General features: G+C 39.4%; 2 protein-coding genes across 2 annotated transcripts; one reads left to right on the plus strand and one right to left on the minus strand.

Moving 5' to 3' along the window:
- Positions 1 to 7,710: 7,710 nt before the first annotated feature.
- On the minus strand, positions 7,711 to 15,362 carry PCK1 (phosphoenolpyruvate carboxykinase 1). Its single transcript, XM_074843380.1, has 10 exons — positions 15,279 to 15,362; positions 14,810 to 15,084; positions 13,266 to 13,447; positions 12,452 to 12,655; positions 11,942 to 12,129; positions 10,822 to 10,984; positions 10,467 to 10,691; positions 10,248 to 10,379; positions 9,404 to 9,499; positions 7,711 to 8,802 (listed from the first exon to the last, which is right to left on the minus strand). Exons 2-10 carry the CDS (start codon positions 15,031 to 15,033, stop codon positions 8,348 to 8,350), a joined length of 1,869 nt encoding a protein of 622 aa, XP_074699481.1. The 5' UTR covers positions 15,034 to 15,084; positions 15,279 to 15,362; the 3' UTR covers positions 7,711 to 8,347.
- Positions 15,363 to 29,014: 13,652 nt separating this feature from the next.
- CTCFL (CCCTC-binding factor like) lies at positions 29,015 to 44,421 on the plus strand. Its single transcript, XM_074843570.1, is given in 13 exon segments — positions 29,015 to 29,371; positions 30,332 to 30,545; positions 32,222 to 32,392; positions 32,874 to 33,007; positions 34,956 to 35,100; positions 36,394 to 36,543; positions 38,332 to 38,492; positions 39,137 to 39,315; positions 40,104 to 40,228; positions 42,492 to 42,685; positions 42,878 to 42,924; positions 43,534 to 43,613; positions 44,399 to 44,421. Coding segments are annotated over 13 exon segments (1,980 nt in total).
- The last annotated feature ends 27,668 nt before the right edge of the window (positions 44,422 to 72,089 follow it).

Consider the following 72,089-nt stretch of genomic DNA (forward strand, 5'->3'; position numbering starts at 1 on the left):
CAAACCTTCTGATAACAACATAACCTCCAGCCACCAAAATAATTGACCTACTTTGTTCAGAGGGGTTGCACTCCGTCTCTTAGATGCTTTTGAGGTTTAGCAATAAGGGAGTACTTAGCACTCTAACCAGAAGTTTGGGGGAGGGAAACTGGCAGCTGTGGGAGCCTTGGGTGCCTGCAAAGAGTTAACTTGCACCACTGGTTGCATGACAGCCCCCAGCTGTCTGTGCCTTCCCCTCCAGCGTTTCTCTCCATTATTTCATCAAAGAAACAGGCATGGTTTTAATTTGCCATGACTTGCTTATGAAATATGATCCTTGCTATAATAAAGAAATGATTTGGTTTGTAATGGATACATAAGAAATCAATTTCCTATTTTTAAATTAGGTGGGATTAACAATGAAGCAAACAATAAGCAGAGTGACGGGGAGAGAAGACGGATGGGAGAAAGACCCTGCAGCCCCCAGACAGGGCTGACTGCACTTGGACGTGTTACATTGCATTTGTTAATGGCTTTACCAAGGCAGTCACAGCTGTAGTGTTTCTTCCAATGTATATTCATTTTCTGCTTGAAAATCATGATGTTGGGAAGATTGCTGAAGATTCATGACTTTCCTTCTGCCTAGCAGTGACATTTAAGGTGCAACATGGTTTCTGTTCAAATTCATGGTTCAAAAAAACTGGCACAAATCATAAATGTCTTGGGAACAGATGCCCTCCCTGGCCTTCACTCTGTGTCTGCTCAGGGACAGCATCCAGCAGACACATTCACCTGGACCAGGAGGTTGGGAGCTGCTCTCCAGCAACTGGAACAGAAGAAGCTTCCAGCTTCTACTTTCTAAGGGAATAACTATATGGGAGAGAGCTGGTTGTTTGGAGATACCACAGCAGTGTGACATAGCCTGTAGGGAGTTTTCTAGCTGTCATTGCTAGAAACCTCTGGTCCCCAAGTATCTAGTCCCGCTCCTTTACCTTCCTCCTACATCACTGTACAGTGCTGCTTGGGGACCCCAGGCCAGACAGTTGTCAGCAGTCCCACAGTCCTGCACAGGACTAATCAGTACAGTCACCTTCCTGGCAGCTCTATGTGCTGTATCCCAGGAAAAACAAAAAGGCATTTTCCAGTCCCTGCTGTAGTTAATATTCCCAGCACCTGGTAATCCTGTGTTGGCAGAGCAGTTGCTCTGGTGAGGTCTTTTGGAGAGGGCCAAGAGGTGCAGGGATTAGCCTTTAGCCTCTTGAGATGCTCTGTGTGCTTTTTTCCCCTCGCTCTCCTGGGAAATTCACCTCCTGTGTGGCATGAAGTGGGTACAGCGCTTGCTTGGCACGTGTTGGGGGCCTGGTGCAGGCTGTGCACTGCAGAGGCACAGGCTTCACTCTGGGACCCGGTTTCTTGAAGTTGCAGGCATCTCCGAAGGCAGATTGCCCTTTAGACCTTGGACTGCAGACAGTTGATATAGGTTCCCCTGCCAAGCCGCACCGAGCATTGCCAGCGTGTTTTTGTGTTGTTAACAGATGTGCTGTTACTCCGTTTTCCTATGCACGCACATGGCGCACACTCTGCTGAACAGGGATCTCAAGGATCACACTGTCCCTGGAGCTATCTGACTTGGAGGGTTTTGAAGGTGGGGAGGTGTGCATTTGTGGTACTGGGGGTATCAAGCCTGTCCGAGTCTGTCCCCCTCAGCAAATCACCAAATTGCAGTCTGGACTTGCTAGAGCTGCTCTTCTGGTGCCAGCATCTCCTCCTGGCCCAGCTCCACGCTTGTGCTAAGTGGCTTTGGAGCTGCCCCAGGGGTCTGTCACGGGTTGGAATTAAGAGTTGCATTTGGCTGGCTGGTCCGTCTTTCCTTCCTGGATGCTATTGCTTTTTTTAGCTTATCTCAGTTCTGCATGGGTTTGTGAGTTCCTGCTGAAGTCTCTAACAAGATTTGTATGGTGGCTTCTTTTTCCTCCAAGCAATCATAATTTGGCCAGAAATAAATGTCTGCAAAAATCTTTTTAAAGTCTCTCCTTCATGTAGGTTTCAGCAGCCTTCTTGAGAGACAAGCCATAAAAACTGATGGGACTTTTGGAAATGGTTGGTGGGACTTCTAGGACTGGGCAGAAGTCCAAACAATTTCTTGTAATCTTCTCCACATAGATCTGTTATTGCTGGGGCAGGTACCAGATGCATTATCACTACTAATCTCCTTCAAGGGTGGAGGGGTGCCTGAGTGTAGATAACTATGATGAAATAGAGCCAGATTTCTGTCTTTATAGAATAAAGAAAACTCCACGGAATCTGAGGCCTGCTTCTACTTACTAGTGTCAGAAGGATATTGTTTTATACTCTAAGACCACCAGTCAACGCACAGTTCTCAAACAGCCTCCCCCTCCCTTTCCCTACCGCTGTCCTAGTTAAATTTATAGCTTTTTTTTTTTTCTACTGGCTACCTCTGGAGCTTCAAGTAATTGTTGGTAGTATCCCAAACTGAAAGGCAAAACCAGACCAAATGTACAAAAACAAACCTCAGCAAAGAACCCACAGATTCTTCTTGTCACTGCCAAAGCCAGCAGGAGCTCTGCTGTCCAACTCCACTGTCACTGCCATGTGGCTCTTCATGAACTTACTATTCAACATTAAGGCAATCCAGTGACTGAGGTGGAACAAAAGTTCAGGCACACTTCCTTAGCCTGGTTATACTTGAACGAGCTATGGGAAAAGGAACATAGGAGTCAAATTGCTTGATGAGAGTCAGTGCAATGCACTGTCACTTCCAGAAGGTTCGCCTGGGTCTCACCACCCTTCTGGCTTCTACCAGCAGGAATAACTCCTGGGAGAGTTGTACTGCTCTAGGTTTAGTGGTGTGTAAGTCATGCAAAGTCATACCACTTTTGCAGCATTACTGGATACTGATGGTGATGATGTTCACCCTGTGGGCTGGAATTTATCTCCATGCCACTTGCAAGTAAGGCTTTATTGGTTTCTGAGCCAGCTGAACTGGTATCATCTTGTAGCATTTAGGTTTCACTCTTTCCAACCTTGGTTAAATTTAAAGCTGCTATTCATAGTTGCTCTCAGGATCTGGAGCTCCAGAACACCATGGGAAGTTTCTCATCTGTTCAGGAAGACACAGATAAATATAGTGATGGTTTCCGGTGGGTAAAACTAGGTTTTGTTGTGCTCTTCACATTCATAGCTGAGATGGCATTCGTATGCACATGCTGTTGCTGTGCCAGCCTCCACCATGGTGACAGGGCCTTCCTAGGATTTCACTGATAAGATGAGGAGGGGGAAGAGTTCAGACTATTAGTTTAGTTTAAAGCCCCACAAACTATACAAAGGAGGGGTAAGAGCTATTAATTGTGGGCCTAGAAGCTATTTTCCATGGAGGATGAGCTTAGTTTGTTCTGGAGAACAGCTGTTTATCACAGCAAATTTCTGGGAAGGACCATTCCTTGGCCATCTCAACCTGGGAAATGGTGGTGTAATGTTTTACAAGAAAAAGAACAAAAACTAGTAGCTTGGTTTAAAAACAACAACAAAAAAAAGGACAACAACAGCTAAAAACCCCTGCAGTTTTACAAAGGGGTGTTTGTTTTTTTTAGCTGACTAAAGGGCCTTGAGGCTGCATAAAAACAACACAAAAAACTTGATATGTTTCTTTGGGAGGATTAAAACAGATATTTTCTCTTTTCCAATAGCCAGGACCTGACATTTCTAAAGAAGACACAAAACATTTCTGGGCTGTGTGTTAGAAAAAGTTCTGCTAGCAGCTTATCCGCTTGAACAAAAACTGGAGTCAAATAATCTCAGAACCTACATCTGGTCACACTTACGCTGGAGAAAAGCCATGGCAAGTCTCATGGAGCCAGTGTAAGGAGGAGCAAGATGAATGCTGAGGTGACCAATGTCCCTGATGGTAATGAAGGCAGCATAGAGCCCCTCCTGCTGAGTAGGGACAGCTCAGAGGTCTTCTGCATGGCGTCTTACAACAAAGACACCACAACGATGTTTGTGTTTGCAAGGATCAGATACAGTCTGAATTTTGCATATTAATATATGTGGATTTCCACAATTTGCTCACAAAATCCTTCTCTGTTAAAGTTTTACAGCCAAAAGTTATATCCGTGATGGCTGTAGAATGCAGTAAAGGCATACAATAGCAATTCATTTTTTTCTTTCTTCTCCCTTTTTTCCACCTAGCTGTTTTGCATACAGATTCACAGATGTTGCAGGACGTGTTTTGGAGTCTCAGTGACTGGGGTTTGCCAGCACCCATTTGACAAATGTGCCCTTTTGTATCTCTGAGGTTAAACCACTGCCAGAAATGTCCTCTGTGATCGACAATAATGATTACTAATTTGGATTTTAGAGCACTCTGCTTTGCCATTCGTAAGCAGCATTTCAGTAGTCTTCCAGCCAGGTACATATCTAGTTACGATAATTGTCTTTCAGTTAGGGAGCTAATTGACTATACTGCAGCAAGTATGGAATAAATCACGTTACTATGGTAGCCAAGGTTTTTGGAAAACAGTATTTCCCAGAGCACAAATGCCATTTTTCTGAATTTTACTTCTTTCCCTGAAAATAGCACTATCATCATGGAATTGTGAGAGACTTGAAGTCAGGGTTCACTTTTTTACAGTAAGAGTTCTGCAGCAAGCTGGATGTTGCTTTTTAGTTTTATTTATTTGGTTTAACCTTCATCATGTTGACAGAATACAGGTGTGTGGATATCTTATATACTCAAGCTAATTACTTCTGAGACTGACACCTGAGAAAGGGATTTGAAGGAACAAGACAAAACACAGTCAAAATTTGACCTTGAAACATTAGAAATTAGTCCAAAGGATGGCATCAGGCTTGGAGACTTCTCAACCTGTGCAAATATTGCACCAAGGTTTGGGTCTGAGTTCTATGGATTTATCTGTTAATAGGAGTACTTGGCACTGAAGCCAGACTTTTTGCCCGAGTAGATGAAGGTGATTTAGAGGGACTGCACTAACTGTAGGGAGTCGAGCACAGCCTCCCCTGGATGTGGTGTATCCATTACTGTGTTGTCTTGTTCAGTGAATCATGGCATAAACAAGGTACCAGAGACCGTATCCTCGATAGCACTAATGTTTGAACTGTGATTTTTGACTTTGTCTCTCTTCTTTTCAGCCACTGGTACATCCACAAGTGTTTTAACAAAGTATTTTGTTTCTCGCTTCCCAGAATACCAAGTGCATTTCATAACACAGCTGTTGCAAATGTTATGGCTCTGTACACTTCATGTGTTAGTCTTTCCTGTGCTTCCCTTCTCTGAAGCACATTTAATAGGCCAAGTTTTATACTTCTCTACTAATTTGTTGAAATTTATTGCATTTGTTGCCTTCCCCTCTTTCTTTTGAAAATCAGGGGAACTTCCAAATTTCAATTTAAAAGCATTTTGTTCTAATTCATTTTGTTTTTATGGAGCATAGTATTTGTTGGAGGGAGAGAAGTTGAGATCATAATCTGGCACGGTTGACTAAGTTTCTAAATTTTAAACCGCCACGTTCTCTCTTTTTAAACATTTTCTCTGCCAATACTAAACATTTTGATCATTCAAAATGTAAATTGTACTCCCCATAGATGCTGATGGGTTGCGGACATATTTACATACAAAGGAGCTGTTGAATGACTCACGCAAAAAGTTATATTCTTGTTCTCAGCCTTAACAGTACAGCAGTTTTTTCCCCCATTTTCTGTAGTTTCCAGAATGATTTGCGTGCCCGTCATTCTCTGAGCAGTGTTTGAAAAGGTGCATGTGGTTAAAATGTGTGGAGTGGGAGAACTGCAAATGGTTTAAGTATTGCTGCCAGAAGTGCTCGTGATAACCACTTTCCATGAGTTGCGTTATGTTACGTGGAAAGAAATACCCAGAGGAGAACCCTGAGGGCAGCGGCGATCAAGGGAAGGAAAATTTGCCAACCTCGTGGGGTGAGGAAGAGAAAGCGAGGGTTTAGTCAGATCATGAAATCCAGTGTTTTGGGCTGGGGTATGATGTTCTCAAGGCAGTTAGCACCTTATAACACCAATCTTGTAGCTGGGTGTGTGCAGTAAGATCACAGTTATGTTGGCCCACAGTGACGGCACCTATCTCCTCACTGAGCAGCATTTTATAGGACAAGTGTCACTTCTCCCGTGTCCATATGCATGCTGGGCTTGGGCCTTTGGCACAGATTCCTCTGGCATGAAGTACGAGTCGTTTCTTTTGTAATACTCAGAATATTGAGCCTGGTTGTGTTTGAGAAGGCAGAACAGCATGCTGGAGCTGCTCAGAGAGCTCTGGAAAGCCCCGAGCTTCTGTACATCTTGTGGGCAGCATTTCAAAATGTGCTTGGAACATGTTTGCACTGCTCAGGACTGGGATCCTCTCATGAGGCCCGTAAGAAACTCTGAGACTGTAACTGGCCATAACTCTCTGATATTAGCATGACAGATTTTCTTAGATCTCCTCGTTCTTCCTTAGATTTATCCACATACCAGGTGCAATACTGTCATATCAGTTTGGGAATGGCCCAGGCCTTTCATCAACTATTTATAGAATTACTTTATAAGCAACTTTATTCACGTGATAGTAGTCCTTGAATCTGAGGAGTGCATATACTAGTCTGTCTTGGCTCACTTCCTCTGACTTATTTACTCTCTTCCACCTTGATTTTTCTTTTAATTTGGAGCCCACTTGAGAGTACACAGGCTAAAGATGACCCTATAGGAGATCTGCATCCATGCAGATGTGGGTTTTGACCAGCAAGCAGGTCAACTGATGATCATCTCTACAGAGGCTGCACTGCTCTCCTCTGCTTTTGTCACAGTGTTCTATTGTCTGTTTTTTGTGTGATCTATCTATTGACTTATGCTGTATTATTTGGTTCAGAATTGATAATGTTTGTGTTAAGTCCTCAACATGGAGTCAGGAGGTAGTTAGAGGCTTTTCAGACTATGTGACCTCTCCTAGCAAACTTTGAAGGGCATCTGTTGACCAGCTCTGGGACTGTTTGTTTTGCAAGGAAGCGGGGTCTATAAAAAGGCTTATTACACAATGTAAGTGATTTTCTTTTTGCTAAGCAAATATTTGCAATATATTTTGGGAGATCAAGCATTCAAAGTGAAAAAGCAGGATACCTGCCAGGGACGTGGGAAGCATGTAAAGGACAACTTTAATTGGAAGAACATGGGATGGTTTTAGTATCTTGGATCTACAAGGAAGCCAACACAGACTCCTGCCCTGATTTTCATTGAGCTGTCTAAGGCTTTAGGCATCTCAACAAACCTGCAAAACTCTTCCCAAACTGCCTTTACTTCAAGAGCTCCACTAGTTATTCTTGCAAAAGCTAAGGTACTGTGGAACAGAGACAAATCCTGTGACTTTATCAAATGAGCAAGGTCCTAATATGAGGCTTTCCTAGAGGGTAGTTTATTTTATAAATGCCTGAAGTAACTAACAATGCCCAGTTATGGAGAGCGTGTCCTGAGCTGGGTGACTGCTCGCAGCTGGTATCATAATTTCTGGATCATTATTTTGACTTGAATAGAAGTTGCAAAGACAGTATGTGGCTTAAACTAGTTGGCTTAGGGGTAGCAGATCAATGCTAGTCAACATCTAACTTCCACATGTGAATTTCTCTCTGTGCTGTGGTATTGACAGGAGGCCCAATTTATATGCATGTAGTTTATAAACAGTGAGAATACTGGAAATGAGGTCATATTTTGTATAAACGTTTATTTCAATAGTTTAAAGAACAAGTCATTCAAAACATCTGGAAATCACAGGAACATGAGTCATATATAATAGCAATATCTTAAATATGCATTAGTAATACAAAGTCATCTCTCACTCTGATAAAAGTTACCACTTCATTTTTCTAAAAAATATTTAAGCCATGAAATATGTTTAGATAATACATATATACAGCATCTAATTTTCTTTCTTCTGTCCTGTAGAGTCTGAGATTCTAGAGGTTTGTGTGATAGAAACAATGTGCTACACCTTGAAGGCTGGACTGATTTGGATTGTATATGCAGAACTAGGCAAATAATTTACACACATCATGGCTATATGTGCATGTAAGTGACAGATCTGGGTTTTGAAGACCATATGCACATACATTTCCACAGCTGCTCACCTTTTCACAACAACTGATGTAGTTATAAATCATTAGGTCTGGAGTTACTTTTAGAATGCCCCTATTTATATTCTAACTAAACTAAGACCTACTTTCATTATAACCCCCTGCCCATCGGTGTGCTGTTATGCTTCCAGTGGTGATTTGGTAAAATGTGTTTGTCCTGTCTTGGTATATGTGGATTGATAAATAATTGTGGGTTTGATCAGCTACAACTGTTTTATCCTCATCTCTAAGGCAAGTGTTTCCCTTTCTATTTCATAGGGAAGGTCAGCATTAACTTGCACTTCAAAGTATTGTTTGATTTCTTCTACCTCCTTTTCCCAGAACTCTTTGGAGATATCAAACAGTTCGGCCAAGTTGACATCTTCTAAACCCTTCAAGTTCAAAGCAGTGTCAGCAGGGATGTAACCTATGGCAGTTGGCTTGGCAGAGGCTTTCCCTTCAATTCTGTTGAACATCCACTCCAACACACGGGAATTCTCTCCGTAGCCAGGCCACAGGAATTTCCCTTGGCTGTCTTTCCGGAACCAGTTAACATGAAAGACCCTTGGTAGTTTTGCAGCTGGACGATGTGCCATGCTGAGCCAGTGGGCCAAGTATTTGCCAAAGTTGTAGCCAAAGAAAGGTCTCATGGCAAATGGATCATGCATAATGATTTTGCCTGTTCAAAACACAAATGGAGAATGTAAGATAATAAATAGCACATTTATTCTGAAGTACAAGATTCAGATACTCCCAGGATTTAGAACCCATGGTCCCCTAACCTCCCTTCTGTATATGAACCAAAGAGCTTTAAGAAACAATACAAGCATTATCCTTGATGTACAGAAAAAATACACATTAAATTAATTTTTGTAATCAGTGGAAATTAAATTTCTTAAATCTCAGGTCAAGCAGCTTAAATGAAGATCCTCAAGAGCTGGCTTTTATCATTCATGTATTTATGTTGAGCTCTAGCAGAATAGAAAATTTAAGTTTATTTATCCCAGACTGTAACAAGAACTCTGTATCAAGGCTTTTGGCAACCCCATGCATGCACCCTGTTCTGTATGCTTGCCACCTAGGGGATTATTTTGCTTAATTTGACTTTTACAGAGAATTTGACTTTTAATTCCAGTACAAATATTTTCTATTGTGAAAATGCACAGGTTGCAAAATTAGCTGCCAAGACTGAAATGTGAAAGAGCAGGGGAAGAGGACAGAGCAGACAGACCAGAGGGGATTGCTTTTAATACAGGTAGGCAGATTAAATTTTGATTTACCTTTGTGCTCAGCAGCTGCTGTTGCTTCAGATCTCATAGCTGCTCCTATAAATACTCCATGCTGCCAGTTAAAGGCCTCATATACGAGAGGCACACCTGTAAAGAACAAAATCACTTCAGTAATTAGAGGTCAAAAACCATTTTTATATCAGGTTTTGCTACCTGAGATGCTGCTGAATGCATGTTACTGTATAACATATTCTAATTTTTCCTGTTTTTTTTAATCAGTTCATTTCCTGCCCTCTTACAGCAAAGAAATTTATATGAATGTTTTCAAAACTGGCTACTGATTACTGAACACACCCATGTTTAGTTGCTCAGTAGGAGATATCTGGGACCTCAGAGTCCCCAGAAAATTTTACTGGAAATAGAATCTGGTCCTGTGGTCATATTAGACTCAGACCTAGCATCACTTCTATTTCCTTTCCAACTTTAGGTGACCTTTAACAGATCAATTTATTTTACTTCCTTTTCTGTAAACTGTCTACAACTGGTTCATTTCTCTAACCATTCCCTATCTGAACTAGTTAAACTGAAAGCAAATTGAGACAAGTATAGTAATTTGCTATGCATCTATGTATTACCCAGGTTAGTGGGTCCTGATGTCTCTCCAGTCCTAATTCATTATTATTACCTGTTTTGTGTTAACATCTAACAATTCAGACATTGAAATATCAGCGGCTGTAAGTGTGTGTGTCAAAGGCTAACATGCAGAAGTTTGACTAACATGGTTATTTGCTTGCTTTTGCAGCTGTGAAAGCAAAACCTGTGTCTGTGCCCAGTTGTGTTTCGACCCTCTGTGGTCAGCACTTCAGCCTTGATGCGTGGCTGCCGCACCTCTTACCTGCAGGTCTGCGGCCTCCAAATATTATCCCTTCAATGGGCACGCCTTCGGGTGATTCCCATGCAGGGTCGATGATGGGGCACTGGCTGGCTGGAGTGCAGAATCTTGAGTTGGGATGAGCACAAGGTTCCCCTGTACAGAACACAGTGAAAAGGTCGTGATGGCAGCATTAACCTGAATTCAGTAGAGAAAGCCAAGAGGTGGAGTGGGCCAGGTTACCATTATCTGGGGTCCAATCCTTGTTTTTCCACGAATTCAGTGTTACTCCTGGTGGTAATGGCTCATCAATGCCTTCCCAGTAGACACCTCCATCACTGGTTTCTGCTACATTGGTAAAGATGGTGTTCTTGAATATGGTTTTAATAGCATTGGGGTTTGTTTTGACTGAGGTTCCGGGGGCAACACCAAAAAAGCCATTTTCTGGATTAATTGCCCTTAAGTTGCCTGGAAGTTAAATAACAAAATATAAGTAAATCAAACTGGTTTAATTCTATCCAGAATTTTGTAGCATGTCTTGCTGCAACTAAAAGCAACCTATGCTGGATTGTAAAACAATCCCATTTCAATTCCATACCTTGTTCATCAAATTTCATCCAGGCAATATCATCACCCACACACTCAATTTTCCATCCTGGCAGGCTTGGGTTCATCATGGCCAAGTTAGTTTTTCCACATGCACTAGGGAATGCTGCAGCAAAATACTTCTTTTCACCTTCTGGATTCGTAATGCCCAGGATCTATTGAAAAATTAATGCAACAGTTAAACACAGTCTTTTTTCTTGCACTTTGCATTTTGAAGATTGTCTCCCAGCAAGTGGTAATGATAAAATATTTAATTATGCAAATTTCTTCCTACAGAAGAAGCACCACATAATATAGTTGACAAATAATTCAAACTGTACTTTATTAATCAAAAAGTCTACTCTTCTTGCCCTTAGAATATCAGTAAGGAGTTCTTATATTTTAAAAAAATGTCAGGTATGTATATAATTCATACATTTATCTTTATTTTTCTGATACACAGACTGTATACAGCTGTGTTTCTCAGCTGAGACAGAAGAAAACCAGGCAGTAGTCTTTTGGCTGCATGACTGGAGTGAAGTGAAAGCACTTCACATATAGATACTTACGTACTTCTTAGAGTCCGTAGATATTTTTTTCTGAGACTGTTTTCTAATGCACTTTAAAATTCTTTTTTTCAGTGGTATTTTATGGTAGTAGAATGTTTAAATGACATCAGAAAGTAAAGGCAGGAAGGGTACAAAGCAGAACTCATTTAGAAAATACAGTATTTGCAGATTTTTTTGAGTGCACAGACCTCTTTATAATATGAAAGACAATTTTCAAAACTTGCATTAATCTCTTGCTATTAGACTTGTAGGGACAATGTGGATGCCCAGTGATGACGTTTAGGGTCTGCTCAGGTACATGGGTCTGCCTACAAGTAGCCACTGTCAGAAGTTCCAAATTTTTCTTGGTTTATGATTTTACAAGTACTATTTTAAAACGTTTGGTACTTAACCTTGCAAGCAGTTTCCTATTTCTTATAGCCCGCCATGTGATAAACTCATATCTAATGTTACAGGACTATCCATATGAGACAAATTTCATTGATAGCGAGATGTGATGTATTTATGTTGAGCTAATTTAGGGTTTAATGGCTGTTCAAGCACACATGATTTAATAGCTCTTACCAGCATGTGCTCAGCTAGCCAGCCCTCCTCTTTGGCGATTCTGCTGGCAATTCTGAGAGCAAAGCATTTTTTCCCCAGTAAGGAGTTTCCTCCGTAACCGCTGCCAAATGAAATGATCTCTCTGCGATCCGGGAGATGGGCAATCAGCGTTAACTCCGGGTTGCACGGCCAGTTGTTGATTAATGGTTCTGCAGAACAGAATGTTGTACTCATGAATGCAGCAATTTCCATGCTGGATCACACTGTTGTTTCATCAGCATCGAGCCTCTGACAACAACGCGTACCAGATGCTTTAAAGGAAACCCCCTGGTAAGCACTAGGGATAATAATCTCCTTTCTGTGAAACTCTCATTGAGCTTTAATTCCTTTAATTGAGTTCTGAACCTAGTGCTGTGGCACAAACTATCCTGGTCTTCTATGGTGAGTGTCTTCGATGTGCTGAGAACACACAGTAGGCATTGAACACACCCCTGGGAATTTCCAGGAGTGACAGTTTTTAATGTCTCTTACCTTTTAGCGGTAGAGGACATCCAACCGAGTGAAGGCATTTTACAAACTCCCCGTTGCTCAGGGCTTTCAAAGCAGCTGTTCCCATCCGTGTCATGATCCTCATGCTGGCCACTACGTACGGTGAATCTGTCAGCTCAATCCCAATCTTGGATAAAGGAGACCCAATAGGCCCCATGCTGAAGGGGATGACATACATTGTACGTCCTAGAAAACAGGGAGTAGCAAGATGTGGCAATGAGCAAAACAAGGAACTTTTGAAACAATCTTTATTAGCATGGAGGTTGTTTCTCGCTCCTTTAAAAGCTGTTTGTCTTGTGGGTGTTTCTGATGATGTTTAAAGAGCTGTAGCTTTGTTTGTCTAATTGTGTAGCAAGAAGTTCTGTCTTAAATGCTGAAAGCAGCTGTTCAGACAAATTGTCTAGCCTGTAGTAAAGGTGGCTGGAGGCCAAGTTCTCTGTTGGTGTAAATTGCTGAACCTGAAATTATTGCTGGGGATGTGGGTCCTCCATTCTCATCTCACTTCCTATCTGCTGCTTAGCTGCTGTGTGACTTCCTGAAAAAAGTCACCCAAATTTTCCTACCTTACTTCACCCCTCTTTTCTATGAAGAGAAGAATGTTGGAAAGAGACTGAGAACTATCCTTCCACAGACATTTGGATCTATGGTAAAGATCCAGATGAAACCAACAAAGTGACTAATATCAGGAGTATAAACCTTAACCTTCAGGTAAAATCTTTCTTTAAAGATAACAGTAACTAGTAGTAGGTTTCTCTAATCCTAGAAGTTCAATGTCAGCTGTTCTTTTCTTGCCTACCTTGCATGCAGCCTGGGAACCTGGTATTGAAGGCTTTCTCAAAATCTTCTTCAGACATCCAGCGACCCAGCTGGCTAGTTCCAGTTTTAGGGATCGGAGTGGTATCTCTCTGTTCTTGAGTGATGATGACTGTTTTGCTCTCAATTCTTGCCACATCTCTTGGATCAGTGAGAGCCAACCAGCTGCATTTCACCAAAAATCAGGAAAGTAGACTTTATCAATATAGCACTTTTTACCCTTCTGTGGGACTGGTTTAGCACAAAAGGGTACAATGCTTTGTAAGGCCAAAACTACAGTGACAGAGCCAGTATAACAGACAATCTCAAAAATCAGTCAGATACATTCTCTCATACAAATTGTTTCAAGACTTTCCAGTGCAAATAACAAATTATATGGCCCAGGAAATTCTGGTTACATGTTAATACTCCTTTGCCTCTTATCTCAGTCTTATTCTCTGTTGCTAACTTCCAGGAAAAAGTTAATCTTGTTTAATTCTCATTCTCATCAGTGTGAAATTGTTTTGCATGGGGACAACAAAATGATGCCTTGAGCAAAGTGGATGCCAAACAAGTACTTAAGTGTTGGTATAAGTGCCTATGGGATCAGAATCCAGCTTAGTGGATTGGCATAGTCCTTTAAGTTAGAGGCATCCCAAAAGAAATACTGAGTATAAGCACAATCATAAAAAGTGAAGGAATTTATTAAAGGGGATTCTTTTTCCCCTGTAAAGAATTTTTGCCATCTATTTACAATAGAGAGGATTGTTTTACATTTTCACCTCTGTGCATAGAAATTTTCCACGAGTATAAAAATGTTCTAGTTGGGCTGTCATAACCATCATCACTACAGCTAAGCATATAATTAACAATGAATAATTTATCTGGTGAATCTTGCCCTTTTCTCTCCCAAATAGTCTGCAAACAGATTGCCAAATTCCTGCACTTAGTTATTCAAAAGTCTTTGCAGATTTCTTCCATGAAGATCTCTTGGTCGGCACGTAATTCTTGAGTATGTACTTGTTGTTAATATTCTCCTTTCATGTTGGGTTAGTTGGGAGAGATGATGAAATATTTGAAAAAAGCATTTGCTGAATACATTACAGTCAAAGCTCATCGGCATGATATGAATAATGCCTGTACTGAATAATATTTGAACACCCACAGAGCTATTTGAATGCCACAAGAAAGTATTTGATGAATAAACTAATTGACTAAAATAGTAGAATTCTTAAAAAGATGTATTTGCTAAATAATATTTAGCTATTGTTAATGATTAGTTACATAAGTCTCATGACATTATTTCAGTTCCCTGATGTAACTAATCAATAGAGACAATGTACAGTTGATAGTCCAATTGAATAATATGTGTCATGTTAAGTTTTAGAGGAAAAAGTTTGCTTTTCCTGAGTATTTCACCTATGTAAGCTACAGTGCCAAAATGTTCACGGAAAGCAAATACTGAAGGGTTATAAGCAGTTTTAAAAGTAAACAGGATAGAAAATGAATATTGTAATTCTGATACTTGACTTCCTTCAAGCTACTCACCAGTTCTCATACTTGCTCAGCTTCTTGATCATGCCTTGTTCTACCATGATGTCCAGAATTTTTTTGTTTTCTTCTTCCGAGCCATCGCAGATATGAATGCTCTCAGGCTGGCACAGCTTGGCATTACTTTCAATGAAATCCCTCGCTTCTGGAGGCAGGCTCTGCAAATCCCCCTGGACAACCTTGGGCATGACATTTACCTCAGCTTTCAACTGCGGGGGCATTATTGAACCTGTAGTGGATCTTGTTGATGGCTTTGAAATACTGATCACAATCTAAAATCAAATATATTGGGTGTGTTAGCATACTATGACATTCTAACCAGTGTCAATAAACCTTCCTGACAACGTATAATGCAAAGGTAGAATTTGTAATAGTCTTGATCATGTAGTTCTGCTTTAAAATCAATACAGAGAACTTGGATCACTGGTAATTTCAAGCTGGAAAAAATACAGGCCATTCTACTTACTGTCTTTAAAAGATTGAGTTGGATGTCAGAGAGGATTCTGCAGTCCCCTTCAGTTGATCCTGTTTGACTTGCTTTGTAGTACTCTTGCAATCACTGCTGTACAAGGAAGCATCCTCCCTCCTTAAATATTCTTCATGGTAGTGTCCATCCCACCAGGTGAGGTGAGGGAGGCTTGTCCTTTACGTCACCACTGGATGTGTCTTGGGACAGTGCCACTGACATTGTCATCATGCAGAGTTGTCAATAAAGCAGCCCTGACGAGGTAATCATTTAACAGGTTTGATTAATGAATGGTGAAAGCGGTGATTCTGTTTTGAAGCAGTTACAAAACTTAGCAGTTTAACCAAACTTTGATCCGATTTAGCTTTGAAACCAAAAGCGTTGTAACTTCTCGGTGTGTGGGAAAGGTTGAGTACAAAGAGTATCTGGAACAGGGAACACGGGGGTCGTCCAGGCAGAGCGCAGTTGGCACATTCGGTAGGCAGATGATCGCTAGTTGGCTGTGAAGTGGAGGCTCGTCCAAGGTGTGTTTACTCACCTTGGGAACATTGCCTGATCCGGGGATAAAGTTCAACAGTGAGCACTGACAGGCCTGAATAACCACTACATACACCTGCCTAGAGGCCTTATTTTTGTCCGTGCAATTCTGGGAAAAAAAAAAAAAGGCAATGTAAATCTAAATGTTGGGTTTCCTTCAGTGCAGGAGAGAAAGTTTTTGCTTGTGGCTTGCTTTAGGCAAACTGAACAATTATTCTCTATTGCTGCAAGCTCAGAAGAGGCAGATCAGCCACTGTCTCGGTGATTAACCCCCTCCTTCAAATGTTATGTTTTATTTTACTGGGAGCCCTATGTGGGTCATAAAATATTAACCCACCTTTAAATTAGTACTCAAAGGAAAGGCACAAAACTGCACAGGAACACGGCTGCACAGTGTTATATGTGTGAGGTGCACTGTATGCATATGTATACATACAGACAAGTGCACGTATCTGTATCTGTTGTGGCAGTATATGATACCAACAGCCACTACTACTCTTATAATTCTGATAGTGAGAGTGTGACCTCAGACATTTTGAGGTTCTGCCTCTAACACTGTTCCCGCCTGCCTGTCTGTCTTTCAGCTCTTTACCTTCCCCTACACCATTTTAGACCATCATGTCCATAAAGAAAGGCTGACCTCCACATCCATTTGTCCATGCAGTCTGGGTGTGTGAAGACTGAAGTATTTCAGGCAAATAAAACTGCAGAAATAACCCTGCTGCCATTTCATCTCACCCTGCTTACAACCAGTCCCAGCAAAGCATCTGGGGCCTGGATGGAGGCGATGCTTTCATGCCAACCTGTCACTTTTTATATTGAAGGGGTTTCTACCATGCATGTAAAATACTGTCAATGGTAGTTTGCAGGACAGGAAATCTGGGAATCCCTGCTAAGTTTCAGGGAGTTCTTTAAAGCAACAAAACTGATGTGAGTATCCTATATAAAGCATGTTCATAACCTGCCACCTGCTCAGGTTTCTGCAGTCAGCGAGATGTTTCCTGCAAGGCTTTCACTGAGGCATCCAGTGGTGACTTGCAATCCCTGAAAAGCCACATCTGGCAGAGCAGCATGGACCAGGATTGCAGCTCGTCTTCCTGCCCTGAGAGACTAAAATAACGCAGAGCTGAATCTCGTGCTGCAGGAACGCTTCCCCTGGGACTGTATCCTCTATCTCTCCTGCAAAGCTTTTTATTATGTTTTGTAAACGCAAAGGGAAGAAAATAGTGAAGTAAGAAGGGCTGTCCTTGATGCACTGCAAGGCCAAACATTCCTGAAAAGGAAAACAAAAATCTGGTAGGATAAGAGGTGCTAAAGACTGCTCCAGATGGGGCTCTGCCATTAGCAAAGGTAAAATCAAAGACAACTTAATAATGACAGCAGTGGTGTTTGTCTTTGGAGTCCACATATTGTTTCTGGTGGAGCTGATCAGAAATACTTTGGCCAACTGTTTTCCTTTTAAAACATACCATTAAGTACTTCATTAAAAATAAAATGGGGCATAATCTTCAGTAATACTAAGCAGATCCCTCTTTCAGTGAAGTACAAAAATATTGAGTCCTTCCTGCTGGCCAGATAAGTCATTATACATAGAAATAACAACTGAGAGTAAAACAGCAATGCTTCAGTTGTCAGAAAAAAAGAGAGTGGACCAGAAAACGATCATATTGCAGCACAAGTAAAGTCAGAATAAAAGCTTAAAACTGACAGTGTAAGGCAGCAGGATTAGTCCTAGTGTCTCTTCAGTTTTGAGCGGAGGAAAAAATCCCTAAACCCGGAGCATTAGTTTCTGCCAATTAAATTATAGTCAGGCAGGTGTTGTGCAAATTTTCTCACACTGCAATCCTAACCTCCCACAATCTTGCTATACAAACTGTGGGCTTCTCTTGAGAAGACACTAAATATGCCAAATTGGTGGCACTGTGTTATGAACATATGTCCATTAAAAATCACATTAAGGATTCCAAATGTTTTTCATTTGTGATGGCAGCAGGGCTCGAGTGCAGATGTCCACTGGGAATTCTAGACATTTAAGCATCAAATTACTTGTATTTAGGTAACACCTCCCATCAAAGGATCTCAAAGCTTATCACAAACACACAGTAAGCCTCAAGCCCCTATATAAAACATGCATAGTATTTGGTGCAATGAAATAACTGGAGCATATGCAAATCAGGGCCAAGATTTTTTTCAAGAATCTTCTCATTTAGAGATTCAGCTTTTTGATACCAACAGAAGGCATTAAAGGTTTAATCTGAAGATACTGAATTCTCATAACTCCCAGTGTCTCCCACAGAAAAAACCCCCAGAAGTAGCACCTCCAATGGCTCAGTTACAAGTGGTCTTGAGGTGTTCACCCAATACCAGTGTGTACTCCCGTTTGCCACGTATGTGTCTGCCTTCTGGATTCAGTTTGCTGGAAGATATCACTAGTGAGAAACATGAGAGGTGGTATGGTGGCAATGTAAGGTCTTTAAAAAGAAAATTAAATTGTCTTGAATGTAAATTTTATTTTCCATTTAAATGAGAAATCTTTTTTAGTAGTAACTGTATTGTAATACTCCTCTAATAGCTGATACAATTTCTTCGTATTGAACTTTTTTTGGCACTTTTTCTCTGTGCTTCTTGACACTTGAATGTGATGATCATCAGGTGTCTTTTTGGAAGCTGTCAAATTATTTAAATGAGTGTGAATCTGACATTTCGAGATGATAGTGTTCAACAAGTGCCTTGAAAGGAGTGTTTTCAGGATGTTTGCTTTGATGGACACTATTCAGGCTGTTCAAAATAGAGGTTCTGAGCACTTCAACTTTTACTGACTTACTGGAACTCAATGCAATAAATGTAAAGCTTCTTAGATGCTGAGAAGAAGTGTCATAAGAAAGCTTAACTCATCACTACAAACCGAGGTGCAACAAAGCCCTCTCAATGAGATCTGAAAGTTGTTAATAGCGTATAATAATACTGAGAAATTCTACTCCCCTCCCATTGCTAATTATCCTACATATTGTCACCTCCAAAGAGTTTGTCACTTGGGTTTTTTGTTATAAAATTGTAGCTTTTTTTAAGATTCTATGAGCTATCCTACTGAAGGAAGAACACTGTTTCATGATTGTTATTTTTGCTGTGAAGTTGTACTCAGCTCGTACTGAGCATACTGCAGTTGCTGCTGGACTGGATGCCCAATGAGCCCAGATCCAAGAGCAGCCCTTGCAAGCATACAACTCACAGAAACCAGGGCAGGGACTGCTCCCTCAATTTCCAGAAGAAAACGTGAACTATGCAAATTGCCTGCAGTTGCAGAAGGGTCTGACTGAGCCAAGTGACAGACCCTGCACAGCCCTGTGGGATATTTCCTGCCTTGCAGCCCCTTTTCTTATGGGCACTGACTGAGCTGCAGGAGGTCTGGGGGCTCTGGCCACACATGCTGTACACTCCTTTCCTTGGACGTTGTGTGAATTGTGAGACTGAGCCTCTCAGGCAGAACAGGTAGCAGCAAACTGGGAGCAGAGTGCTTCCCTTCTTACTTCCTTCTCTCCAACCCTAAAGGATACACTATTTGTCTTGGGCAGATTGTAAGAGATAACATTTGTGGATCACTAAGGCGATGTAACGTTCTTGCCTGTCTGCAAGTGGCTCACTTGATGGCAGAGGAAGAGAAAGGGGAAACAAATACCCAGATTTATTGTGATTAGATTCCAATTTCATTAGCCTGTCCAGCATTTTCATCTTGACAACAGACATGCTAAAACTCTAAACAAATGAAAATAAATCTCAGTGGAAAGGAACATGCATTAATGTGTGTTTATGCTCTCTGATGGAAGTCACCAACATTTGATGTTTAGTTTAGTATCAGCTTGAGTGATCAATCTTAGATTGTATTTTAGGGGAAGTCCTGTCTGTGTCACAGTCCGTGCCTAGGCTGACATTATATCACAACCAGACTGGTTTCTTGCTTGTTGTTACTCTACTTTGGTACAGAAACCATTTACTATTTTTGGTTCTCTTTTTCATTTTCTCTTGTAAACAATAGAAACTGGAGTCTTGGCTTGGGTGGTACTGTGGCACATCCACACATTGCCTATGAAGGATACTGAGGTTTAATTCCCTCCTGTCACACTAGTGACCCTTCTCAGCAACATAAGACACATTGTTTGGACTCTGATTTCGCAACTGAATCTCAGGTGGGAGACAGCACCCCACATGCAGAGCAGCAAGTGGCTCCCCATTAATGGCCTTTGCTTAGTTAGTGGCTCTGAACAATATGTTATTCACTGTTCCTCCTTCTCTCTCACCAGCTCGTTAGCTCTGGAGATGGGATTGATTCATGTAATCTTAACCCTGATAAGTAGTCGCGCTTTTAGAGCTATTTCTCGAGCTGTGACTCTAATTCGGGGACTCTTCCCCATAGGAACACTGTCCTCTCTTTCGTAAAACCCATATCAGGGATCAGTGTGAGTATGTGAGTAATGGGCCCTGTAGCCACTGGTATCTGACCAGTGGCCGAGTATGTGTAACCCTGTTAAGTGTGAGCTCGGGAGCTCTTCTCATCTACTGCAGAAGGTCTAATAGGCACCCGGAGAGTTTGGGCCCACCAAGACTTCAACTGACTTTACCTTAGCCAGCACAAGGTTGATAAGAACATGACAATAATTTTTGCATGGTTACTGCATTTTTTTGGCTGGATGCACAGCAGAACCACAGCCAGGAGAGATGGGGACAAACTGTACTAAACAGAGTGGAAAACAGTCAGCATAAGGTTGTGTGTTTCCCTTCACCTATGTAGCATCTGCTCTGCTCAGTCACACAAAGCCCAGATGGCACCGAGATTCAGCTTTGCAAATAAAAATGGTAACCCTTGCTGGAGCGAAATCTGTTTACCACAGAGCTGTGTGTTTGCAGCTGTCAAGGGCTCCCTGCTTCTTACCTGTGGAGGGGTAAATGATAAATCCCTGCACAGGTTCAAGCAGCAGGAGATGTTTCAACCTCTTGTTCAAGAGCAGTCTTCTGCCTTCCTGCTGATAACTAGGGTCCTGCTCAGGCCTTAGGAAATTACATGGCAGCACTTTTTAAAATTTAAACTGGCTTACTTTTTTCTAGGATGAGACAACCCTGTCTCTTCTTGCTCCTTCCTTTTGCATGCTGTTCATTATTTCTCTGCGATCCTTCACTTTTCTAGCAGCACTCTGTTGTCACTTGTCATGTCAGGGTTACACAGCTCTGTCTACCTGACTGGCAATGTGTTTCTTCTCATTTATTTAAATACTTCCAGTTACCTTTTGTCTCTCTTTTCACTTTTATCCCTTGCTACATGCAGTCTGACCCACTGGACACAGTTCTCTATATCCTTCCTGAGCCAATTTCTTTAAAGAAGGATGGCTCTAACCAGTAAGCGTGGGTGCAGATGCAGAAGGTTTAGGTTCTGTTTCTTCCTCTGCTCTGGATTTCCCATTTGACTTTGGACATGGAACTTTACATCCCCAAGCCTTTATCCTCTCCATGGGAAGGGGGTTGGGAGGTGATAATGCCAATTTCTCTCTGTTCTTGTGATTCTTCCCAGTTTGGGGGAGTTTAAAACCTAATTAGACAAGATCATTATCTCCTCTCATCTTTATATTTGTGCCACAGATAGTCCCTGATGGGTCCTCTCTAGATTATTGTAATGCAAATACTATGTTCTTATTTGAAATGAAAAACATGTACTATAACCTGTTTTCTACTTTGATAGCAACACAAAAGCACCAACTTGGGCTGAAACGTGTTGTCTGTTTCAAGCGAGGTTTGTACTATATTTTTCCCAGGAAAATAGCTTTGATGAATGTTTCAAGCATTTTGTAACACTGGAAGCAACAACAGGATAGAGAAGCTGATTGTGCAGAAATAAAAGCCAGGCTACATCTAAAGGTCAGAAGGCAAATGTGCCTATGTCAAGCACTACATATCTTTTGGTTCTTGAACCTGACTGCTGTAGGAAAATAACATTATGAAAAAACAGTTACCTCTGTAATATATCTTGTGTTTACTGGAAAACCCTGATGTAAGTGTTAACAGACCAGGTAAAATCCTACCTACTGTACGCTTATGCTTAGCATTTTTCTAATAGGAGGAAGGCAGCATGGGTGGACCACAATGGGATTTCTTCAATATAAAAGCATTTTTGTTTTGTTGATGTACATGGTTCCTACCAGACAAGTGCCACAAGTATGATTACTGCTACAAACAACACTCGGTAAAGATGTCAAGGGTTCAGCTGGACCCTGGAGATCATACTTTTTGTTTATGCTTTTACGAAGACAGAATTCTGACTCTGCAGTACATGCTTCTGTTGACTGTACCCGTCTCCAAATTTACTGATTCAGGATGATTCATATGCACGTGAATACTGTTTACTTAAAGAGAAACCTCTTACACATGAACTTAAACTAATACGTACAAATGAATAGCAACCAACTTGCATTCTCTAAATAAAGCAAGTAACACACTTGTTAACCTTGTATAGTTCGGGTATTTGTGTTGCAAGAGCACTAAGGCAGTACCTTGTTATTTTGGGTGAAAGCATAAATGCGTTCTGTCCAGGAGATCTTACTGTTAAGACAGAACAAAAGAAGGGTATGAATGACAGATCAAGAGACTAAGTTTGTAGAGGCAACTCTGAACAGAGTAATAACCATTATTCATAAAACACAAGTCAGCTATTCTCATTTGCTCTCTAGGCACTTCCTCATCTTGCTGTTCAAAAAGACTATGAAGAGGAAGACTAGAAGGCTGACTTTGTTTATTCTTATAGGAGCATACAAGATGTACAATTATGCCTGCTATACCATATTTCTGTTACCTGTTCCTGATGGAGAGGCATAGGGCTATCTCATTTTGGTCAAGGTGATGATTCATCACTGTAGCAGGGAGGAAGGCTCTAAGATTTAAGGTATCTCTGCTGACAAATCTCAAGGAGTAAATCACCCACTGTCAGTGAAGTCACACTAATATACGTGTTTTTAAATATGCCCTTAAATGTGGTAGCCCATTTTAGATTTATTTGGATTTTTGAATCGAGAAGCTTGATAGAGGCTCCTCAGAAGCTTTAGTGCCCATGCCGATTTGTGCTCTGAGCTAGAAGAAAATCACACGGGAAGCCACTGCTCTTCTGAACCCACCAACCAACTCTTTACTGCTGATTTTGCAAGGTTTAATGTGCACTTGCTGCATATCCACGTGGAAGCAGAATTTGAACTCCTTTGGGTTGTACATCTCACTCATTGATTTATTAGGACAATGATTTAATAGTCTCGTTCTCTGGTGATCCTATTAACTTCCAAGCAGTGGTGCCTGTTTAGTTGTGCACAAAGAGCTCTTCTCAGAACTGTTTTCCTGATTAAAGATTAACAATGTGATAAAAGCAAGGAAACATGGGCATCCTTGGAGTTTGTTTCTTACATCAGTTGGTTAAACCTTTACTATCTTTTCTCACTGTGTATCTTCACTTTGTGTTTGGCAATCAAATTCTGCACAGCTCTAGCATGTTTCCTCCAGTTTAGTCAAAACAAGAGGAAAACTTTCCGCCTTTTAACTCTTTGACCCTTGCACAAACAGCAGCAGAAACCTTTACTAACTAACTAAGGGGAGTTTTCTTTAAAACTTTCTTTGCTATCTCTTGGATTAAAGAGTATTCTGTAAAAACAGTGGAAGTCACTGATGTGTAGTTAACTGTATAACCACGCTAATGTCTTTTGAAATGGAAGAAGTAATATGCTTCTCAAGTAAACATCCTTCCAAACAGACCCAGGCACGCAGATCTGCTGTTTGCCACAAGCAGCAAACGGAGCATTACTGGACGGCAGAATTGTTTCTAAATATATCGTGATGTTAGATGAAACGGTTAATAGATAAATTGCAATTATGGTTAATATTTTTTAGACCACTTCCCTGACTTGCGTCTGAGCAATCAATCATCCCTGGTACTTTCAGCTCCAATAAGCTTATGTTAAATACTTCCCCTTTTATATATTCCACATCTGTACTCTATTATGCCCTGCTTTTTTGTCATGCTATATAATTATAATCATTAACAGTATGGAGCAGGATTTTAAAAGCATAGGCAATACTCAAAAGCATTAAGTCCTTTAACTTAATAGAAGTTGCTTTGGTTCTTCTACAAGAACCACTCATATTTAAAAGATTATTTGTCTTCTCAAAGTCAAGATTAGCACTGGAGAGAGAGCAAAGCAAGGCTTTCCCCATGCCTTAGGCACAGCCCACATCTAGCTGGCTGTGCATGAACGGCACAGTCCAAGCAAGCCTTGTGCCTCTGAGAGAGTTCTGCAGCTCTCCTCACCGTCCTCTCTGCACTGAGAAAGAGAAGTGGTAATTTATAGCCGGGCTAGACACTAGTCAATCAATACCCTTCAGGATGACTTCCATCTGTCTTTGCTTCACTATGCTCCCATCTTCCCTTTGCTTTGGAGAATAAGTAAGGTAATAAGTAGGACTGTATATTCTGAAGTTCCTGGGTCTGAGATCTGGCCAGCTTTTATATGACTGTAGGGATGGGGACCAGAGAATTGTGCTCTTTTAGGTAGACAAGAAATCTAAGTAAAATCTGAATCCTAAATGATGTCTGCTAGAATAAACTGCAGCTCTCATCTCAGAACCGGATGTCTGAGGGAAAAACAAAAAAAGAAAAAAAAAAAGCTAAAATATTTTAATAATACTCTTCTTTCCAAGTGATCAGTATCTTTTCTGAAATTCAGACTGTATAATTTCTCCTGAGAATCTTCCAGGCCAGCACTGAAGCTCTAAGTTAATTCTGAATCTGCAACCTTCGGTTGCTTAGAACAGCATCCAAAAGAATATAATCCTTTTTGGTTTTTTAATCTCACTCATTAGCTGACACGCTTTCTTTTTTTTTAATTAAGGTTTTAAGGTCTCTGAAGAAGTGCTTCATCTGTGTGAAAGTGGGACGCTAAAAGAACAAGTTGACAACAGCACCAGAAAGTACAGCGAAAAGATTTCAATCATTTAGTGACTACAGCTTCATAAACTGAACAATATTTAAAGGAGACACATGAATTAGAAGATTACAATAGTATACTCACTTTCTCTGAGGTAGGTGATGGTGTGAAGGAGGTTATCTACTGCTGTCATTATTAAGAGGGACAATATCTCACTACAAAACAGGTGATGAAGGCAGCAATTGTCCCTGGTGTAAGAGCAAAAGTAAAGGCGTATATGTTTTCAGACCGGTGTTAAGGCACATAGATACCACTATGACAGGTGCAGTGTGAATACGACATATACTTGGAAACAAAAGTGAGACATTGGAGGAAAGTGAAAATGGAAAACTTTCCAGATGCCAGGTGGAAAATGATATTAAAGCTGTCAAAATAAGTCACAACATAGACTGGGTTTTCTCATAGACTAACACAAGTCATGTTCTGGAGAAGAATGTAGTTTTCAACTACAAGACGGAATATCATAAATGAAACAATTGTGAGCATTGGAGGTTAAATTTGGGCTTATTTGTTTGGCTTTTTTGCTTTGGCTTTTTCCTTTTTTCTACACGCCCCCCCCCCCCCCGCCCTTTCAAGTGTGCTGCAACAGTCCTGCTTTACGTTGAGTTTTGTGGACAGGTCAAAAATGTGTAAATAAATCACACTGTTATTGCTTTACATAGTTATCTATTCTGGGCCTAATTCCAAACCCATTTAAATTGATGGCAATCCTTCTGTTGGCATCAGAGGATTGTAGTTTAGGACCTGTGATAGGAAGATGGAGGTGCAAAGCATACACAGTAAAGCCTGGTTCTACAACCTCTGCCATCATCCAAAGTGATTTTCTAAAACACAGGAAGGGAATGGAACTGAAGACTTTGAACTACCTTCAAGGTCAAATATGCTTTATGTTACACGATAATGGAGCTTTCAAAAAGTCAGCTCCTTCTAACAAGCATTAAGCATCTTAAATATTATAAAAGACATTAGTCAGATTTAAGACTGACAATCTGAACAGATAATCCAATATTTTACTCATCAAAAAAGTCAGCTGCGCTGTTTGTACTCAGAGGAAAATGCAGATCAGAACAAAGTTTGCTGTGCTTCCTTAGTGCAGTCAAGGGTAGAATTTACTCTGCTGATTTAGGATTTTAGTTGTCCATATATTCACCTTCACGCACTGGTAGGTTCTTATCAGCAATTTATCTGCAATTCTGTGGCTGAATTTTGTTTCTTTATGTAACATTACTTTAGCACAAAAGAATGTGCCTACATTAAATTCTTTATATTTCTTATAAAATACTCCTAACAAACATTATTCATACTGAGTATGTTTAACCCCCAAAATATAATTATGACTTAAAAAGTAAAAAAAGGTCCTTTATTCTTTTCATGATAGATTTTTCATGCAGACTGTTGATCTGATAGAAAGAAACAGACCTTTTAGAGGACTGGGTAGAAGCTTGACTGGAGTTAGAGATAGCCGATGCAGTAGGTAGTACTGGTAACTGGACACTGTATACACTATAGACTATAACAGCCATTATGGAGCTGTTAACCTCTATTGTGTCAAAAAGTAATTAGAATGTGGTTGAGTTTGTAGACTGCTCATCCAAGTGGTTCCTTTAAATTCAGCAAAAATGAACTGGAGGGCTATTCTGCATTTGAGTTATAAATCCTTGAAAATATCAGTTTATAATGGAAATAATGACAGACGTTTAACTGTAGCTGCATGGATGGTGCTGGTATTAATAATGCAGAAGTACGAGGCAGGACAGCTCTTGGATGCTGATGACTGTTCAAGTGCAGAAAAACTCATTAAAATGACCTAAAGGAGGATATATTATTATAACAACTTTTTTCCTCAGTGCCTTTCAACTATCATAATTGCATAGTATACATAGCAACTTGAAAAGATTCAGAAATATGTAAGAAGTATAATCTCTGGCTACAGTCACCAGCAGCATAATTATATGAATATATTGTGTATTCTGCATCCTGTTCTTTGGTTTCGAGAGCCCACAGATTCTGTAGGTGATGAATAATGCGGTATCTAACTAAAATATCAGCCCTAAATTGCTGGAATACATATTCAACCTTAAATAATTGCTTTGAATTTGTGTTGATTCCAAGTAACATAATAGCTATGACTAATTTGCAGTTATTGAACGTAAAAAATTTGTATTACTTTTGCATTTAGGATTCTGCAGATTTGTGGATAGCAGTAGTTGTTGTCAAGGGTATTTATGGGAGTTACAGGAACTTGCTGTCTCTAAGAATAAGGCCCAGTAAGGTCAATGACCTAAAAATCAGGCTTGTCATGAGATTTGTTTTTCAAGATGTAAAGGTTTTAATTTTTCATTCTTACAACTTGTTACAGTGGCCCTGCCAATGTACTTTTCATGGCTACATCCGTTGCAGTAATCAGAATCGCTGGCCTTTCCAATGGTGCCGTGTAGCACCTGCTATCTCAGACACCCAAAACACAGATATAGTAATAATGTCCCTGCCAAATTCAGTGGAAAAGGGGACACATGGTTCCTGGGTACCCAGCAGTGTTAACTGTGCTCAGAAACACACCATATAATATTGGCTTTGTGCAAAACACCAGCTTGTCTGATGGAATAATACAGCTAAACAGGCCAGTGGCATTTGCTGTTACTTTGTGCTAAGGATATTTCACAAATGCCAGTTTTAATGGGTGGGTTACACAACTGGTTAGGGGTTTTGTTTTGTTTAAAGTTCAGTACGTGGTTTAGCAGGATCTGGACCACGCTGGGCTATAGTCATTTTGCAATGTACTGTACTTTGCAACGCACTGAACTAATATTTAGAGATAAAGCTTCAAATCTGTCCTTTGCACTAGTGTACAATAGAGTATTAATAGTAAGTGGGCCTTATAAAATGTATGATGGCTGGAAATTGCTAGTCTAGAAGGGTACACAAGATTAAATGTTAAGTCTCTCAAATTGTACAAGTTACCTCAAAGCCATTTTTACAATGCCTATGGAGAACTCTTAAGTCTAAAACTTCTTGTTCTCATTGAATAACCAATCCTGGCCTAAAGTATAGTGTAATGATGCTTATATATGGCTCTACTGCTTCTGCAAACGTACTTCAGCCAATTTTGTAAAATACTTCAGCTCCCAGGGTAAGCGATGCTGCGGCACTAGCAGCCAGCCAGCTCTTCAGCAGCACTCCAGCGCCATGGCACCCAGGCTGAAGTGTTTCCGCGAGAGAAACATGGGAAGTACTTCAAATGTTTTGCAAGCGGGGAAACCAATTGAGCTCAGCCCGTGGTCTCCAGCCAAGTGGGAGCAGAAGGTTAAGGGCCTACAATTAAGACCGAGAGATCTTCATCTAGGACTCGAGCGTGACAAAATGGCAGCGGCTTTTACAGGAGGCCCTGCTGCCGGGCCGCACGGACTTGCCGTGCCCTCACTGTGGGAAGGGCTCTTTGCTAAGCGTCGGGCACGGGCAGGCCTTGGGAGGTTCGCCCGTGTCAGGCCCTTGCACCTCTCAGGGAATTACCAGGTGACAAGCCAGCTCTCCCCCACGGAAGACGCTGCTCACGAGTGGGTCTCCCGCCCCCGGCTGCGGCTGAGGGGGAGACTCCTCCCTGGGGGCGCGCCATCTTCCAACTCGCGGTGCACAAGAGGGACGGGGCCCCCCGACATAGAGCCCCTTCTCTGCCCGCCGTCCCCTGAGGGGAAGCCGCAGTGCACGGGCCACCATCGCTGCCCACCGGCTGCCGGGGCCGCCCGAACGCCCGCAACCGGAGGAGCGCAGCGGCGGGCGGCAGGTGGGAACCTTCCCGCTGCGGGGCCGTGAGGTGGATTGGGGTGGGGGGACCCCCTGGCCGAGGAGCAGGGGGAGGTTCGGGGGGTGAGGGCCGGCCGGGCGGCGCTGGGAGTGGGGCTGCGGGCAGCGGTGGGCAGTGAGGCGGCGGGGGCGGTGCGCGGGCGAGCAGGACAGCGAGGTGGGCCAGGGGCTGGAGTGCGAGGCAGGGCTTGAAAGCCTGGGACTTGGCCTTGTTTTAAACCTCGCCTTTTGAACAGGTTCACTCAGCAACGTACTTGGCCTTAGGGCGGCTGGAGCCTTTCATCTAAATCGTGGGCGCAGAAAAAAGCGGGGACAGAAGAGTGTGACGGGGACAGGGTAGCCCGAGTGAAGGAGAGGAGCAGTGCCAGTGACAGCAGTGCGGGACTCGACATGCGGACGGGGGCAAGTCTCCCCCCAGAGCGGTGCCTGTCTCCTGAAGAGAGTGAAAAACACTTGCTGGCACTACAGACAGTGTGTCTGACGGCAGGGGAAGAGGATTTGGAGGGGGTCTGGCAGATAACTGCCCTCCCGCAGAAGGGGGTGGCGGGGGCCGGGGCAGTTGTGCCGCGGCCGGTGGAGCAGCAGGGTCAGGGTGTGTCGGCAGGCACGGCTCGAAGTGTGCGGGAGGGTATCTGTGGTTTTTATGACTTAGGGCTGACGCAGATTAACGTTTTGCAAGAAAAAGGGCAAGCAGAGAGTTCAGAAAGCAAGCCAACAGAGAAACCACCAGACATGCTACTGATTGAGGTACAAGTTCTGGATGTGGAGAAGATGGTGATACGTTAGCTTGTACTACCACACTGATTTGGTTATGACTTTAATACTACTTTTTCTAGGCTTTCAGATTTGTTGGACTTAAGTATCTAATCCTTTGTACAGCTTTTTATAATGTCATCCCGTGTTTAAAAAGGCAAAAATTTAGCCTTTCTAGATGACCAACCTATTGAAATTCAGACAAGTTTTTAAATTCAGTTCTTCAGTTTGGTGCTGTTTGGTTTGACAGCCTAAATCTCTTAAGTAGCTTTAGACAATTTCCCTTCTCCTGAATTAGTACAGTACTGTAGTCCTTGTTGTTAAAGCTGGATGTGTAATATGGTCTCATTTGAAATGCATTTTATTAAAAGGACATGCAAACATTGGTATTTATCCTATTAGTTTTATAATAATTTCTTTTTCTTTTAAAACTCATGTGCCACCCTAGATAATTTCTGAGGTATGGTCATATTTATCTAATGCAAAAGGTATCACAGCCTTGTTAATTGCCACATGACAAAGAAAGCATTGCAATTAGGCTGCAGAAGTCCTATATTAGTTTAGTAAAACACTGAGAGCATACTGTCTCGTAATTTCTTTTAAAAGGTAAATGTACTGAAATTAAATTTTTAAAAAATGAGGATATAAGTTTCTGTGTTCTCAGTGCTGTAATCTTAAAATGATGCTCTAAAATTTTATATAAAATTTTGAAGAGTTAGGGCTCAGTTTTAGTAATTGTTCACTTCCCAGTTAGGATGCTGTATGTTAAATGCCAATTTTTTGTTGCCGTTTTGCCCATCACTTTTAAGGCTGAAAATCAAAATTAATTAGTAGCTTGTATTTTGTTGATAGCTCCGTTATTTTGCCACTAGCTACTACCTTTGATTAAGGAAGTTGTAAAGTGTTTTATTTTTAAAATAGATTTACAGAGATAATGATGTGTTTGAAAATCAGGTCCAGCAACTGACCCCATCTGAAGAGGAGGGAGGAAAGGAACTTCTTTTCACTCTTGGGGAAACAAAGAGCCAGAGCTGCAAAGCCAATGATGATTTGTCAGACTCATGCGGTGAAGGCAAAGAGCAGGAATATGCAAGCCCATCAGAACAAACAGTTGCAAGAAATCCCAAGAATCTAAAATTTCAGATTTGTGCTCCACGTCAGAAAAAAGGTAAAAAGTTAATAAACTGTAGTTCATTTTTAGATAACATATGTTAAGTTAGATTTTGAAGTGAGGTTGAAATTTTATATTAAATATTCACAGTGTTAATTAAGTTTAGATTAGGTTAAATCTAACATTCTGTGGAAATTTGGAAGAAGGAATAATATCCTTCAGCCATAAGTGATAAAAGATACTTGTTCTGGCTGATGTCATCTGTGGTGTGTTCAGGAGAGACATTTTGGATGGCATTTAGAAATTAATCGTATTTTGAACAGTATGTGGTATTTGAAACCTCCAGGGAGGTTTCAAAGTGAATACTGTATAAAATGCCTTTGAATAAACCTAGTAATTTACTTAGTCTTTTAGTTCCCTCATTCAGCTTCAAAACGTGCTTGTTCAGGGGTTTATGGATGAGTTTAAGAGGGTGGTACCAAGTTGCTGGCTGAAGGTAGTGGGCAAAAGTTATCTCCCAAAACCTAAGTTACAGAAAATGACTGATTTAAGATTTTAGAAACGTAAAAGTATGTTGCAGAAGTTAAGTATTGATTTAGAAAGGAATGTATAAGCAACTGTTTCCCTAGAAACTGTATGTGTATACTGTAAAAGTTGGATGACATCAGTAATGTTGAAGAGTCTGTAAATGTGTGTTTCATAGTATCTGGATATTAAGGTATCTTGCCTGAGGTTGTTTAAAGTACGGCTATTTTACAAATAGTTAATGTCCTTGTTTTAGTTACTGTGTTTATAGGAAGCATATTTGAGCAGCTTTAACAAATCTAACAATGTTCTTTTGTGTGGGCATGAATCCACAATGAATAAATAATAAAGTGTTTTTGTTTGCTGTTATTGAAGTGTTAGCTGCACATCTCTGTGTGGTATAAAGCATTGTATAAAATACATTTTGGTCTCAGCATGAAAATCATTACAGAGAGTGCACTTGGGAGCTGAGACAACTGTTCTGGAAAGGCTCTTCAAATATGACGTATTTGCCATTTCGCAGTTTCAAATCTTCTTCAAAACTGAAAGTGTTGCACATATACTCTTAACTTGTTAAGCTCAAAAGAAATTCATTACTGCTGTGCCATGAACTTGGAAATGTTATGTAATCCAAAAAGCATAATTTTATCCTGTGATTTCTTCAAGGAATTGATCTTTTTTTCCTCAAATTCAACTAATAATTTTAAAGAGGTTTTTACATCATGATGTTTTTTTACATACACTTTATGGATTCAGCACTACCAGAAAGCTGAGAATAGCTTAACCTGCCATGTTCAAATCTTTGAACAAGCTTACTTAGTACTAATTATACAGTTGTCATCAAGAAATGTGTTGCACAGGTTGTAAGTGCCTTGATAAACCATGTCTTAATGATGCTAGCAAGAGAGGAAGTTTCATCCTGTCTTGGAGGTGAGAGCTAGGCTAGGAGTGAGGTTTCCTGGGATTAGGTTCTAAACTGTATGACTAACACATGGCACTATTTTTTGGGCAAATCACTTAAGTCTTAAATAGATACAATAATTTCTGACAGCTTGGTTTTTTGTAATGTATTTTCAAGTTCTTTTACGTAGAAGTATGAAGTAGTTTTACCCAAGTTAGAGGAACTGTGTTGGAATTGGTACTATTTTTTGAAAAAGTAGTCATTATTTTGTGGCTTGCACGATCTAAATATGTCTTTGTTCCCACAGGAGAAAAAGCAGTTTTCAGCTGTGGTTTGTGCACGTTCACCACACTCAGCATATCAAGTCTTGAGCATCATCTGAAAACCCATTCTGATGAGAAACGTCATGTGTGTCACCTCTGCCTTAAGGCTTTTTGTACAGTTACTCTCCTGCATAACCATGTGAATGTACATACAGGTATCTAATGTGTGAAAATACTTCATTTCACATGTTGTCTGCAAAATTTAATTAACAGGCAAATTACTTTGTCTTAAAGCTGTATTCTGTGATCATTTTGTGCTCAGAAGTTTCTCTGATTTTGTTTGGTGTTCCACACTAAAAAGACATGGTCTGTAGTTAGTAACTCTCAGTGTATGTAGTCATTTTATTTTTTTAAATACCATTCTAAAAATTTTTGTCAACTGAATTTTGACTTCAGTTGTGTCTGATTCCTGCGTGCATAATAGAATTTTTTGTGATGTTTTCGTTTTGCTATATAACCATATGAAGCAAATTGATAAATCGTGTTTATAATAAACTTACAGTGTACCTTTATTGTATATAAAAATTCAGAATCTCGAAGAGGTTCTATTAAAAAATTGTGCATGTTGATTTAAGGCAGACAAATCATACTGCTGTGGTGTTAAATAAAATTCTAAGAAACGGTGTATTCTTACAGGGACCAGACCCTATAAACGCAGTGACTGTGATACGGCATTTGTGACCAGTGGTGAGCTTTCACGACATAGGCATTACAAGCATACTTTAGAAAAACGTTTCAAGTGTTCATTGTGTAAATATTCTTGTGTAGAAGTAAGCACAGCCTTAACTGAATCTTTTGGGAGGGTTTGTAAGCTTTCACATACTAAGGTTTTAGTTACAACATTTTTGCGCAGATTTTTAACCTCGAGAAGTTTCTACTAAATTGGGACCTTCCTGTGCATATATTGTACTGACTATATCATCCTTGATTATTGTCAGATTTCTATAGGAGGTCAACTTAATACATTATAGAGGTAGTTGCAGATGTCACACTACGGTATTAATACTTGGCTTGTGATGTGGGTGGATATATGCATTCTGAATTGGGAGGAACTGCCAAACGTGTGGTTGCTGTAATGCTTCGGTACTGTGAAAAAGGACTGTAGAGACCGTAAAGGTCAGGATATCTGCTGGATCCCAGGAACCAGTGGCCCTTGTATAATAACATCGAAGCAAAGACCTCCAGGCTCTGCTAATGGCCTTGGACCACTCTGATGGGTTGAACTGCTCCGCTGTGTGACTGCAGTACGACTGCAAGATAGCTGGTTACTAAAGCTTTGTAGTGACATGCATTTTGTTTGTATGCACATCTTTTCATCCCCATCACCCCTCAGAAAAAGAACAAGTAATCTGAAATCCTTGAATCCTTACTTTGTCCATGTAGTAATATTTATGAGTTGCTTCAAATTAGTATTTGTACAGTTATTTAGCTGTTTAAAACTAGTTACATTTTAAGGTGTTTTTTTTTTTTTAATTATAGTAGAATTGCTGCTAGGCAATACGTTTGTGTGAATTTGATCCTACAGAAGCATACTTGGTCCTCCTTTATTCTTCATTCCATATCCTGCAGGACAAGACTGGCTAATGTCTGCAATGAAGCTCATGTATTGTGTTTATACACTTGATGATGTTTGGTTTTTTTACAGGATTGAAATTTTCTTAATCTAGAAATAAAAAAGTTAGAGGCTGCCTAAGGGTTCACTTGGAAAAAATAGTCTTTCAGTCATGTACCTATGATTGAATCACTCAGTCACCTATGATTGAATCACTGTCACAGTTTAGTGGATATTCAGTATCTAAATTTTTTATGTGCTGTGTCCATATCTAAAGCTGTAAGCAAGCCTGAACTTTATTCCACGTACCTTATCTTATTAATTAGATTTTGGATAGCTTGCATCTTTAAAAACCTTGTCAGTTTATATTAAAGTATCCTATTCTTTCTCTTGGTTTGATAAGGAAGTATTCAGTACTCATTGCTGTTGCAGAGCTCTCACAAATATTACTGTAAGCTCTACCTGAATGAGGAGAGCTGAAAGAGTTCCCTAGTAATACCATGCATATGATTTTACTTTTGTATAGCAAAGATTGGTTATCATGTTTAATTTTATTTAAGTGTAGGTTTATTTATGTAGGTTTGAATGGATCTAGCAGTGAATTCGTTAAGTATGTTTATAAATGGAGGAATTGATCATTAGGTAACTCCTAATTTTAGTTTGCGTACCTACAATATTTATGTAGAACATATCACAAGAACAGTAAAAAAAAGTAGAATGAATTAAACTTTTGCGATGAAAGTGCTTGAAGACTTGAAGGTGAATAAAGGCTTTGGTTAATGAGTTTGGTCTTTCATTTATTTTCCTGAGTATTTTCAAAGAATTTTATGTTTGGCATATCCAAGTACCCTGAAGGTAGTAGGTATCCCCTTCAGCTGATTTTAAAATTCTAGTTTTTATGTTCTTATTATAAAATGTCTTATTTTGTTTATGTTTACACTAAACATGGAAGTAAGATCATCTGGGGAAAGAGTGCAGAAATGTTACCTAAACCCACAACGGGCTCATTGCACAGGAAAAAAGAGGCGGAGCGGGAGAGCACTAATTCTGGGACTGATGAAATATTAAAAATTGCAATAGATATATTTTGTAAAATTTCTTATATATTAATTGATTATGTCCCTAATGTAAATGTTACTGCAGAAAATTTCTTATTTTTATACTAGGCAAGCAAAAAGAAATGACATACTCGCTCACACACAGGAGAGCGTCCTTATGCCTGTGACCTTTGCAGTTACACTAGCAAAGATGCTTATAAACTGAAAAGGCACATGGTAACTCATTCAGATAGGACTCTGATGTAGTGATCAAGTCTATGTCCTTAGGCACTTAACACTCATAGAGTTAGAGTGAACTATTTTCAGACTCTAAAATTAGCACTTTTTTCATTTGTGATTTTGAGTAAAAACATGCCTGAAAAGGTGTTGTCTTTCACTTTTCTGGATATGGCTGTTGGAAGTCTAGCTGTGCAGTGCTAGTAGTTACTGTCTGTATGTTCTTCCTAAACTTTTTTTATACTAGAAAAATACTTATGTGGTCTTGTTTTCTGCGGATCAAGTTGGCACTTTTATTTCTCAATTAGTTAATTTTATGTGGAGATATATCTGATGTGAGAGTTTAAAATGTCTGTTCAAAACATAGACATTGTTGTGGCCCCAAATTGCTAGTAATGAATTTGGTCAGCAAAGAATTAAATTGTTTTGACATTGAAAGCAGCGCATTCTGATCATGGCTCTGTAATGTGCATGCCTTCTGAGAAGGCAGTTAGTATCTATCATATACTTCAGGGTTTTACTTAGCATAATTATGATATGTAATGTATGTTATGATGAGTGTTTTAGTTTGAATTGAGAGTGTGAGACTGTGGTTTGAATCAAGTCTTCCAGATATCCCCACTTGTCATGCTTTGGTTTGTATCTTGAGGCAGTTTGGTGCAATTAAACCGAGTTCTTTTTTAATGAGAGTCAACAGAAGAGTCCAAACAGAAAAGTCCAAGAGTTATCCAGAGGGGTAGGGACTTAGTCCACAGAACCAGTCTGAAGTTGGTTCAAAATCTGTGTGCATGTTGCGTCCTCAGCTCTAGCTGTTTCTCTCTTATTAGACTCTGTCAATTGACAGTGTTGTAATTTTTGATGATATTCACACTTGATGTGACTTTTTGGGGAAGAAAGGCAAGAAGATAATTTACGGCTTTCTTTTCCACCATTGTCAATGGCTGGTGTTGAATCACTTTTATCATGATGTTGTTACAGCTGTTAACTTTCTTTCCTGGCACATTTGAGGATAATTCTGCATTTTTGTACACTCAAGACAGAATAGAAGTTAATTAAAAATAATTCTTTATTAATAGTTTAGAATAATATTAATGGCTTTATGCTTCATCAGTTTGCGGATTCTGGAAGCTAAGTTTTTGCGTTGTAATCAGCTATGTCAACTTACATAAACTTATTTAGCCTTTTGTGCATTGTCAACTAATAGTAACATTTTGGTTGGTCTGGAGACTGTTGCTGTTAGAACATGGGTGTTGAGATCTGTGGGAATTTTGAATTTGTATCAGATAAGTAGAGTTTCTAAGTATATGTTATTTTAATATGTTTTTTATAGGTGAAAAACCCTATGAATGTTATGTTTGCCAGGCCAAATTCACTCAAAGTGGTACTGTGAAAATCCATATGTTACAGAAGCATGGAGAAAATGTGCCAAAATAACAGTGTCCACATTGTAGTATCTTTATTGCACAAAAAAGTGACCTGTGTGAGTTTAAAGGAAAAAATTGAAAATTAAATGTAGAGATAATTAGAGGTGAAATCTCTAATTTTCACTGCTTACAATGATACAAAATATATATGACTTCATATCATTGCAGAATTTTTCTATGGGAAATATATTTATTGTTTTACAGGTAAGTTCCTCCTGCAAGGAGATGTGGTGACATCTTGTGGTTGATGTTTTAATTTGTTTAAAATGCAAAGTAGCACTTTTTTGGTTCAATACTGGTGGCATAGTGACCTTCTGTTTTTCAGTAAGAAGGTATCTCACAAAAATATATGTCCAGGTTGTACTGAAAAGTTTTTTCCTCAAAGCCACAGAAAATGGTCAGATCTGTATAAACCCATTTCAGTTCTCACGTTCTGTTTCTTTCTCAGCTCTAGTTGAAATGTGTATATGCGTCTAGCATACGAGAAACTAAAATAGATTGCATGTTTTAGTATATATGGTTTTTTGCATACCAAATCAGCTTTTACCTCTTAATCTAAAATTGTACTGTGTGTTTAGTTGCTGAGCGCATTGTCCTTGTAATTTAAAGAAATACATGTAATTGCATTAGTTAGTAAAGCGCAAGTTAACTTTTGACTTCACCAGTCCAGCAGACAATGGTTTTACTATGCTTCAAGCATTCAAAACTCTTAGAATTCTAAATTCTATTACATCAATATCAGAGATTATTTTTTGGCTATATAACACTCATGAAACATTGAAGGTGATACAGTAAGCTCAAATGTCTCTTAGTTAGTTGGGGTCTTTTCCCAGAATGCAAAGAACAGAATGAATTCTGAACATGAATTCATCTTCATTCTTTATGCAGATAATGGAATTTTTTGCTTTGCCAACAGTATCAAACAGTACTGATATACATACAGGTTGATACTGAAAATAAAAATTTATAATTGTAACTGAAAATATAAATTAAAATTTTTCCTTCTACAAATGACAGTTCTTGAAATATAAGCCATCGTGATTTTCTGGGAATGTTATATACTAAATTTAACCACTCTTGTTTGGAACAGTACTTGCTTCAAGTACCAGTAAAAGTTGTCCCTAGTCATACATTTCACATGTAAATTAATCTTCTTTTCAAGAAAATGGTTTTGTACAGATGAGAGTTTCATTAGTAAATCAGTGCATTAGAAATATAGCATATTTACTGTATTTGAGGCAATATAGCTGACTGATACCAAAAAAACCTATATAAAATTTTAAGTTTCTAGAAATATCTGAAAAAGCTATATTAAAAAAATATTTAGACATACAAAGATGCCTTTAGCATCTGTTTATATTTTAAAATAAAGATCCCATTGAAGTCTATTATGTATGTGAATGTAGAAGTGGAATTGTTACATATATACAATTTCTTTGTTCATGTATTTTTGCACTTTTCATTTTAATATGGTAAATACTACCTTGTATAGCATTTTCAAATTATTTTTTGTGTATAGACAAAAGCAGGCAGTTACCTGAGTTTTTTAAAGGATTTGATTTGTTAAATGATTTCCATTGAAGTCAGTAAGATTTAGGCTTTTAACTGCTTAATTTCGCTGGAAAGTTACAACATCTTGCTGCAACTTTAGTTATCTTAAACTAATTTGAAAAATTGCCTATTTGGTGATTTTACCCCTATTGCAGAGAGCACAGAAGGTTCTTTTTTATGTTTTCCTCTACAATGTGTGCATTACTCAGGGGTATGCACAGTCTAACTCTTGTTCAGAATTGTGGAAATCAAAAAGTTACCATTAAAATTAATTGCTTTTAATAACTGTTCAGGTATCCACTTGAGAAATCTGCATTCCTACATGGCAGTGGCAATTAAATGCAGTTACTGTGAAGCTGTTTTTCATGAGCACTCTGCTTTTATTCAGCACAAGAAGATTCATAGAAATGAAAAAAGATTCAAATGTGATCAGTGCAGCTACGCATGTATGCAGGTATTTAAATTCACTGAAAAATTCTTGCTTATTCAATTGATAGCTTGGCAAGGTGGGGTTGGCTTTGCAGTTATATTTACCTTAAGATAAAAACTTCCGTGACTGCAATCTAACTAAAATAGTGTAGTTATATTTATTTGCAAGATAAATGGTTCACAAATAAACAGTAAAATTGAAATGCTGGAAAGTCTGAAGCTATCTTCTTGATAAATCTTTTGTATGTGACCTGCTTAGAAGCATAAAGTAAGAGCAATCACTTTCAGTGACATTGTGATGAGAACAAAATATACTATTTGCACCTAAATGTGATTTTCAGCAGTGTCACAGAATAAATTCAGTCTGAACTGAAAATTTTATTTTAAATACATTTAGGATAGCATTGCTTTGGCCTCGATATTTTGGAATATACCGTTGCTCCATTCTGATTATTTTCTCTGCTAACCTTAATAAGGTTAGGAGGAAAACCTCTGACCTTCTCGGAGTCAGTGGGCAGTATCCCAACGTGTTCTGCGGCATCTGCGTACAGTGAAGGATATTTAAGGAGTCTGTGCAACATCCTTGCGCTTTTCTGTGTGCCTGTGATTTTTTTTGAACACGTGTCATAGAGCTGGGTAGTTACGTTACAGATATTTTCTTTGTTTCAGGAACAATGCTTAATTGTACATAAACGAACCCATACAGGTGAGAAGCCCTTCACTTGCTTGTGCTGCAACAAAAGCTTTCAACAGGAGCAGCTTCTCAGTCTTCACTTTAGGAAGCACCATGATTCTAATATTAAGCCTACAGCTTATGAATGCCCTAAATGTGGTAAGGGCTATTCACTCTGGGTAAGATATTTCCTTTTAAGGAATCTCAGTGAAGTTATCTTTAGCTAAGTGTTGCAGATTGTATTGTCACGAAGGACTGAGAGTAAAAACTAGTGTACTGGCTGGAATGTTAACTCCTTAATGCTAAGCCAGCACAACTTGTTTGTTTTCTCTCCCAAACCTCAAATTGGGGGATTAATAAAGAACTTTATAGTATTCCTGTTTAGGTAGAAAATATCTGCCACATCATATTTTCAGGGTTGGTACTGGTTTGTACAATCCAGTATTGAAGTTACTGTTTAATACAGTATTCATCTTAAAACAAATAAAAAGGCAGTATGGAGGTGTGAATTTTAAGACAAATAAAAGAACTTGGAAAGATAATTGAAGTGAAAGAGTTCTAGGACCACTTCAGCAAGGAAAATAAGAAATTATTATTCACTTCTTCAAAACCAGATGCGGTGAGAACATATCTCTGGTTTTGGGTTAACTGTGCACACTTCTACAGTAAATGTAACCTTTTTTCCACATACAGATTTTACATGTAAAACTTTATTGCTTATTCAGGAACCAGAAAATGATAAATTTGATTTTATACCCACCAAATGGCAATGTTCCTTTAAAGCAGAATTCTAATATGTATTCTGGAAAATCTTCAGGAGTTTTATGGAGGTTGTTAACTAAGTCAGCCTTTCACTTAGCGTTCCAAAATTTGTCAGTCAGAACCATATTTGTTTTTTGTGTGTGTGTTAAATTGCTTACATACATTAATATTTGATTCATATATTTATGCTTCATTATGCTAACAAAATAATATGAATAAGCATGCTGAAAATTGTGGATTGGTGAGGGCAAAAACTGCTACACCCAGAAAAAGAAGCAAGGGCAAAAATAAAACCCGTGAGAACCCAAAGCGTGTTGAGCAAGAAGGTAATCAGCGAATAAGTAGAATTTAATCATGTAAATTAGAATCAAGAATAAAAGGCTAAGGCAGTGAATCTCCCCTGCTGTTTAATTACTGTTTCACAATGAAGCTAATTTAAGTGCTAATAATGGAAGAATACTTCAGAACAGTCTTTACTGTGTGTCAGAAATCCTTGTCATCTGAGTTGGGTCATTACTCAGGTACCCATTCTGGGGCTTCTGTTCCCTTGCTCCTGCAGACCTCTTCCTAAACTCCGTGCTTAGCAGTGCTTACAAATGTGTTTGTCTTTTCCTTTTTACAAATTCCCTTTGCTTTTATAAAGGAGGATGAAACACATCATTACTGAGTTGAGCCATAGTGAGTTTTCTTAAGAGCTCATGATTTATACTGCTTTAATGCATTCTAGATGGAAAACTTCAATTTCAGAACTCAGATTGCATGTTAATCACAAAAGATCTAGCACATCTTAATAAAGAAATTGTTCATCTTTCTCTCAGACCAGATAGTGATCAAATAATAATAAAAATGCTACTGATTTAAGTAGCTAGAGTCATGCTTCTGTTGTACTGCAGAGGTGATCAGGCCAGTTTATAGAGCTCTTGGTTCAGCATGTCTTTGTAATCACAAACTCGCTTATAATTACTTAGTGTTACTCATTGTGGATGGCTCTTGAGCACTGAGCATTTATTTTGTAAACTTCAGTATAAACCAAAAGATGGCCCATAGTTTATATCTTTCCATCTCTTCCTTCTGCTTCCTCATCTTTTCTCATTAGGTTAAGATTCCCAGAAAGTGAGTAAGTCCAGGTTTTGGCATGCCGAAACGATAGACAATTGGTCAGTTGATGTCTTGTCGGCAAGAACTACACAGCAATAAGTGAAGTGCCTTTTCTGTCTGGGTTACACTAGTACATTCCCGATACAATCATTTATGTTTAATCTTATTTGCAACTTTAAAAACATACAAAGTAATTTTTTTTATTCTTTCAAATCTTAGCCTGTCACCACATGTGTAGTAATATTCTAGCAGTTTCACCTTACAGTCTGTTTGACCCAGAGGTGTCTGCTCATAATTTCGTTGATGTGCATTTCTGCTGAATTAGACAAAGCACAATATACGATACTCAGTTAGGTCAGTCCATGGGCAGGAACCCTGTATCCTCGTGCATCCTGCCTTCCCTTTGTCTGTTTGATCTAATGCTGAATCTCTGCACCGTTGCAGGGTGAGAGCTGGTCATACGTTTCTGAGGTCGCCACCAGGGCCAAAAAAATAGCCTGACCAGAATATCCTGTCATGTTTTGCCCCTCTGCTTCCCAGATGCTGTTTGAAAGCCATAGTAGTCTCCTTGATAGGATTCTTCAGGTGATTTTTTTGGAATAAGAGACAAGAATGGAGATATATCTAAGGTCTAGGTGTCCTAAAACCTTACATTTTGGTATATCAGATTGTATCTATGCTGATTTCTGGCCAGTGACACTGAGATAAAATTTGACATAGTGAGAAGAAGAAATGGAGCTTTTCTGAATCTAATGAATATATATTAGCAGCTGAGTTTACATTAGCATTGACACTTCTATTTTCACTGGTAAGGCTGTAATGGTATGGTTAGAAAGAAATGTTACAGCTGCAGTGTTTATGTTTTTGCAATAAGTAGATTTTGCTGTTTATTAATGTTTTTCTACGTGCAAACAATTTTTTTGATATCTTGCAGATACCTTCATCTGAAAGCTTGATTTTCTAGAGCTAAGATAATGTGTCTTTAGATGTTGTTCAGGCAGATACTCAGTCCATTTTTTGACTCACACAAATATTAGAAATTTCTGTGCTGTGTCCAGAAGGTTTTTTCTCAGAGTTGACATTTGCAAGTACATGTATCACTGTCCACTTTTTGCACAACGTGCAGGGGCCTGTGGGATTCTGTATGTAGCTTTACAAATCATTTCTTGTGTGACTGGTGCTGTCAATGATTTGCTGTTACTAATAATTAAAAAAGAGAATGCATGTATAGGAGAATTAAATTTCCAGTTAAATAATGCTTAGTTTTCCTGGGATAAGAATACTGTGGGTTCTACTCACTAACATGGCTTGGAATGTTAATATTCAACATAAAATATATTCATTCTCCAAATAAACTGTAAGATAAAAGATACACTGTTGTTATATATTGGCAGTATTTTGTCCACTAAATTAAATTGCTTATTTGTTAAATTTATTGAAATACTTGTTTTTCTGGTTAATCATCACAATATTTAATTTTTTTTTTCAAAGTTGATCTGGAATTGGCCCAGGATGTCTCCACTGTGAAAAATGAACATTGTACCAGTGAGATTGTTCCTGTTTTAGACAGAATAGAAACAGTAGTGCCAAGAGAACAGAAAACAGAAATGACTTGTGAAATGATTCTCAACATGATGGACAAGAAATGCACAAACAGACTCTGGTCTTCCTTGTTTTCACTGGTTGTAACTGACTAGTTTGAAGTGTGTAACTGTGTCCAGTTAGGAAGTTGGAAAAGGTGCTGGTTGAATGCTGTTGAAGCCCTTCTGTGCTCATTTTTCTTCTTGCAATTTCTGCTGCGTAACCTAAATAACATTGCTGAAGTGTGAAAGTTGTAGGGAACCTTCACCTCTTTTGTTACATATGTGTACATACAGAATGAAGAAAAAGCTAATTTCAGAGTAATATATGAAAAAGTAGATAGGTTTGTTTCACCTTGCATTTAATTTTTCTTCCAGATTTACTCATACTGATCTGAAGCAAATTTATTCCTCAGTAGCTCTATAGAATTGAGAGCTGCATGAACTTCAGTCTAGTTATACTTTCCTGAGGTGAGCACATGAAAGGCAATGATTTTTTAATGCAAGGAACATTTACTAAATCTTTCTGTAAACAGGTTTGTTTCTAATAAAATTCACAATGCTAAAATACAGTTTTGTGCTAAAAAAGTACAGGGGTTTATGCCCCATACTTCTAGTAATTAATGTTATTAGCTCCATTCTCTTTTCCCAGTGGTTTTCGATAGGTATAAAGTCATTATCTTCAGAAGAGTTCCTTCAGTTTTACATGAGCGTGGAAAATGGTGGTAGAAGTAGATCCCTTTTTGGCTTGTTGCAGTATTAAGTTCCTGCAAGCTTCGGGTTATGGTTTCACAGCTGGATGATGCTGCCTGTTCTGTCTTTTTCCCCATGTCCTGGGCATAATTTTCTTTCTTCCATCTTACTTCAGCTCTAGCAACCATATGGCCGTAGGGTGAGTTGGATCAGCATGCAGATCTGAATAGAAACTAATCTTTTGTCTTTGTTTTGGTCAGATCAGTTAGCTGGACAGACATAGAGCTGCATGACAAAAATGAAGCAGCAGCAAGCAGCAGTGTGCTGGTGTCAGAAGAGTGTGCGGGGCCACCCCTTTCTGGGAATGCGTAACTTTCTGTCACCTTCAGCTGACTATTTTTTGAGTGCAGGTGGTAGCTATTTTGTTCCCCCCTCCTTCCCCTTTAAATAGCCTTATTGCAAGTGTTTCCATGTAAGGTTGTGATCATACATTTAGCACTAGATCCAAAATACACCCATGACTTTGATTTTAATTAGGTCTTCAATAAAGCACACTTGTATTATTTAGGAAAGTTCATGTTTATAGTACATTTAAGAATCAGAGAAATTTTAACTGTCAAATACAATTACCTAACTTTTTTTAGGTTATAAGAACTACTGGCTTTACTTCTTAATTAATAATTACTATACTTAGAGTAATTACAGTAAGTACTATTGATTTTTATGATTAGTTACAATTATTGCAATTGCCATTTATGTAGTGTTCACTCATTTTTTTTTGTCATTTATAATTAATACTTGGAAGCCTGTTCATAAAATCTTAAATACTATTAAAATATTCATCTTTAATGCTGCTATTCTTATGTTACGTTTCATTATAAATAAGCACTAGCTTTACTAGCCAATTTTGCTATCAGGTCATGTAACAAGTAAATAATTTTAATTAAAATGCCAAACCCTTATCCTAATTTCAAGATTAACATCTGTCTTTAACCTCATTATAAATATGATACAGAATTCGACCAGTATAAAATCGTTTGGGTTTGCATGTTGAGTAAGCTGTGTTTGCTAGTTATGCTGATATGATCAGGGGCAGTAAATTCTGCTGTGTGCTGTGCATTCCAGGTGAACTGCAGTGTGAGATCTAAAGACTGGAACTTTTAACTTCTGTTACTTTGAAAAGTCTGTTAAAAATGAAAGCATAGTTTTTGCCAGTTAGTATATTAAATGAACAGCTTTACCCTATACTTGATGTCTACATGCTTGTTCTACTAGGATGACTTTTTTAATTCAGCAGCTGTTCTGCTGTTAATGTGACCCAAACCAATGGTGGGCTTAGGAGCTTTAACTGTCTCGTGGTGTCTTAAGTATCTCCATGCACATGGCGAGGAGATAAGGATGTTAGTGAGAGACACTTGCTGTCTTACAAGAGTAAATGATTCCATTTTAGAAGATACAGACCACTGTACACTAAAAGGCCTCATCAAGACCTTAATCAATCAGCCTAATCAAATATATGACCAGGAATTATCACTTTGGTAATAAAGACCTCATTCAGCTTTGTAGTGTATGCTTCTAGCAGTCACTGAGAAGTCAACGTATCTGAATTCATCGAAATTGCCCATTGGTTTTGTCCTCCTTCCATTATAATGGTGTTATTTGAGTGTTTAATAAAAGTTCATAATTATTGTTTTGTGTCCGTTTTCATAATGGTAATATTTATCCAGTTTTAGTAAGTTAATAATTTGTTCTGGCTGCCTTATCAATCACAGGACTTAAGGATACTTTTGTCAATGATAATTGCTTAAATAATGTTGACTTCATTCTTGTGCTGTTTCCATTTGTGTCATAAATTCTAAGCAGCAGATTTCTTTATTAAAATTCATTTTAGAAGTTGTATAAACGACTTGATCAATTTTCTCAATATATATTGTTCATTTGAATTGTTAATAACACAGCTGACTCATTTTGTGCTGACAAGTAAAAATCAGACTACATAAAGTGGAATATGAATGTAATGAAAGATCTTGTTCTCTCTGAACTTGCAAAATGATTATTTAAGTAGTTAGAAGCTAGAAATGGGTCCTTTCGGAAATCAAGAAAGAATGCTTTGACCTCTTCAGGAGTCATTCCTAGTGGTCTCGTGGTTTTTAACTTCATGATTAAGAATTTGCATTACTATGGCTTTCAGATGTTTATTTTAGAGGGATAATTTAATGATATTATTCATGTATTTTAGACCAGTACGCGTGTATTACTATCTTTTAAAACAGTACATGTCCTGAACAGATGCCAATTTTAAAATATTACAATTTACTAATAATGGAGGAGTTGTTAAATATATGGGAATGTTTCATATCATGAAACAGATAATACTGAAGTATTCTATAGTATTCTTTAACACTGTTCTCAGATAATCCAGTTATTTGGAAAAGATTCCTACATAAGAGGTAGCATGCGTTCTGAGTTTCCTCTGCAAGCAGAAATTGTCTACGCTTTAAATAGTTAATGTGTGAGGAGAAGTACAGTTTCTGCACAGGCACATGTAACACATCATACCCAGTAGATAAAAGCAGAGAAAGAGTGAAAACAGTACTTTGGATACATTTTTACTGATAAGTCTCTATAATATAACTGAGACCTTGAAGCACAGTAACTTCAATGATGCTGATAGGTGGCATATGAGGCTGCAAAAGTAAGTACATTTTGATGAATCGATTAGAATGAATTGTCTTCTGAAACTTTGAATTGTTCCCCAAAAAATCCTAGAATCTGCCAAGGAGAGGAAGAAAAGTAGCTATTGTCAGCAGGAGTGGGGCTGTAAGTTGGAAGGCGTGCTTGCATGAGAGCGTGTAATTAAGCATTGTGCTGCGAGCTGATGGCTGATGAGGTAATTAGAGGAGCTCCCTGAAGATGGCAGTACATGTTCACTTCTGTTGAAGCAGGCAGCAGAGCAAATGCATGCCAAAGGTGCTTTGATTTTTTTGTCGTAGTCTTGCCCTGGTGAGGTATCTTGCTCATGATGTTGTGCGTGCCAGGTCTATATAAAAAGAGTTCTTTGTAGCTTTTTTTTTTTCCTTAGCAGGGTAGTAAGTCCTAGTGTCACCACAAAGTGTAGTCACTGCTGCCAGGAAAGAGGATGGGGTGTGCCTGTCTGTCTTTGCTGAAGCACAGGATGGGATGGGGCTGCCCTGTTGCTACTGAAATGGGCGTCCATGCCCAGTGCAGCGGTCACCGACGGCGATGCCTCGCCAACGCTCCACGTGCCTTCGCTGTGTTTGTCCCCTGCCCTGGCTTCCTTGGCTGAGTTGGCTCAAAGAAAGGTTAGGTGAGTGCCACCAGTGTCAAGGGAGGTGTAGGGAGTGTGCACTGGGGGAGTGTTAATATATTTTCTGTTGCTGATAAATAATTTTAACATATCATGTAAAATTATTATTTAATGATAATTTAAGATGTTTATCTAAGACATCTGTAGTTAAAGAGATTTTAGGGCTTTTAACATGCAACAGGTTGGTTAGACAAATTTTGAAAGTCCTTTAAGGTAAGGTAAAGTGTGCACACAGGCCATGAGAAGTGATCTGGCCCTTCATAAAAGGGTGAGCTTGTCAACTCCTGTAGATTTCTTCTATATTTTCTCCAGGTTAAGCTTTGACACAACAGTGTAGAAATAGTGCACAGTCAGTGACACCACAAGGACTAGGTCTGTGCATGCCATGATGTATGATTTTACCATGAGATGATCTTTACTCATTGTCTAAGCATTATTCTAGTAGCGTAGACGAAGAAACAGTGGATTTCCAGCTGATTTCCATTTTTGTGAATGTTCCAAGAAATTTTCTTGAACTGTCATCATTAAGTTCCTGCCATCCTCTCCTTCGTATCCAAACTAATCTTTTTCCTGTCTTTCAGATCTTTTTGCTGATTACCAAGTCTGGATTAGGGAAAGATGTCTGCTGTCTGTCAGTACATCTATTGAAGATCTTTGCCATCATTACTTTTTTGTTAGTTAAAATGAATTTGGTTATTTAGCAATATTGCAACTATACTGCAAAGATAACTGACAAGAAGTTAACAGATGGGAATTTAATTTTGTTGTTGTGAGGAAGCCTAGCTGTCTCTCTCAACCATAGCTATGGTGTCTCCATTGTACAGAAAAGAAAGATGATACACAGAACATAATTAATCTCTGATTTAATCCTCTTGCCTTCAGGAGCAGTGAAGCCCACTGATGATACAGTATGCTGCTGCTTATTGCTAGTTTAATCTCACTGAACTAGAAATAGAAACTTGGGGTATTGCAGTATGTAATGATTAAGTTACATTAGCAGAAGGTGGTAAGCAAACAGGTAAGGACCTAATGACATTAAGCCAGTGCTGGTAATCACTTCCAGAGACATTAAACTCAGAGTATTAAAACTGAAATACCATTTATGACTTCTTAAAGGTCAGCACTTAAGATGACATGAAGGCACTATGGCAGCATGGCTAGCAGCCATGGGCAGGAGTGGTGGTATAGCATCTCATAGGGAGGAAGTGCTCATCTGGTGGCAACTGGAAGGTTCATAAAGGAGACACAGACTCCATAGTCTTAAGACCTTTCTAAAGTAGAGTAAAATGAATTAACATTTTCCTTTGACAGCCCCTTTTGCTGTCTTTCCCACTGAATGTAAGCTCACTCCATGGGGTCACTAATGTGTGACTGAATTACAGTGTTGTATATGGCTCTAACAGTAACTTCCACTCGCACAGTTTAATACCTATTTTTTGTTTTGTTTAAGAAACTGAATGTGCATTTGAAAGCAATTTACATTAATACAGTATGTCTTCAGGCAAACATCATTCCCTGTTGTTGTGCTTTTAAAACAGCCCAGCTATTGTTTGAAGTTAGTCACTGAAACAGTTGGACTCTGTCTGGCGTTATGGGTGTGTGATCGTTACAAAATGGTAAAGAATTTTCTGACAGTTTTGATTCAATCTGTTTTCACTTTGAATTGGCACTTGACAATGAAGAATTTATTTTCTTTCTTCTTTGGTAGTTGACTGTTTGAGTTACCTCTGTAAATGATTTTGTTTATTTTTAGCTTGTTTTTTTTTTCCCAGATTCAGTCTATTATTGGTTTTATCCCTGCCCTGTCCACATAACAACATTTGCAGCTAATGGGAGGAATGCAAAGGAGTGACATTGCTGTTTGCTTTGATAAGAAAGAGCCTTGCTTTTGTTACTAACTCATCAAATGGTAGTTGCAGCTAATGGTGATTATAATTAAGCATTGGAACGGCCATCCTTTTTCTGGAAGAACTGTATGGTGAGAGAACTAAGGTATTCTCCCTTTAAGGCAAAGGTGATTTTCTGTTCTCTTATAGTAACTCATCAGCTGTTTCACTGTGAAGTGAAAGTTATAAAACTCTTTATAGTAGTTATTTTCCCATCCTGTTTTAAATGTCCTGCTCTTTGAACTGTGTTATTTATCCCTTCAACATTTAGCATTACTATGTGTGAATTGAAATTGCTTAATTTAAATGGGCTGTATTCTCCAGGCCAAGCCCTCCAGCAAAACATTTGCAGGGGTTTTACTTCAATAACAGTTGTGTGATAATAAATGTCATAATAGTGTTAATATAAGACTATGCTCCATCTTTGCATAGGTGTAAGTTTACAGTAAATCCATTTAGTTCAGTGAATTCCTTTGAGTTACATGGGAGCTGAGACAGTGGTTTCTTCCTTTTGGGGCTGACTTCCAAAAATGGATGCATAGCCTCCAAAACCTACTGAAGACTGAGATACTCATGACTTTTTAAGATTAGGCAATGCATCTGTACTTTGCATACAAAAAGATTTTTTTCTGCTTCTCTTGAAATTCCTAAAAGAAATGCAGAAGTGTGCGAGGGTGCCGCCGGCCTCATCTTGACAGAAGAACAGTATAGGAGTGAACTGCTGTTGGTTCTGGGGCTTGCTGCTCCGCCTGGCAGATGCAGGCTAGCTACAGGAGGTCATATGTATGGGCAGGCAGGCTGTCCTGATCGTGGAGTTTTCTCTTTCTCAGAAGCAGCTGATTGAATAGAAACAATACGTTGCTTTCCCCATTTGATGATGAAGACTGACAGTTTGTAGGAGATGAGTCAAAGGTTACTGATGAGAAGATCCATCCAGATAATTGCTGTAATTGCACCCTGAGGATGCAGCTCCTATCACAAAGCATTAGGCAGTGATTCTGTTTGTAAATACGTACTTGGCAGTGAACTTCATCCTGTGCCTTAAATCAAGAAAGTCCTTTTATAAGATATAAATGGAGAATGTTCTCCTGACTTTTTCTTAATCCAACCATGTTTTCTACTGTCGGTAGGTGAATAGGAAATAGTCCCACTCTGAAGCAGAGCAGTAGCTGTGATTTAAACATAAAAATACCATTTAGTGTTAAATCCTTTGATGAATACTTTAGCTGGTTGTTTCACAACAAATACCAATAAGCAGCATGAATGAATGAATATAAATAATTCATAATATTTAACTTGAAAATGCATCTTTTTCTTACAATGATTGGTTCATTTTTCTTGAGTTTGTCCAGTGACTTCTTTAATACAAAAAGCTTTTCTGTTGGAGAGTGAACAGTTACTTACAGACAGAAGACAAGCAGCATCCCTGCCACAAAATTAGCTCTTTATTCCACCCCTTCACAAGGCACAGAAATCAGCAGTGCTAAGACATAAGGATGAGAATCCATATTGGGGAGTGAGAGGCAATGAAAGCACATCAAATTTCTCAGCATATCAGTAGTTGCTGTTAAATAAATGCTCAACTAGTATGAGCTAAAACTCAAAAGTGAGTCTCGTAACAGCTAGGTAGCAATTTTAGATATTGTGGCCCTAGCTTCTTAAATTTGTAAATGAGAGGAAGGAAAAACCTTTTGGATTTCCTAGAAAACACACAAGTGATTTTAAAGGTATATATGTGTCTCAAAATGCGTTAAAATATAAATGTAACTTTCAGAAGCATCAATGGCTCAGTCTGTGGCAGGGATGGGTGGTGCTCTGGTACCCAGTGGTGTTTCCAGGTGAACAAAATCCTGTGTGCTCTGGCCTGTTTGTGAGTGCACCTGGCATGAAAGCAAGCCTGAATTTGAGAACAGCCACCGTTTAATGGGTATAGACAAAGCTGCTTTATGTAACATCCACTGAAATAATTGATCAAAGACTATTTTTCAAAATTCAGATTGTTCTGTCGTTGTTTATGAAACCAGTAAAAGTCCTTCTAAGACTTTGAAAGAATGAGGTTCGTGATCAAATCCTATTTTTAGAAACTGAAAATTTTTTGGTTTTTAAGTGCTCTGAATTGAGAAAATATATCTTGCCTGAATACATGCGTACTCTTGCTTAATAAAGAAATAACTTGCATAAGTCCTTGTGCAGCATGATACAGAGACAAGGAAGTGAGGAAGTGATGAAATTTGTTCTATTCTAGCCCACGCTCCCTGGGACATGCATCTAGCCTGGGAATCAGCACAAACTGGGCACATAAGTATATTTACATTTATTTACATTTACCATCATGCTTAGCTGTTAGGAGTGTCTTTTCCTTTTGAATACGACTCAGTTTTTTATGACTATGCACTTAGAAAGAAATTGTAGATAGTATTGATCGCTAACAGTGATCTGTTCCTTGCAGCATAGACTTTTTAGATTAACTGTCTGTTCTGAATTTATATTCATGCCTTATGAAAGATACATAAATAATGACATCATTTTATGTTTCTCTGTAGTGTTACAAAACAAAGGCACTCTCATGCTTCTCACTGGGTAGGATTAAAATTCAAAAGCTTTGTGGGTGCATTGCTGAGCGAACCTAAGGAAGTAACACCATTATCTGTCAGTCCAGCCCTTGGCAATTAGGATTTAATTATATGAAGAATAAGAAACCTTAAAAACAGGTTGTGCTCACTAAGAAGGAGTTAAAATGGCAGGAACTAACTCAAATACAAAAATTAGGTTGTGTTTTCTACCTCAGACAACAATTTATGTTTGAATGTTGTGTATACCACAGAATGCTTCCTATTTTAATAGACTGTTTCTTTGCCCACAGGGGAATTTTTCTTCTCTCTTTTATTTTTTTTTTACCAGAGGTCCAAGGGATCGGAAGCAAAATGTTTGTTTTTAAAGAAGTTATGTTTGTTTTCTGACAGAACTACATAAAGAATCCTGATTAGCCCACCATTAGTGAGGAAGGTAAGTAAGCATCCAACATTATGTACAATCCTGTTTATTAACAGACATTTACATTTGCTGTTCAGGCTGTGTGTTCTCTATATCAGTTTTCTATGGTTACCAGAAGCTGACAGAATAAAGAAGTGCAGGGTAGCCTTGTGCTGCTTTAAACAAAGACTTGTTCCTCTCTGATGCACTCTGGGGCTGGTTTGCGTGTCAAGGCATGTTCTTTTCCTACCAACAGTTATACAAAGACAGGGGGAAAATACCATTTTCTGGAAACCGCTTTAGGTTTTTTTTAATCTGCTGTTATTTCCCCCCTTCATAGATTTTTCTGCTCAAACTCCAAGAAAGTGTAATAGGAAAGACAAGTACCTGTCTCTAAAGTACATGCCAGTGTAGGTATTATAATAATAAAGCTTTGCTCTCATATTGCAATTTATTCAGTCAGGTTTCCTTTTTGTTCAGCTAAATTGCTATGAGACTTTTCACACTGATAAAGGCTGCAGTATCAGAGACATAGTGGTTTACATCATATAAGTCTCATGCAAGTATTCATTTAAACCTGTCTTTACTATTATGAAACAGGTAGGTAGCAACATGGTCATGAGAAAAATTGTGCCAACATAGACTAGCACATTTAGGTTTAGATCAGTACAAATTGTTTACACGTTTCAGACTTACTTAGTACAATAGAATATTCATACAATTTGTAAAATGTAATGATTCCCTGCTTGCTTTGATAGAAATTCTTTTGAAATAGTGAATGAATAGTTCAGAATAGAATTTTACTTTTTTTAATGTTAGTTCAGTAACAGAACAATACGCTGATATTATGATGGTTTAGTTTATGCCTTTTGCCACTTATTCAACAAAATGTGTAATGGTACTTTGTGCCCACCACAGATTTTGATATTTAATTATAATTCATTCAGTGTCTATAATTCAAGTACACTCTTGAAGTCTCCCCAAAGCTCTTGCTCATGGGAAACTAACAGACTTATACCAAACGTATCTGCACTACTAAAAGCTATTTGATGAGAGACTTGGAAAAAAATCTTCTTAAAATACAGCATAAGAGAACTGCAAAAATCGGAGACTGTCTTCTTGAGACAACTGCTGCACAGGAGCTCTGGCAGCTATTTTTGCTGGGAGTGCTTTGGATAGAAGACAAACATGGTCAAATTAGCTAGAATGCTGGAAGTTCAGTCAAGGATACTGCCTTAAATAGTTCACCCAGAAAAGGACAAAGCTTTCTTAGGGCAGCCCCTTCAGAATTCCAATTGCAGTAACAATTTTTAGTAAGTAAATATAAAATATAGTAATTTTTCTGTGGTTTTGTTTTATAACAGATTATTGGAATGTTCTGAGGTCAGATTCAGCCCTCTTAACTATGAAAAACTCACTAATGCAAAAACATATATCTGAGAGTAGACCTTGATTAATATTCTTGTTTTCCTATGCTAGGTTATATTTTTTCTATTCATGGCAATAGGTCACATAGCTGGAAGAAAAGGATGATAAGATGCTGAATTTTAAAGGAAAATGTGTTCATTATTTGGCTTGTTTTACGGTGCAATGGTTTTTACTTCTTGCCAAATACCTGCTATTTGACCTTCTCTGGGCTATGATAATACTGACCTAAAGGAGATTTTCTTCCAATGTAGGAATAAAATTCAATATTTACTCATAAATATTTTTGTATTCATTCTTGTTCAGTTGTGAGGAAAATAGGGAGGAGTGAGGTTGCAGGGCAAGTTGCAGAACAAGAAAGTGTTGAAGCTGCTGTCGATGTAGGCCCTTGTTCGTTAAGTCAGTTCAAGCTTGTTCAGGAGGCCACAGAAGTTGGTTTGAACATTTACCTGTGCTAGGGACAAAGGAGCATTTCTAGAGGGTAGCAGCATCTTGGAAGTTTTCCAGATGCAATTGGACAGGGTGCTAGATAATCTCATCTAGACTCCCTTTCCTGAGAAAGGTTGGACCAGGTGAGGGTTTGGGGTCCCTTCCAACCTCAGCTGCTCTGTGTTTCTCTGGTTCATTCCTGCTTTTCAAGGCCAGTCTAGTGGGTTTTGTTACAAGTAAAAGCTTATCAGAGGTCAATTTCAGAAGCTTCTGGCAACTGGTTAGAGGTGGCTGATGTGAGTGAGGTTGGGCAAACCCTTCTGTGGCCAGGAAATTCAGGTAGGTTGGGCTTGAGACAGCTATGTGCTGGCAGGCTGCAAAAGGCTGACCCCTCTTCACCCCTCAAATGTAGCACTTCATTTTGGCCCGTTGGCTGCCATTAGGCTTCAGTGTTTGGGTCAAATTTGAAGGGGAAAATCAGTGTGCCTGATGCTGGGCATCCTTATTCTTCTCTTCTGGTTCTCTCTCAGTGAAGTGATCACCTACCACCCCATCTTCTGGCTCAAATATTTCATGCTAGCTTGCCCCTGGTCCTCACATACGTTTCTTGCTGTGCCACTGTTACAGCCAACATATATGTACCTGGCACTGCAAATATCCAGCCTTTCACTTGATCATTCCCATTCTCTCATCTCAAATCACTTTAGCTGCCACAAAAGCTTTACAGAAGTTCCAGTCTCTCCCCAAATGCCATATGTGTGGGTGCGACCCCCCATCTGTTAATTAACATTTGCAGGCACAGACCAGTTTCTAATCGTGTGGGTAGATAGTGGCTAAACTCAGCCCACTTGTATAAAAGAGTAATTTTCAAATGCCAAAAGTAGAAACAGTTCTGTGGATCATTTGTCACGACCCCTTTGCAAATGCAGCCCTCACTGTGGTTTTACGTCGGTCTCAGCAAAGGGTTAACACGGACTGTGCACAGCCAGTCCCCTTACTGCCTCTGCTAAAGAAACATTAATTATAGAGAGCCCTAAGGATTCAGAGCAGCTAAAAAGGCTGAGTAGTATTTAAAACCAAGACAGTCAAATAACTGGTTGGATTTGATCTCTAATAAATTACTATGTTCTGATGATAAAATTCAGCAAGAGTGTGACAGTCAGATGGGGAGGTTGGCAGCAAAAGTTTTAAAAATAAATAGTCTTAAATTGCAGGAAATTACAGCAAGCAGCTCCTTGGAGTTATTTTTCTCCATGCATTGTGTGTCTGAGAAGGCAGGCAGCCTGCTGGCAAGCTTTTGACCTTTTGTGTGCGAAATAAAATATGCAGGTGCAATAGTGTGAATGCACAACGGGTGACAGTGACTTTCAGCTGTGGGTTTGTGCACTGAGGGCCCCAAGGGCTGCCAGGGGTGCTCCAGATCAGCTCCATTAAACTTTAGATAACACAGTGAGAGGCTGTGGCTGTAAAGGACTGCAGAATGTTTCCTACGTATATCCTTGTATGTGAAAACTGTAAATCAGCCGATGGAAGACTTGTTTTAAATTATCTTGCTGATAACTGATCTAATTCTCATATTGCCCTATTCATATTTCAGTCTGGAGTAACTCTTCTCAGGGCAGTTTAGTTTAGCTCAATTACATTGCTGCAACCGTGATCTAACTCCCAGTTCCTTGTGTGAAAGGAAATCCATACCTGCATGGTATGGACTTCTTCTCAGAATAATTTTATTTAAAGAAAACTAGGACAAATTTACACCAAGACATTTTAAAGCTTGTTTTTACTGCAGTATCTGAGCATCTCGCTCGTAATCTTTTACATGCTTTTCATCACAAACCCCTGTGAAATTGGGGAAGCATTATTGTCTTTCTTTGTGTGTTTTTGGAGCTGATGCAGTGGAAGACTGACTTATTATCTAGAATCATTTATGGGAGAAAAAACCATGCCAAGCTGTAGGCTGACGCAGCAGCATTTTTTCTCATGAAATCTTTGTCATGGCAAGAAAATATAGGGATATTTTTGAGGGGAAAAAAAGGGTTAGCTATTACTCTGATGTTTCCTTGCTCTCCTTAAAGTTTCACATGAGATTCTTTCTGCATGGAGAATAAGTTTTGGGTCATTTTTGCTTTGTAGCATCAGTGTTGTCTGGCCCATCCTAAAGTGTTAGCTGTCTCTTTTATGTGAAGGATATCATGCATGGGGTTTTTTTTTCTAAGACAAGTTTTAAAGATTAAGCTATACCAAATTAAAGAAATTTATTGCATAGCTTGTATTATTATTACACTCTGCACCTTAAAGAAACATTAGTTACTTGATTCTAAATTATTTATGTCTAAGAGGAAAATATATTCTCACATAAGCTGTTGTTACAGACATAAGCATTTTAGGGCCATGTGCTAGTTACTGAAGTAGCAATTTCATTATTTATGTAACAGATAAGAATATATCAATAAGTGGTTATGGTTTCTAAAATGCTTGTACATATCAATAAAGTAGGATTTAAGCCTGGTCCTTTAAAAGAAAGGGCAAACTGTATTTTACATTGTTATAATTAATACAATAAGGCTTTCCAGCACTTCAGCAGAATGAGCATAAAGAATGCATTTTTAATGTATCCTTGTTTTAAAGGTGACTTGGGAAGCATTTTTGAAAGATTTATTTATGACCTATTTTTACTCCTTAATAGTAAAAGAAGAAAGGCCGGGGGGGTTGCATGTTCTGTGTCTTTTTTGCTCACCTTTTTAGAAATTCAAGCTTCAGTCCTGGGGGGAAAAAAAAAAAACCACAAACTGTGGTAGTTTCTGTCTATAGGAGAATAGGCAAACTCTCACAGTAAGCATACTTTATTAGCATACCTTTTAATTTTGTATGTCACAGTATGTTATTTTTAATTGTTCATAGTTTTAGCTTCATGAAGGCTTTTAATGTAACTGTTCCTGAAATAACTCTACAAATTACATATGGGAAGCCTTACAAGCAGCTGGTTTCATGCAAGTGTATTTGAGAAGCTTTCTTCAGATGTCTTGCTTTGCCTTATTTCCCCACTGAGAGATCTTGCTGGGCCAGACTGGAAGGTTGGAGGTGAAGGAGGTGACTTTTTAAGACCAATCTTCTAACAGTGGAGAAGCAGAGTGTACAGTCGCTGACTGTCCTGGTTGTCAGAAGCAGGTCAGACGGCAGTTTTTAGCTGACTTTACCCAAGATGGACCAGACAGTGTCTGAGCTGGTAGATTCCAAGAAGTACAGAAACTTGATCAGGGAATGAAGAAGCACTGGTGAACTGTGGCGAGGTTCTGCATTCAGGTTTTGTTCCAGCTTTCTAACAAACTGAGGAGCGACACCTCTAAGTGTTCACTTTTCCCCTTTTTTCTTGGGAGTCCTTATGCTTGCAAACCTGTCGGAGGATGTGTTGGGTTATATTCCAAATCTGTAAAACCTCTAAGTAAATATGAATGAGAAGTGACCAATTTTAATAAAGGTGCTAGAGATAGAAAGGTGACAGTAATATTTGGGATGTCAACATTGCAGTGGCACTCAATTCTCCCTCTGCAACAGGAGTAACAAGAGTCCTGGGTCTCTCTGGAGAAGAGAAGTTGCTCCATTCAGATATTCGATGTTTATCAGGCTAGTATTCATATAAACAAACCTGAAGAGTTCCAGTCAGTTCTCAGACTTTAATGTTGTTGTTACTGCTCCAGTGTTTGTCAGTTGTTCAGGCATGAAAAATCACCAGTTTCTACTGTGAAAAATACCATCACACTGTCCCAAACACTTCCCTGTCTTTATAAATCATAGAGGAACACATAAGGAACTTACACAGAGAATTATAAATCCAATGTTTTATCTACTGATAGAGCACATTTAGAACCAATTTTTAGCTTCCATATTCTTACCAAAATACTGTTTTAAAAAATTAAATGATACATTTTTGGAAGCTTAAATAATAAGAAATTTGTGTTCTTGTCTAGGTTTTTCAGCTAAAACCAGTTCTAACTATTATCTGCTGGTGGCACCATTACACCAGAATAATTTAGTATCCAAGTCTTAAACAGAAAAAATCCCACAGGTTGCACCTTTCAATCTGATTCAATGGAAAAAAAAATAGGGGTTTTTTAATTTCTTAATAGTTTGATGTCAGTTAGGCTATTCAACTTGTCTGTCCTTCTCAACAGATGTTATTAAAACAGGTGATTGCAGTAGATTTTGGACTGAGCAGGCTCAAACAGTCAATAAGGAAGAACAAACACTTGTGGAGCTGAATATAGATATTGAGATTTTTACCTGAAATGCATGTGATATTGCTGAAATCTGGTAAGATCTGGTGATGCCTTGAGATTCTGCCTCTCCTGTCAGGACAGGACTCTCTCTTTTGAGATCCAGCAGAGTTTCAGGGTTGGCCATAGTCTACACTAGTGAGCTTCAGAGAGGACCAGGTCAGACAAAAAGCTGCAGCACTCCATCAAAAGAAGGTCCACATCCAAGGCAGCTGGAAAGAGGGACACTAGCAGCTGGCAAGGCTTTGACTATCTCTACCCATATGTTAAAACTGCTCACCTTAGAGCTTCAAGAGCTGTTAACTCTCAAAGCACCACTCGCTTCCATCCCTGGTGCTCTGACTGCTTAGCACGCCCTTTAGACAGCAGCAGAGCCTGGACCCTGTCCTCACTAACAAAGCCTCCTGTGAATGCAGCATTTTCATGCCATGGGGCCTTTGTGGGTGACTTTTAAAGAAATGAGCTTATTAAGGAACCTAATGGTGATGTAACAGGGAAGGAAATGATCTGGCAATGTCACCTAAAGTGGGTGATCCTTTATGCAATCATACCCTCTTTTTTTCCTGCATCAGAAGTATTTCTACATTGAGTTTTATTTCCTTTTTTTCCTTTTCTTTCAAGACTCTTGGCTAAATAAATAAAAAACAGTTTGGAACTTGGTTCATCTTTTGGATGCTGATGATTATTCTCTGACACTTAGCATTTCTAATTTTAAGTGCATAGGAACAAGTCCCGTAATCTTGTATCTCCTTTCTAAATTTTCACTATTTGGTTTGTGGTATGATGTATCAATAAAAAGCTTCCTGGTAGTTCTTTGCTACAGAATGACTGAACACAGGTACATTAGCTTTTGTCTGTGGCATAACCACAACCATTCGTTTTTGTTGGCAGCTAAAATACAGCTGATTCTGTTTTCTTCACAAGCTTATACTTGTGTGAAAAATCTATGGATTAAAAACAAGACCTCTTTTTTGAAACATCAGTTGTGTTTGTATGTGCAGAAAGGTGCAGGGATTTTTGTTTTGTTTTTCATATAATGAAGACTGTACAATCACAATCTTTGAATATAGCTTCTATCCATTCTATACATGGTAGTTGCATATATGTATATTTTATACCTATACCAAATCTTTCTGGTACCTTAAGTTTAATTTTTAAGGACGGTATTGATTGCTGCAGTTGTTCCTGTTGTTAATGTTAGTGTGGGTTTAAATCATCCTCTGGCTCAGGAAGTGCCAGCAGTGCTACTGTAGCACAGAGTGGGTATTCCAGGTAGGCTCATGTTGTATTTACCTTGCTTGTAATACTCCTCTACAGATTTGGCCACTGCTGGAAGCAGGTTAGTGTGTTTGGTGGCTCCTCCTCCAGCTGATGAATTGCAGCAGTTGGTAGTTAAATAGTTATTTTCTGTGCACTTTTTCACAGAAATAAATTACAGAAAGTATTTTGGATGTCCATTTTGCACGTGTTTAGTAGTTGCTAAGTTTCCTGAATCTGAATATGCATTTCCTTTGTTTCTACATTCCCTTTCAGACTTTGAAGAAAATTTTGAGGCATGAAAATGTCTGACTTTGCTCTTTCTATTTTATTTCTTTACCTGAGCTTTTCTTAATCCTTCATGTAATTTCCTAGACTTTTTCATTATTGGTACATGTTGATAACGTAACTGTATGAGCCAATTGTATACCACAGTTCACAATGCAGTTTGGCTTCTCCCATGGCTGAGAGAGGCAATCACTTCCAGCACGCAGAGTGGTAAGTATTTTTCCACACAGGTTTCTTCTGACTTTAGTTTCTAGCTTAATGAAGATTGAAAGCTTTCAGTAGTTACCTAAATTAATCTTTCTCTTTCCTGGAAGACACAAACACTTCTAATTAAATACATAATGGATTCTATTAATTCTCTTTCTTACAAGGAGCTAATTAGTGTAGTCTTCTTCCTTTACTCAAAAATGGGAGAATCGCATAACACTTCAGTCTATTATGAGTGTCCTTATCCATGGTACATGATCCTATATGTTAGGATTAAATGAGAGAGAAAATTATGCAGTTTATAAATCCTCTTATAAACTCCAGTAATTTTCTTTGTCACTCAATTTTAAAAAACACAAATTCATCCCGTGTTGCTCTCTCCTTCTCATGGTTAATGTTGCTTTATATCTGGGCAGAAGTAATTTGTGCAAGACATATTGCTTATAGGACAGTCCCTAAAAATACTTCAAAAGGTCATTGCACATCAGGCAGAAAGCAGTGCTTGTTCCAGCCGCTCACACTGAGAACTACAGGTCTTTGTTAATATTAATTGTGCATGTTTTAAACACTGCATGTTTTAAAAATACACAGCGCAAACATGCAGTGATGAGCATTTTGTAAGCCCTGGGACTGGGTAATGGAGGTCAGTTCTTCCCTGATGATTTTAGTCATAAATGTTTGCTGTTCTTATTAACTTCAGGGTTTGTGAATTAGAGCCATATTGTGTGTATGCTTCCAGGAAAGCGGGTATATTTCCACGCTCACCATTTCCAAAAATACAAGTAAAATAAAAAATAGTAACAAAGATGTATAAATTACCAAGAAGATTCAGAGCTAATCATTTGCACAAACATTCACCATGATTGTGCTTATAATAGTAACTGTGTACACAGAACATGGGAAAAAATCTGCTGGGAGATCAAGGCCAGATTCCCTACGTGCTCAGAAGAAGTTGAGCTGCCGTGAGGAGGTAGACTTACAGCCTCGACAGCCTCCTGCTCTGCTTCTCTGCCTGCCCTGATAGCTACTGGCCCAAGGATGCGTCTGCCAGGAGGGCTCAGCGCTCACAGGGCAGTTTGCTGCAGCCGCTTTCCCGGCCACCCTTGCTCCCTGGGATGTTGCAAACGGCTCACAAAAGGCAGAGGTGGGAGGCTGATCCGTGGGCTGACCTTAGGGTCCAGCTGGCTTCTCCCCAGGGGTTATCTTCTTTCTTACAGGGGTGGTACAACTGGGAAAGGATGAAATGAAATTGAAAACTAGCTCTGAAAATGTGACACACACACACACGTTTATCTTTTCTGACATCCCTTCTTTGAGCCCAGACAAAATCAAAAGCCACAATTCTCTCTTCAGGTAGACATTATCTAAGAATGATGGTTGTACTAAAAAAACCTGATTCTGAGACTTTTACGTGTCTCCAGAGAAAAGGCTGCAATATTTGGAAGACAATATCAATATTAAACAAAGAAACCCTAACACCTGGACACCATTCCTGTCAAGGCCATCCCACTCTATCATGCTTGGTCTGTTTTGTAATTTATCCTTAATAAGGAAATGTTGAAAATGTCTGATTCTGGCTTTGCATCAAAGGCAGCGAAGCTGTACACGTACATCATTGTTTCTCATGTGACAGAATGCTGTGTGGCAATTTACAAACCAAATTTATGTTGCTATTGAGTATGGCTTTTTTGAAAACTGGTGCATAAATGTGTTTACACACAAATTTTGAAAAAAAAAGAATGAAGTGAGGTGAAAGTGATAGTGTCACAAGTCTGGAAGGTGATGCTGTGTAGGTAAAGTAATTTCAGAAATTTTTTAAGTGTTAAACTTATTACAATATATATTAATTCATCTTTGGAAGAAAGATTGAGGTAAAACAGATGGGGTGGTTGCCAAGAAAATGGTTTGAAAGGAGGTAATGTGCACATGTTGACATTTCCTGCTTTTACATCAGTTTATTTTTTAAAAAAATAACTTATGAAATAGCCTTAAGTGGAATAATTGTGTTTATTACTGTGGTATGAAGACAAGCATGTCCAGGATCTCCGAAGGACTGTTTTGCACTGTACCTCTTTTCTGTTGCATTTGACCACCCCATTTCATCTCTGCCCAACACATGCTTTTATTTTGTTTTTGAGACAGCAAGATGCCATGACTTCAGCGGAAATTGAGCAGCATCTTTTACTTGCTATGCACACAACCTTTTTCACCTAGAGAGGTTAAATGTGAGCGGGACTTTGACCACCTTCCTGTGGCTGCCCACTTGAGGTGGAAAGTCATCATCAGCCCTGCCTGCCCAGGGCACAGGTTTCATCTCTCTTCCTCCGAGCACAATTACAATTCATGGGTTCATTCCCACTCTCACTACCTGGGAATCGGATCCATGAAGCAGGTTTGGGAGGAGAGGATGTTGGTAGGTTGCAGGCCAAGGAATATCTTCCTCACTGATCCCTCTTGGTATCTGTCCATGCAGTCCCTGCCCCGTGTGCTGGGTATCTTCTACCTCTCTGCTCCGGAGAGATTCCCTGAATTTTCCCTGTGATAATCTCCTCCCTGAGCATCCCCCCCAGCATCCTGTAGCTCTGCAAATAATGCAAATAATGTTCTGCTGTCTTTTTTCCAAGTAACATTTGAACATATGTTTTATATAGAGATGCTGATGGACAGCAACATCTGCTGCTCCCGGCCAGCTCATACACCCTGATTTGGATTGTAATTACTTCATCGGCTGCGATCTGTGTCCTGTGTTTGCCCACTATCTGTTTCTGTCAGGTCTTCGTCTTCTACAAACTACCCATTATGTAGTGATAATAATTAAATCTCCCCTTCACCAGGCAGGTCTGAGCAGTGCAAGAAGGGCCCTCCTTGTCTGCGCAGCTGCCAAAGAAGATGCAGCTTGTAATGATGCCTTAATCACCTGCCTGCTAGACAATGGCTGGGACCACCTATTTGTTTCAAACAAGCTATTTTAGCAGCTGTCAGATGCTAATGGCTTTCAGCTGCTGACAACCTGTGCCCTATGCAAACCAGGGGACATATCATGGAAACGTGCATAAATATTCATGTGGGACTAACAAAACCAAAAGTGCAAGTATGGTTATCGGAGCTCTTGCTTGAATATATTGTAGCAGGCCCTGTTGTGTTGGTTTTAGTGTGATGAATACAGGGTGAATGTTTTGAAGTAATGTCATTTTTACGTTTGTGAGAAAAAAATCCACCAAAGGTAGGGGGGTTGCAGGGGCGCATGAATAAGAGCAGGATTTGTGCTCCTGCATAATGTAGGCAGTTCTAGAGGGGCATTGCTGTCCGTTGTGGGTGATGCACTAAAACTTTAGTTACTGAGAGAAAGGAGTTGCTGTGTTTTAATCATTCTGTTTGCATTTGTCTTCTGAACCTGTGTGTGAAGAATTGAAAGTTTCTCACCAGATCTGTGCTAGGTGCTTAAGGAACACAAGAACCTAGTGACTGAGTTCAGTGTTTGAGTTTTTAAATTAGTTAACTAATTTCAAGAACAGGAAAGTATCTGATCTGGTCAAGACTTAATAATTTTCCACTGTTCTAGCACCCTGAAGCCTTAAAGCTTTTAACATCAAAATAGAAATGTTGTGAGTCAGTCTCTTTAGACAGACTGTTTTACAAATTAATTCTGTCAATGTGTCTGCATGGGTTTATTTTTAAAATATTTTGTTTGTAATGCGCTTTCCTTTGCAGATTCTGGCTAGCCGTGCTGAGAGGAGGTGTTCAGATTAAAGTACATGATGGGGATGACGAAGATTCTGTAACAACAAAGTCAATGAAAGGTATGATGGTCCTCTTGAAACTCTTCCTTGGCAGGTACCTGTAAGTTATGTAAGAAGTCGGTGATACACATTTGCTCATGTCTCTCTACCATATCAGTAAATTCCAAATCTGTAAAGTGTTTTTAATCAGTCTTCTGTAAAAGTAATCAATTTTGGGGGGACCAGTAAAGCTGTCTTTATATATCCTGTACATCTTTTACCTCTGCTGCCTGGAGTGAAGTTTACCATTGAAATTCACCAAAAAAGGTGCCATCTTTAGTATTGCATAAAAAGGTGCAGAGCTGGACGGGATCAATCCTGCAAATAGTTGGAACACAACTGATTTTACTTATGAGAGCTTCAGTGGGAAATATTCACACTGTGGTTTGACTGTGGTCTGACTCTTATTTGCTCTGACGATGCTATATATTTTGCTAGAAACATGTAGGATTTAGTCTTGAGTGGGACTGACCACATGAGAAATGATTCTTGGGTATGTGGGAATAAGACAGGCTCTGGTTGATTAGCTTTATCTAAATCAGAAAATAATTATAAATTGTTGCTGGTACCTTCATTCCCTGGCATAATTATCCATATAGCCTGTGTATGTCTATTATTGTGGCGAAGAGGTCTTGTGAAAATGAAGTTAGTTCGGTGTTTCAGATAAAGAGGGATATTTTAGTTAGAAATTGTTGTCATAATAATTACACAAAAGAATTAAAATATTCTGTAACTTGGTATGAATAGAATATTAAAAGATACAGGTGTTGTCCATGAACCATCAAAGAGCTTTCCACTGCCACCGTGTTTTATTAAAATGAAAAGAAGAAGAGAAAAGAAAAAAAACAGAGCCATGTGCTAATCCTTTCCTTTGTTGCTTAAGGGAAATTTCAGTATAAAGTAGCAATTTCCATATCATTTGAATAGCAGTTGCAAGCCATTGATGTTTAAAGTAATATGTGCAACTACTATAATCAGCAAAACAGATGCAAATGTCTTGTCTGTCTTTAAACGTAGCTCCCTACTTGCTGTCTCAATTAGATTTAGAGTGGAAAACTTGACCAGATAATTAAAAACATAGAAGCTGTTCTTTCGTTTCTTTCATAGTAACAGTTTGTTCAAAAGCAAGCTGGAGTGTGCTAGGCTAGATGCAGCGGCAGTGTGGTGAGGGTCCCTGCAGCATCTCTGCCAGCCCTGCCTCCGGGACTGCAGAAGATGCCGCAGCCTGTGCTGCTCTGGAGGTGGGAAGGGGACACATCTCCTACTCACCGCCCTGTTCACTAACCCTTCTGCCCCTGGGGACAGGAATGGCCTTTTAGTTCTGTTTATGCCTGGTGGCATCCCAGTGCAAGCCTCTGCACATTTTTGTAAACAAGCAATAACAAAAATAAATGACATTTAGCATTTAGATCTCAGCCCAGTGGTTTTGCTGGTGCAGGGTACAGTGTAGCAGGTTAGATAAAATCCCACTGAACTCCCTGAGCTCTGCCATCCCAGGCTTTGGGTGGCTGGAATTGTTCCTCAGAGGGCTTTTTAGCTCTAACGAAACCTGTAGCGGTATTAAGAAAGAGTTTACTTTATCCTTCACATTTACAAATCAAACAATGAACACACGTCGATGGTGCTTTTCTCTGCTTGGTGTATCTGCATTGCTGGCATAACCTAGAGCAGGCTAGGGATTTCCATCAGAATGATTTCTGAGTGAAACTGCCCTTCTTGGAAAAGGAAGAACTTCTCAGGAAAAGGCTTGGGTTTTGATCAAATTAAAATTCAACTTCTGTTAGATAAATGACATTGATGACAGTTTGGCTCTCCACCTGGGTAAAAAGATCTTATTAATCCCTGTAAGGTGGCTGCTGGTAAAACCCCTCTTGTGTCTGTGTCTGGAGAGCTGCGCTTGTCCTGGGCAAGGGAGGAAAGTCGGGGTGGCGCAGCCCCCCACCTTCCCTTCAGCTCCTGCTGCCACAATGCCAGGCAGACCAGGCTGCAAAGAGGGATGCCCAGGAGCTTCCCCATCTTTTTTGAGCTTCCCCATCTTTTTTGCTTCTTCTAAAACCCTTTACTGGAAAAAGGCTGTATTTTTTTCTATTAGTATTTTTCCTAATCAGAAGACATCTTATGGAAAAGGATTTCCATCTTGTGGTCAGCTGTGGTAATAAAACACTCCTGCTGGGTTTTTTTTTAATAGCAAACCAAAATGCTTTTAATAAGAAATAATGCAAATCTGCTGTAGTTCCTTGTCAAGGTAAATGTTGAAAACCTCACAAAGCCTGCTTGCATTTGTACTTGGACATGTCTGCCTATTAGGAGGTAAAAATGTTTCAGGATTAGCCCCCTTCAGAAAGTCATCTTTGGAAGAAAACAATTGGAAAAGGTATAATATAAACTGTTAATGACAGAATATTCTATTTTGACAGATTATACAGTATGTTGGCCCCAGGAGCCATGCACGGGAGCCCAGGCTCAGAATTACTTGTAGCCTTAGTGGAAGAGAGGCAATTATTCCTGAACTTCTGGGAAAATTTCTATCCAGAGCCAAATATTGTTGCTTGGATTTTTTTGCTATTCCAGGATGACTCTTAGGCTCAGTACAACGTCATCATAACTTCATGCAGATATTTGTTCTTCAGGACAAATTTTGAAACTCATGCTCTAATCTCGAAATAGTAAAATGCTGCAAGGTTAAGTGCTAGAGTTCACTGGAAAATCTACTCACTTCAGTGGGAAAGATTTTTTAACATATTAAAAACAAAACAAATTTGGAAAGGTCATTTTAAATATTAAGAACTGTGACTGAAGGGCAGATCTGTGAGCGCTGGAGAAGTTTAGAGCTCCCGGCATTCAGGATCTAGTGTAGGTTCTATCTCTGGTGCTCCTTAAATGACCTCTATTGTACAAGCCTACTAATACAGGTGAGGCTGTTAAAAAGGAATAATTTGATTCTTATGTTTAAATATTATCTTATTTGTCCAGTTGTATACTGTGATGCCACCACTGATTACACCAAAGATACTCGGACTTCAGTGAGAGCAGGACCAGCCCTGAATATTTATGAGGCGAGTTAAGTAAGATCTCAGTTCAAATTCTTATAGACACATGTAAGAACTTTATAAGTTCTTTTTATTTTGAGGGCTTGTAACTAAAGAAGATGTTCAGTGTGTTCCTTAGCGGGTGCCAAAAAGCTTATTTTCAGAAGTGTCTGAGTTTCAGGGAAAGTCAGTGACTGCTATATTTAATCTGAAGTCTATGCAACTGCTGCCGAAATCAAGTCATGTTTCTTTTTGTAGGAATAATAAGAAAAAAACCCCCAGTATTTAGATGAAGAGTCAGGCACCATACATATGACACATAGAGTTATGTGATTTTAAAAAAAACAGTTCAACAAAACCATCTGAGGTTGTGCTTTAAATGTTACTGTCAGGAAAAGTAGAAAAGAAGAAAAAACTGTGAACTCTTCGTAGTATTTGGTAAACAGTTTCTTGAAAAACTTACTTCCAAAGTTTGTACATGGGCCTCGTTCTATTGGTAACTGCAGTTAGTGGGAGTTTTTGCCATTGCCTGTACTGAAACAGGATCTGATTTTTTTTTTTTTCTTATGTGGAAGTATAAATCTTGGACCTTAATCACAAGAACACTTAAGGAGGAAAATACTTTGGTTTTGTATTAAAAAAAATAGTCATCGGAACTACTGGTTAGCAAAGCATTAAAAAATACTCAAGGAAAAGCTTCCTTAAATAAAACAAATCTCTCATTTTGCTTTTAAACCTTCCTGGAGAGTGCTGTGTTTATACCATTTATTTTAAGTGTGAGAACTTTATGTCAGATCAAACCATTAGCAACTCTCTGGGGAGCAAACAGCAAAGTGCCCGGCACGGCTTGGGGCTGCTGTGGAGAAACACAGTTTCTACACTTTTGTGTTTCACCACAGGAAGCGAGCAACGGGGAGAAATCAGCCAGAGCGAGGAGAGAGGCAGAGAATTTGGCAATGAAGGGAGCTGCTGACCCCTCCCAGGGTGGCTGTTGGGCAGCTGACGGGGACGGCAGGCTGGGCACTCTGGGTGTCCCCAGCCAACCCTCGCAACTGAGCTTCAGCAGACGATGTGTGATGTGAATTATGCACCCAGCAGGCCAGGCTGGCTGCAGCCCCTGGGGTCCCTCTCCAGTTTTGGACTATTCTGTGAATTGCAGTATGGACGTGGATGGGCATTTCTTCTTTCAGAGTTTTGGGAGTTCAAGCGTGGTCCCATGCCCATGGTAAAACCAACTTGAGGAGCTTTGCTGGGCCTGCTGGTAAAGATGCTGATTTAGTTGAGGGATGAACAACTTTTTTTCTTCAATTTTCTGGATTGCTTCCCTTCTCTGTTTTGAACTACTAAGTAATTATGTCCTTTGAACAACTTTACTTCATTTATCTAATGATTTTGACCAATAATGGTACCCAGTGCACTGTTGGTGAAGAAGTGTTTTATTTGTCTGAAATTGCATTGGCAAATGTCCACTTGCTTGTATAGAGGTGAGGTTTGTGAACGTGCTTGTGTTTTAATTTCAAAAAGTTTGCCTTATGCAAGTAACTGTAATACCTGTGTAAGGTCTTGTGTATTCTGCAGGCTTGACAATAGTGGGTGGGCACCACCCTCTCTGATTTTGCCATTTCCAGCCCTGGAGAAGACTATTTTGTGCAAGCTTTGGTTCCCACATCCTCACCTCTTCAGACTGTGCAGAGGGAAATAAATATGGATGCTGGAGAGAGCTGGCTGACCAAATGGCCTGTTGTTTTTTACCTTTTATTACCAGTTGCTAAGAAATGTCTGAAGGAAGCTGTCAAGCACACTTTTGTGGTGTTACTTTCCATATAAATGGCTGCTAGGGTCACCAAAGCAAGAGTGTGTGGTTGTGGAGGAGAGAAGTAGCTGCTCCCAAGGTCAGGGACAGCAGGGAGGTCTCCCAAGTAGATGCCAGCATCAATCAAATAGACAGGGAGGCACTTGTGATACGGGCTCTCCCGGGCATGGTCTGTGCTGGGACACATCCGTGGAGAGTTTCTCTTGCCTTGGAAGGGGCTCTCCTGGCTACTCCACTTGGTTCTGCTTGAACCTGGGAAGTCTCATGTTTTGCAGTCCCAGAACACAGAGTGGAAATCAAATGTCTTGACAAACAATGGAGTTCACAGTACCTCGGAGCGGGGGTTTCACCAGCCTGAAACTTCGGTTGTTTCAATGACCCAAATACGGTGCGTCTTTTTTATTGGTTTTGTATTTTCTGCAGTTCCTAACCATGGGCGAGCACTGTGACACCAGGCTGCCAGCTTTCAACAGCAGCATCCCAGGAATACTGGTTAATCACTAGTTTATTAGCTTATGGCCTTAGGCAAACCTGAAATCATTAACAGCCCATTTGTTGGGCTAATGACTCTTTTTTACTGGATGTATAATTTAATATATGGTAACTTTCATGCTTAATTATGCTCTTCAAAGCTTCTTTTGAAGGAATTTATTTTTCTGCATGCATGTATATAAAAGGGTTGGGAGCTGGCTGACTTTGCTTGCATGCTACTCTGTGTTAAAATCTAGATAGTTTATTTAAGAAGATTTTAATTTAGATATGGGTATTTCCTCCTTTGCTTGTTCTTTCAATATTTTTGTCTTCGAGTGCTTGAAAAATAAATAATGATGAATTACCAACATGTTTAAAATGGCATCATTTTATGCCCCATTGTATCTTGCTACATTGTTTTGGACAAGACATAAACCCAAAATCCTGATCAACAGGGCCATTGTGCCAGCAGTTTCCAAATGAATGCGAGTCTTGATCTCAGTGTCCTGGCCGTGTTCCAGCCTGGTTCACATTTTACTCAACGGCAAGTCCCACTTCTGTTCTCGCTAACCTCAGTGGGAACAGAGACAGACCACTGTAAAGTGCTGCTAATCCCACGTGCCATTTGCATGCAGCACATTCTGGGATCAGTTTGGATGAAAAAGGCTATGCATGTAAGATGTTTTTCATTGGCATCCCAAATCCGGTAGTATATCAATGAAAGAAGGTTATGACTTCGTCAATCGGGATAATTTTTTTGAGCTAGGCAGCTGATTGAGAAGGATAATAAAAATGAATTCAATTTTCTTTCTGTGAGCTCTAGTGTCCCCTTCATGGAGATTAAAAATTTCCCAGTACTGTTTTCAGCTCCACAGAGCAAGCAAAAGATAATCTCCTGCTTGGATATACTCACACTATTGCGATCCACTAATAGGATCGCCATACAGTTTTGACTTAACAGGCACTGGGAGAGGATAATCCTGTTTATTCGGTCATCCAAAACACTGATGATCTGAGATAATCAGTGGGCTGAGAGCAGGGGAGAAGGAGAGATGTGTAAGGTTCTCTTTGCCTGGGTGGTTAATCTGGTGGGATGCTTAGCACTGGGGAATGGCTTGATCTCATTACTGCAGCCCTGACAGAGCATGGGAGAGTACTGAAAACCTCCTCACAACACCAGCCATGAAGAGGCCAACCTGATAAACAATAGCATTTGGCAGAGCCTGATCCAGATGTTGTGCTCAACAATTTTAAATTGTTCTTTTTGTGACTGATTTAATATAGAAAGACTCAGATAAGTGTCTGAGTGGCCACATGAGGTTCTATGTACAAAATGCTTTAGCTACCAGTTGGCAGTGAGGGCATGGTAAGTGGATCACCTGCCCATACTCACTCACATTTGGGAAGTTAAATAAAGCTAGTATCTTGTACTTGGATCCAAATTAGCTAGAAGTACAACTAATGCCATTTTTGCTAGACATGAGACACTGCTGTTTCATAGGACATTGAGTATTTGTATGTGGCCACTAGATCTCTGTGAGTGTAGGACCACATTCTGCAAATCTCTTTCCAAAAAATACAATCTGTAAGACACTTTCTTCTCTGATGTAGAGATATGCCTTGAAACTGGGGTGTACAGAATCTCTTGAGAGGGCACATTAGTAAGCGTTCAAAGGATTTTCATGTTCTGTCCTTGTAATCATTAAAGCTTTCACACTTCATATTACATCCTAATCACTTGCCCATTAATTTATTGGCTCAGGTTTCTGTGAAAGGCCCTATCTTCACTTCTATTTTATCTCAGGCAATGTGTATGTTTAGCAGTCAATACTTTCGTGTTGTAGATATTTTTGTATTTGTAACATTAACTTTTACAACTGACATGAGCTTCAAATAGTGATGTTGACTTCTAAGCCTTATTTTATGATCTGAGCTTGTCATATTCCAGATGACAGGTTTATAGTTTGGAAAGCCAGTAGCAATGGCTGAGCAATTGCTCACCAGTCTTTATAACTAATGCACTGTAGCTAGGTGCAACTCCTCACCATGGTGACACTTGCAAATATTGAACACACAGAAAATGATTCATGGGACCCAGTATAATACTTTAATTAATATTTTAAAAGATACTAGCTTTATTTAACTTTCCAAATATGAGTGGATGGGGGAGATGATCCAAAGGACAGAATGTTGCTATGTAAAATTTATAGACACTCATATTTGTGTGCTTGTTTTTAAAATAAAATTTAAAAAAAATATTTTTCTTCTCTCTCTGTTGGCAGGTGTTCAGGGCCCTGCAAGTGGCTCCTGGGGATTTTTTGTGTGTGTATGTTGAATGATGAACTCTGAAAAGGGACGTTCTTGCTCTCCTGCCTTCCTCCCTCCCTTTGTGTTCAGATGCAGTCAGTATCGCAGGGCTGTGTTCTTCCTGAAAGTACTTTAGGATCTACCTTGGGCAGGGAGCACCATGCTGTGGCACAGCCCCGGTGGGAGATGCACAGCATCACTCTCTACCTACTGTAGGCAGGCACTGCCGTACCCCAGCCATCAGACCCTTCAGACTCAAGAATTAGCCACTTTCCCCTGCAGAAATGACATGTTTTGGGCAAGTAAAACCAGATTCTTCACTAGAGTTGGCAGAAAATGAAGCAGCGTGGTGGTTGCAGACCTCTGGGGCTCTGTGAATCTCTTCTAAAGAAACAGCAAGGGATAACCAAGATTAACAAAACTTCCGGCACTGCCTATAAGTGGTTTTGTAAATACATGAAAAATCTTGCAGGGTTTGCAAATTGGAAACGACTGATGTTATTCAATGGGTTGAAGTGGTTTTGCAAGGTGCTAGTACTTCTGAAATCAGCCCCCAGGGAGCAGTAAAGCGGCACAGGCTTCGTTGGGTTTGGTGAGTCACTGCAGGGACAGAGCGGGTTTCCCCTCTGCTCATGCCTCTGCCAGTTGAGTACCCTGCCTGGCTGCAGGGCCCGTCCTAGCGGGACTCTGGGCAGCCCCTCTTGCTGGAGAAGACACTGTGGGGGTGGCTGTCCCTGACCTTCCTTCCACCCAGCAGGGCCGTGTGGCCAGCACGCGGTGAGGACCGAGCGCCCAGTGATGCCCATTCATCGACTGAGCAATGCCGAGCGTCCCCCCGCTCAGAAAGCTGCTTCTGTGGCACCAGAATCAGCCTCCAGAATCAGCCTCCGTCTGGAGATGAGCTGACTGGAGCTGACACTGGGTAGGTGATGTTGATCTGTGAATGCTGTGCTTTCGGGAGGTCCTTTCTAATGTTCCAGTGCTTTCTTCTTCCCAAACACTATGGGAAATCCAAACAGCCATGGCAGCAAAATGTTTCCATAGGAAATTAGCCACAAGACTGTACTTCTGAAGTGGACTGCTGTGATGAGTTTCTTCCAGATCTCCATGCACTTTATCTGGAATTCCTTCCACCTAAAAATCAGTCTACAGACCAGGAAAAAAGTTTCACCTGACAAGAAGATGCATCAGCCCATCTACCTAGATGGTGTTCACACCATCCTTAGAAGTGATCATATCCAGGTGCTTTCCCTTTGGTTATGTCCTAACAATCTGAGATACCACTTCACATTCATAGCCATCACCTCTTACAGCAATGACACGATGACCAACAAGGAGGAGGCTTGTGAG

The sequence above is a fragment of the Strix aluco genome, chromosome 17, assembly GCF_031877795.1.
Source record: "Strix aluco isolate bStrAlu1 chromosome 17, bStrAlu1.hap1, whole genome shotgun sequence".
NCBI classification, from domain to species: Eukaryota; Metazoa; Chordata; class Aves; order Strigiformes; family Strigidae; genus Strix; species Strix aluco.

Excerpts from the sequence above, each read along its gene's own strand:
- PCK1 (XM_074843380.1), bottom strand. The coding sequence starts at position 15,033 with ATGCCCCCGCAGTTGAAAGCTGAGGTAAATGTCATGCCCAAGGTTGTC. Across the intron at positions 12,656-13,265 it reads GTTCCCAGGCTGCATGCAAG|GACGTACAATGTATGTCATC; the intron begins GTAGGCAAGAAA and ends CCTGTTTTCTAG. Across the intron at positions 12,130-12,451 it reads ATGTCCTCTACCGCTAAAAG|AACCATTAATCAACAACTGG; the intron begins GTAAGAGACATT and ends TCTGTTCTGCAG.